Here is a 72,089-nt window from a genome sequence, read left to right as displayed (position 1 = left end):
CTTGTGGAGCCTGGGCAGTTCTAGAGATGTGGACCCACAGCAGGTGGTTTGCTTGTGCCCATGAGGAGAAAGAGAATGAAGGGCTAGAACTCACTCTTCCAGGTAATTCCAAACTTACTTGTCAGCAGGAAAGTCCCAGTTAAGAAAACTCTTTCTCCATTGCACCCTCGTGGAGTTGTAAACAGCAGTGCAGCATGCAGTCTATGGCACATAAATAAGTTTTTTTTAAGTTACAGCATTACCAAGTCTATCTAGAAGCTGTGAGTGCAGATCATTCAGCCTTAAGGGAGAAAAAACATACAGCACCAGTCATTCTACCAAACCCTTCCACAGTAAAATTACATGTCAGAACAGCACTGAAAGAAAATTTGCATTTCAAATGGAAAGGGAAAATTTGCTTTTGCAGAACATCATGGGGTTGGCAGTAATAAATCATGGTATTGTCAGAATGGAAGTGAATTCCTGCAACTCTTGCACTGCTTTCTGTAAGCCTGTGTTGTTGCTGAGGAAGTGAAATCTGGTTAGCCCACAACTTAGCAAGCAACTGTGCAAGACTTCTTCAGATCTTTTATTGTTTTTCCCAGCACACATGCTGCATGTTTTTCATCATTTCATCAAACTGAAAAACTTTCAGATTTCAAATGTCTTCAAAGACCCATCATATGGCAGCTGCTATATTTCTAGCTAGGTCTGAATGCTTCAGGTACTCCTATGGCTCTGCCTCTTTTTTTTTCCTCTCTTTTTTTTTTTTTTTATTTATTTATTTATTTATTTATTTATTTTATTTTATTATGTTTTCTACAAAACAGTTTTATGCTCTGCATCTGACATGGGTATCTGTACCCACTGTCAGAATCTGTTCTCTGATAAAGCTTTATCTTTGTATAACAATGGCAACACAAGCTGCCCTAAGGAAATAAGTGAATTTGAGAAAGAACTTCAGCTACTACAGGTGCTGTTTTCAGCCTGTGATAACCCACAAGTGGATGAAGTCTGTTATAACCCACCTCTGAAATATAAGATAGACTATTTCTTAATTGTTTGCCTGGACACTTTTTCTGGCCAGTGCAAGACAGGCAGCAGGATCTCACTCTAGTCTTGGCACAGAGGTATTTCAGGGAGATTTAAGGTATTGCACAGAGATTTAAAGGCTGCTTCTCCAAAAAAAAACCTTACCTAAATAAAGAAACTGTGAGATATGAGTGGGCAAAGCAACTGGAAGAACTGAGAAAGGAGGAAAAAGGGAAATGTGGTGAAAGAAACCTAGTTTTATGGACTAGATGTGTGGAGACTAGATGGCTGGATGTCTGCAAACCTAGCTGTTCAAATATATAATGTATTAGAATCAGGTGGTGTAAATAATTATTATGTAATGATCTCTCATTTTATTAATGGCAAGAGGGACCAGCATTAACTTCCTTAAACACAGCCTCTTCCCAAGTGCCTACTTCCAGCATCCTGATGCAGCTCCCAGCTCTGATGCCTCCAGGGGATCATCATGAAAAATGCTTTGGATGTGCCTTAAGAGAACTCAGGGTCCGTTACTTAAACTGAATTGATCCACATTTGTGTATGTGGATTAAGAAAAGAGTGGATAGTGATTATGTGGCTGGGGCCTCCATTTTTCCCAGGGCTTGCTTTGCCCTCTTGTGTCTGGGCCACTCTCACCTCCTCTCATTTAATCTACAATAACAGAACATAGTTAAGTACTAAGATTCTCATTACTTACAGACCTTGCAGATCTGCAAAAGCTATCTCACCTCTCCCTCCTGGTGTGGCTTAGTGAGTCACTACCCAGACCTTGCCCAAGCAATTTTTTCCCTTGTATGATTAAGGGCTAAAATCACTAGAAATCACAGGTAATGGTCAGCATTCAGTCACCATTTACTGTGAAATGGCTAAAATAGAGGTCACAGAATCACAGAATTCTTAGGTCTATCTAACCTCTGGAAATCATTCAGTCCATCCCCCCGGCCCAGGCAGGGCTACCTAGAGGTGACACAGAAACGTGTCCAGGTGGGGTTTGAATATCTCCAGAGAGCAAAACTCCATGGCCTCACTGGGCAGCCTCTTCCAGCGCTTGCCACCCTCAATGTCAAGAAGCTTTGCCTCATGTTGAGGTGAAAGTTCTTGTGTTCTATGGCCATTGCTCCTCCTTGCTCCCACAGGGCACCGCTGAAAACAGTCTCTTACATCTTTGAGATATTTACATGCAGTAATGCGATCCCCTCTGTCTTCTCTCCTCTAGACTAACAGACTCTACTTCCTCAGATGATTCTTATGAAACAGAGGCTCCAAAACTCTCATCCTCTTTGTGGTTCCCCACTGGACCCTCCCCAGTCACATCTTGTACTGTCTTGTACTGAGGAGCCCAGGAGTGGACAGAGCTCTCCAGATGTGGCCTCACCAGGACTGAGTAGAGGGTCAGGGCCATCTCCCTTGACCTGCTGGCCACACTCTTCCCAATGTACCCCAGGATACCACTGGTCCTCCACATACTGATTTCGCTGTCAGAAATATAATGTTGAGGGTACTGTGAAGACACCGTGAGCATGGAATTACTCCTGTATTTCACATTTATTATTTTAAAGAAAGGGCACTTTTTAAATTTTCTGTTGTAGTCATTGTACAAAACAAAATATCTCAATCTTCTATTTTATAGACTGTATTTTAATTTCAAGACTTAAAATACAAAACCCCTAGAAGAAATCTTAAGGATATTTCCACAAAGACTTTTTTCATGGTTTTATTTTTATATTACAAGCCTTTTTTCCTTTGGAAATGCAAATATATACCATCATAAATTGTAATATGGGACATACAAAGAATCCTTGACCTTCATGTAGCATAAAATGATTGTGATGAATCAAATAATTTAATGCAGCAATGTAGTTTAAAAAAGTATCCAAGTATGTATTCCAGACATAGAGAGCAGATGTTGATTTACAGCTGGACCTGTGATGAAAGGAATCTCCTGCCATTATCCCTGTAATGAGGAAGATAAAGAGAGTTGCTGCTGGCATGTGCATTTAAGCTGGGTGGTATTAAACTGGACCGACATTCAACACATTCACCTGCATCTGTCCTGTCCCTCTGCAGGCTGTTTGGAAGAACAGCTCTAACCCGAGTTTCCAGCTCTTTACAGTACAGGGAAAGGAAGAAAAAAATACAGGAAAGTCCCCTAGACCCACTAACCAAAACTCAAGAGGCACCAATGATATGTATCATATTATGATGCAGAAGAAAAGAAAACTTCTATGGTTTTAGGGTACAGAACTGAGAACAGAAGCCCAGGTTAAAACTGATACTTCTCCAGTTTTCCTCTGTTACATCAAATCTGAACTTGCTAAGGCAAATTCCAATGAAGTCAAGTTTGGGTTAGGTCTGTACTTTCCATGTCTTTGCACCTGCAAGGCAGGATTGATAGCAAATCTTTTGGCTAGGTGTATGGTATGTGAAAATAGTCTAGTGATTGATGTAAGTAAAAAATCAGATTTTTCAGATCAGCTAATAGAGATAATTCTTGTGTTTTGGCCCATGGGAACTAATGATATTTGATAAGTGATTTATTTTTAAACACACTACACTGTAAAGTGGCCATGAAAAGGGAACAGGCTCATTTTAATTAATCCATTAGATCAACTCCTGAGCAGAAAAGGCTGGCAGAGCTTGCAGAAGAATTGCATGTTAATGAAGTTGGAGGTCACTCATTTTTCTAATTAATTATTACTTGACAGAAAAAAAATTCATGAAAGCCATGTTATGTATAACTATTTAACTGTACTACATACAATTGGTTAGAAGAAGGGAAGAAGCAGATACTTGTGAGGACAGTGCCAGCATGCAAATTATCTATCCCATTCCTCTAATCATCTTGGCCTTATCATTCTCTACCTGGTGTGCCTCTGAGATTATGTAAGTATTACAGCTGATATTGTCTTGTGGGATGGCAGTTTCTATGACACAATTTTTTCTCTACTTTTGGAGAATATCTGCCTTTGGTGAGGGGATAGATCTTGACTTCCAGAGTCGTCTCTGGTTTCACCCAGTGACTTACCTGTCTCAGAGGTGCCAGCCCTGTCACTGCAGCACAGTACATTGCCTGCTGCTGTAGGCACTGCTGTGGTCCAGCATTGGTATGTACATTTTAGCAACAATGCAGTAGCTGACTCCAGGCCTCAAATCTTGTATTTTAATAACCTTGTCTTTCCCTTCATACACCAGGACCCTGTGTTGCTTCACACAGATTGGAGAAAAAAGAGCCAGTCAGGCACATTTCCCTGGCAAGTGTGTCTGTGAGTAAAGCTGGATGAGAACAGAGCATGCAGAACAGCACATGGACTTACACAAACTCAACAGCATTAATAACTTATTTATAACTTATTATGCTTTTTACAGAAAATTCCCTCCCTCCCCCCCAATTCCTCTCCTGTCACAAATTTTTAATCTAGGTCATAGATTATGAAGTATTAAGTTGATGGAAAATAATACAGGAAGGAATTACAACTCAATTAAATCAAATTCAATTCCTGAAAAATAAGCCTACTTTGTTTTGAAACACTTGCACAGTCATCACTTCTCCCACAGTCCCAGGAGATTGTTTCAACAGTAAAACAAGTATGGTGTGTCAACACTTTTCTTGCTTTTCAATGGTAAAGGTTTCATATCTGAATATATTCTTACCTCATCTAGCAAGTTGTTGATTATGAAGACTTGATACAGCATATCATAATAATTTGTCATTGGTATTTTGCTGCCTCTTTTCCTTCTATAAGGAGAACGTGGAGCCTGGAGCTTTACTGTTATGGATTTGTTGCTATGAACCACAGTTACCATTGGAGGTCCTATCATCGCTATGAAAAAAGAAACCCAAAGCTATAAACACAATTATAGTTTATTAACAATATATCCTAGAATGCAATTTGAATCCATTTAACAAATGCTTATGTTACCAATAATATATTATGCTGTATTTACTCCTCAAGTGACACTTAGTAAATTCTTACTTCTTAGTGTTTCTTTGGTTTGGTTATTGTTATTTTGGAGGTGACATTTCCAGTGTTTGTAAAAGTTTGAGCCAAACTTTTTGAAATCCCTTAGAGCTGATGTTGTTAAGTGCTGACTGGTCAAGCAAAATCCCAAAATTGCCCTGAATTTCTTTTTCCCTCATATTTGTCTTTGTGCTTGGACTGCACAAAACATCCATTTGAACCATTTCAGCTATGCTGAGGATGCAGTTTACATCATCACTTTCAAATATTTTGCAGTCAGCTTGGTTAAACACAGCTAAGGCTTCAAGCTAGTGCCTGCATGCACCTGTGTGCAGCACCAGAAATTTGGGGACACAGGGCAGCAGCTGCCACACGAATCTCTCCTGGAGGAGGAGGAGGTGGCACAGGGCAAGATGCACCTTGTTTTGCTGCAAGGCACTGCTCTGTGTCAAAGCTTGTGGTTTCATCTGTGCAGGAGGCTCAAGGTAGTTGGCACTTCAGGGCTGTGAACTGATTTTGATTTTGCATTGGCCAGTGAGAGAAAATGGGTTAATTCATGGTGAACTTACTGGTGAGGAGACTGCTACTGTTCAGTTTGGGCAGTCCTCCATTTCTAACATACTGTGGCACTATAATGACAGTACTAACCAAAAGCTTTGCACATGTCCTTTCTATGCCCTTTTCTGCAGTCACGATAACACATAAGTTTCAGATGAATAGTGGCCACACACCACACAGCTCTGTTCTCTCTCCTCCCCCCAAAGAAAAAATGCTTCCTTTTTTATTGTCTCAAGTCCTGTCCTTCCAGCAGCTCCAAAAATGCCTGAAAATAATTTCCATATTTCCATCCGCAGAGGAAGAGGTTGAATTAAAGGGATCTTTTGATCTCCTAATTACTGGTAAATGGCTACTTAGGCATAATTCCTTGGCTTTCAAGTGTATGGAGAATTACTTTGGCATAACACTTCACCTGAGAGCTGTTGGCTCACTTCTTTATGTACAGCTTTGTGGCTAGAAAAGAATTACTCATGTTTGCAACCTGGGAGCAGAAATGATGCGTTCCATGCCACAGGAGATGGAATTCCTTCCTGGGGGACACTTATGCTTGCACTTACTCTCTCGCCAAGGAGTGAATCTGCAGCTGAGGCTCCAGTTGGAATAGACACCAGCCAGGGCTGCTCTCACTCTGCTGTAGTGAGGCTCCTGGATGTCAGAGATCTCATGTGTTAAGTCACAGACACGGCTTGAAATCCCCCAGCATTCGTCTTTGTTTCGCCACGTGCTCTGCCCATACCTATGGTGAAAAAGGAGGAGGGATGTAATCTTTAGGGATCGCTGCCAGTGTCCATGCAGATTCTTAGCCATCTGTTTTATTCTCGCGGCACTGACAAGTGTCCTGCCGTGGACAATTCTTTAACATGGCAGGTTGACCTCATGGGTGTTTGGGAGCTACAGGTTTCTGTCTTTTCTGGAAGAAATCTAAAGCAGAGATATGGGTCACCAGCCCTGTAGGAAGCCACCTCTATGTTGCCCCATGGGAGAGGTGGGCAAGCTTTGGCTTAGCCAGTGCGTTCAATGATGGGCAGAATGCTGGATTTCACCAACCAATTTCTCAAGGGCAATAATGATTTTAGGCACTCACCAGTGTGCCAGGGATGGGAGCAAAGACCAGCCCCTAATGTTGCCTCAATCTTTCCAGGCAAGGCACCCTGAGGCAGTGTCATGGGCAAGGTAGGCCACCAAAATACCTAAAATGTTCTATTACAGAACTTGACCTACCCAGACCTGCTTGAGACAGGTGGCTGGACCCAGTGACTTTCAGAGGTCCTCTGAAAACTACATTTTGTTTCAAATCCTTAGTGCAATGAGGGTGCAGAGCATAGTGCTGGGCATGCTTATTCCTTGCCTGCACCTTATGGGACTGATAAGTGCAGAAACAACTGAGAGCTGGCAGCCAAGCAGGACATGCCTGTTCCCCAGGAATGAGAACATCCTGCCACCTGAGAAATCATTTTGGTGTGCCCAGCAGGGCTAAGCCCCAGCACAGTGGGAGGCCCCAGTACTTACACTTTATACTGCACAAAGTAGCGCGCATCTCTCGCCTCTCTGGCCCACCCAGGCTGCCAATGCAAAGTGGTGTTGAAATTTAACGAATGGAACTCTACCTTCTGTGGCTTAATCGAATCTTGCAGGTCTTGGTTTTCCAAAACTAAAAGTGCTGTAGATAAGAAGGAATGATAACATAATGTGTTTTTTTCACAGACACACTCCTCCATATTGGAAGCAGAGGGTATTGCTACAGAGCACTCAGTTTCATGACAGTTAGCAGACCATGGGAAAATTAAATATCCTGGATCTCACACTCAAAACTTTCCAAGTCACGAAATCAAGCAGTTACAGAAGAAACACATTTAGAACTATGAAAGGAATACTTTTATGTGGTCTGAGTGTTTGGAGGTAGTTTTTTTGCTGATTGTTTTGGGTTTGTTTGTTTGTTGTTATTTTGATTTTCTTTTTCATTTTTTGTTGTTTTGTTGGTATATTTTTCCTTAGTGAGTTTGCTGCTGTGAAAGATGCCTCATGCACATCCCAGGAAACAAACCCTTCAGATCTGTTCACAGAGTCTGCAGTAAACAGCCCCATCAGTACTTAAAAGTCAAGTGCTCTTTCCCTCTTCACTCCACAACTCAACTTTACCCTGAAGAGACCATAGCTCTTTTAACATGCCACAGTCATGTTTACCAGCTCCTGCCTAATAAACAACCACCTTAAATTCACTGCTTTTCCTGTCTGTACCACTGGAAAAGCTGTCTGACAGTTTTCAAGATCATCTCTTTTCAAACTTCAATATTACTTATAACATAATCAGTTAACTACCTTTCTGAATCATTCAAACCCTAATGTTTTTGTAGGTTTTGTGGTGCAGATGACAGCAGCTTTTACTCTGGCATAGCATAGAATCAGAAAAGATTTGTAGTGGCTGAACTGAAACTGGTAATACAACCATGAAAAAATCGAATGGGTAACACATTAATTTTATCTGCATTTCAGTACCTGGAAAGATAAAATAACAAACTAATTTGAAAGTGGCTGGCTTTTGAAACCCAACAAAGGATAGAGAGATTTATTAACTAATCCAAAAATTCAGTAACAAGCCCTGTCCTCTCCCCCCACCCCCTTCCCATACAGAAAAAGAGCAAAAAGCCCTTACTTACAAGTTGTCTCATCCTGAAGCAGGTGCATCAGTAAGCAGAGGAAGAAAAGCATGATCTCCCTCATGCTTAGGAGAGCAGCTCCATGACTGAAAAGCACCTCTCTTCCTCTTGGGCATGTCTTATGAGGAAGTAATTGCTAAGCACTCCATTCCAGAGTTCCCCTTATTTTCAGTGGTTTCCAAATTCCCCGGTTTGGCTTTGGTTTAATTTAGCTGGGAAACATATGAGTAGCTCTAAATTAAACATAAGCAATTGTTCTTTCTTGGCAGCTGTGGTCATGCCGAGTTTGGAACTAATTATGAACCAAACCATTATGAAGAAAGTCCTTTATTTAAGACAGTAATTGCCAGATGATGTCTGCCAATATTGCTTTATCCCATAAATTTGTCACAGAATCTTTCTTGCTTGCCATGCTATGATTTTAATATTTATTTATATATTTGTTTGTTTGTTTATTTTCAGCTCACTAGTTGCTCAGAGCTGAAGAACACAAGAGATTTTGCTCCAAAGATATAAAAGACCTACCCATGGGATGTGCTCTGGTTTGATGGACTGCCTCTGGGCCAAAAGCAAGAGATGGAGTTTGCAGATATGCTGGTGGCAGGACATCATCTAGGGGGCTGTCACTGGAGGAATGAGGGGCTGTGAAATCACTTCTGGTTGTTGGGCAGCACGTTCACTCCATGCTGGCTGCAGGGGAGATGCTGGGAGGCCGGGGAAGTTGCAGGACTGACAACAACCAGGCAGGGATTAGGAAGGAAAGCCCAGCCCATAGGGCCAAAGTGCCACTCTGGGTTGGACTTTCAGACTGCCCGGAGTCATATGCCCCAACTAGTGTAGGTGTGCTGCAACACTGCCTGCACAAATATTGGCATTTGCCAGTGTTATCCTCTGGATCCTGCCTGCCCAGTATGTCCATCCCTACAGGCTTGATGCTAGGGCTGGGGATGCTGGGGCTCCCCTGTGAAAACAATCTCACTTGGTGCTTGAAATGCTTTAATGCCCCATACACGTCTGCCTGGTGGCAGATTAGCTTTGTGCTCCTGGGATGTATGGAAAGCGCAGACAATTCAGTTGCTGGTGGTGAACGTGGTGCTACTGCCTAGCCTTGCCCCTCACTCTTCCCTCCACAAAAGCTCCCCGATGCTGACACCCACTGGTGATTCACTGCTCATGCACGAGTGCAACTGAGCAAAAGTCGGGATGCATTCTCTTTTTGCTAACTCATGATGATAAGCAAGAGGAGAAAAATGCTAATTTTATAAGACTTAGCGCAGCCCTGTGTAACAGCTTCCACAAAAGGAGTAATGGATGTGAAGACTACCTGTCTGCAAACAAAAAATTGTCATGAAATCATCTTTACTTTGGGAAAATGTGGAAACAGAAGACTTGTCAGGTCAAAAAAACCGGCAAGTTCTGGTCCAAATGAACTTATTTAAGGCCACCAGTTATATTGAATAAACTGAACAACATCTAGTCAAGAAGTTGACCTTGGTCAGATAGGCGGGCACAGGGTCTCAGTTCAGCTGATCATCTTTACCTCATTATACTAGCACCAAACCTGCAGCATATATAGTAAAAAGCTAACTGTGTAGCTTTGAATAATGAACTGGTCAAACCAATTAAGGGAATTGAAGAACTGAGAAAAAATGAAGAAAAAAACCTCACCAAAATGAAGGCAGAAGTCAGAAAGTTTCTCTCTGGCTGCGGATTTTTTATCTATCCATTTCCCAAACACATCTTCAAAATCCAGTGACCTTTAAATAGTTCCCCACACCAAATTCAATTAGTATTTCATCATGTTATATGAGCTCACATACGGGAATAGGGAACTTTCACAAACCAATCACTAGACTGAAAAGTCACCAATGTTTACTCACAGGTCATGTATTTGTTTACTTGAATTGCACACACCTTCCCATATCCCGGGAAGCAGCCCATTGCCAGGAGCTGAAGTGTGGACCTTTGTCAAAGTTCCTTTGGATGGTGGTTCCTCCTAGGAAAGCAGAGCCGAGGGCCAGCCTGCCGGCGCCAGTGACTTTTGCTGGGAAAAGGCTGCTGTTCAATGTGATGAAACGGGAAAGAAATGCCTGTCACATGGGGAAACCCAGGGATTCCTGTGCACCGCCCTCCGATAGCGCTTTATCTGCAGTAATGGGTAACTTTTCACATCAGTTGTCATTGAAGCAGCCGCCGTTTCAATAGCAGGCTATCAACCTCTAACACCGCGCTACTCATCAGCCTCAGTCCCGCTGCTTCAGAGCTTTGTGTGATAAAAACCAGCTGCACACACACACACGTGCGGACAGGTACATACACACACACTTCTGGAATCTCACAGAATATGTGTATAGGGTATAATAGTGCATTTCAAAATGTAAACTATTGAGGAACACAGGATGATGCACACTGCAATGATATTTAAAATGTGAGAACTTTTATAAACAACATTAAGGGTACTCTGAAGAAATGGAAAGTTAAAATGTATTACTTAGCCCAGCAGAATCCACATAAGTTATTATGCTACCAGCTCATCCTGCAGCATCTTTCTGATCCAAACCATTGTGAAACTGATATTTTTTGAATCAACAAAGAAAACCATGGGTATGAGAATTTTTTCCATTGCTGGAATAGAACCTGAATGCTGGGTAAACAGCTTTCAGACAGATTATTGCTACACAGAGGTAAAAGTCAAGTACATTTTTGCTGAAAGCTGCTTGACTCATCTCCTTTGAAAGAACCACCTCCTTGTTACTTTTTTTTTTCTTTTTCCCGTGAATGAGCGGTTTCCCATACTTAAGAGGAGAAAATGTAACCCTGAAACTGCTACTGTAGCATGACCTTTGGCTTTTCAGAGGCGAGTCTGATATTTGCAAGGGATGGAGTGTGAGTTTTGCTCACATGCCTGGATGAGGATGAAGATGAGAGGATGAAGAAAGCATACCCAAAGCCTACAGAGAATACTTCTAGTAACTGGCAGAGGAAAGGCAATTCACTCTCATGTGTGGCATGTCACACAAAAATAAAAGGAGTGGTTCATGTTACGCTAGACCTGAAGACTATTTACAATTGTAGCCAGTTTTCAGTCTTTTCTAAACAGCCACTGTGGACTCAGAACACCTGTCTTGGGAGGGGGCTCTGGAGGTCATCCAGTCCAGCCTCAGCACAGGGCTAGTGATAATTTTATCCCACAGTTAACCTCTTTTAATGTTTCTTCCTACATACCCTGGTGTGATTCCTCTGCTGCAATTTATGACAGATGTTTTTTGTGGTTTTACTGGGAGCTTCAGATTTGCCATTTCTGCAAATGCTACAGTTGGCTATAGCTGGCAATTAGACCTCTCCTGAGTGCCGCCTCTCCTGGCTGAAGGGATCCAGCTCCCTCAGCTTCTTCTGGTGTGTCATGTGCAGCAGGCCAGCCCTTCACCAGCTCAGTGGGGACCGGGAAAGTGAATCACTACACTACACACAAAATTTAAAACGAAAGCAAAGAAAACCCCTACAGGCAGGCAGGAGGGACTTTTTGGATATTTCTCCCCTGCTCTGAAGGGAAGAGACATTGCATCACACGAGTTCTTTCAGAGAAGTTTTTGAGGAAGCAACGCAGACTTTCACTGCACAGTGCATGCCTTCCCTGCTTCCTGCCCATAAACTTCATCTCTCACTGTTAAAGAGCTTGGGCCAACATTTTAAAGATTACAGATAGAAATTCCAGTGCTGTAGCTGCATCTACATAGTGCGACTTCTGACCATATTAAAGACAAAGATCTGCTGAAGACTCAAAAGTAGGAAGTCATCATTTGCACATGCAGTATTTATTTAACAATGTGCAACACACTGAATTGACCAGGAAGTTAGTAACCAACACTAACATTCATTAGGAACTGAAATTAATCTCAAACCCCAAAATAGTTCCAAGTCTTCAATTTAAATGACAAGTTCCCTTAAAATTGTTCATTTTTCTCACTTGAAAAGCCATAGAGTTATAATTTTCCTACCAGTAAGTGCTGTAGCTTGTTTAAGCCCATTAAGACACAATTTTTAGGTTGTGGATCCCTCACCAAATCATCTGCAGACAATAAAACTACCAACTTGGAGACATGTGAAATTAATATTCCAGAATTTGTTGTTTTTTCTTAGGTAATCTTCATGGCATAGTAAAGGTGCCAAGTGCTCACTCAGCAAACAGAACTCACAGATAAAACTGGAGAGGTACATCACAAACATTGCTCATGCTTTCTTGGTCCACCTACTAAAGTAAAGAAAGGCTCAATTCTGGTAGCGCCAATGCTCTCTGACACACTGCCACCAGAGGCAGCTGAGGCAACTCCTGAAATAATGGTAATGTGGGTAGGATATGACCCCCACACTGGGTTTTTTGTGGTTTTTTGGACAGATTGGTTTGATGCCTCTGCATCTGATTACAAAGTCCTGTCCAGACCACATTGGGCTGACTTAACACATCACACAAGGAGGGCAAGGGGTTGGCAGGCCTGCACTCGGGAAAAGACTCACGGAACTGGGATTTGTCATCAAAATTGATGACACATTTGTCATCAAAAATTGGGCTGCAGAAGGAGCAAACACTTCTAAGGTAGCTACTTTGGGCAATAAAACCTGGAAAGATGCAAGCTCCAGGGGTTTCCCTGGCCAAGGGAAAAAAGAAATGGAAGAAAAAAAGAGAACCTGCCTTTCACTCATCTCTTCTGCAAGGAGAAATTTGCAAGCATCACACTTTCTAGCCTGTGGCTCAGTTCTGTGGTTGTCTTTTGAATTCTCAGTATCATTCTCTATCATCCAAAGAATGCAAACTCTAGACCAGAAAGTCCATTCTTACAATAATCTTTACCACCACCATCTCTAACTACGAACTGTATTTGTATGTTTTTACAAGCCTTTTTTGTTTTCCTTAATAAATACAATGTTCAAAATCTTGTGTGGATAGTCTCTGAGCATTCAGGAAACCGTGTGCTGAGCTTTTCAGGACAGGACCCTTCACACTTAACTGGTTTTCACAATTCTCAGAGGTGTTAGTTTCGAGTCTACTGCAACATGACTGTTTAACCATTAAGATCACCCTGTGATTCTTCAAGACAAAAAAAGCTTTGTTCCATTTTCTTTGTCCTAAATCAAGTTTGGTGTATCTCAAATAAAATTGCTAGTTTTGCTGCAATTGTCAAATTAATTCTTTGTAATTCACCATCCAAATTCACAGTATTTTATTGCAATTTCTATCCAGAACTCAGGGTGAGTACGAATCGGTGCTGTATTAATAAGGCTGCTGATACCTGAGATGCAGTCACATGGAAAAAGGGGCTGAGAAATGGCAAAGATGCTCTCTACCTCCTTGCTACCACTGCCCTCTAGCCATTTAGGCAAGCTTCTGCAACCCTTCCTTCCTTGTTATAATTTATCTCATGCTTAATCACATTTGCAGCAGCAGGTTATCACAGGCCTCAGCTCTACCAAACGTGGCAGCCAAAAACACACCCCACTGCATACAGTTCCTGTCTTCTGGAATGGAACTGCACATGCCCTCCACCCTTCCTACAATTAACTGAGCTGCTATAAATGTGCAAAATATTACACAAAACAGAACACAAAACAATCATGCCCAGAAAGAAAACAAAGCATATTTATTTTTGTTTTCAATCTGTATTTTCAGTCTGAAAGGACTGTATTTACTCTCTTTAAAAGGGATGCAAGTTGAAGGGTTGATGTTGCCTTGAAGGGATGTTTTTATTATTCAAGTGATTTTGGCACACCAAAAAAACTGCATCAGAGTCAATACTCTTATTGCTGTATGTGCACATTGCAAGGATTTGACAACTGCAGGATTAATTTTGCAGGACACATAGCAAGCTGATGGGCAAAACCTCTTGGTTTGCCTGCTCATCGTTTGCTCTGCTTGCCATGCTTTTCCTTGTTCAAGATGTGGCTGGACAGCAGAAATTAAAACATCACACAAGTAAGACTTCTGTGATCATTTAAACTTCTAATGAACAGCAATTAGTTTCAAGGAAGGCCAGCTTTCGCTCTGTAGCAATTAATGAATGCATTCAAATGTTTTGACCATTTAATCCTTGCTCATAATTTATATATAGGACATAAGGAAGCACTGTAGGACTGGACTTAAGTTACTGCAGGCTGCATCAACAGCAAAGGGTAGAAAAGAAGTTGCAAACCAAAGATGAAGAGGGTCAGTAGGATCCAGGAACTGGCTGCATACAGCCCACACATGCAGATGGGCCACACACACCTCCCCCAAACAGTGCTCTTACTCTCAGCAATGCTCAAGCATACACCACCTAAGTAACATGAAGCTCTGAGAGCTTCAAAAGCACATTCAGTCTTCAGAACAAAAGCTAACAGTCATAAAGAGACAAGGGCACTCGTTTTTCTTCATAATTTTTTTATTTACATATATAGAAAAATGTACTTATTTACAGGAATTTCATTACAGATTTCAGCCCAATTATTGCATCCATTTAGAGAATATAGAAAGACTATTAATAAACAATAGTTATTCATAAAGGACTGAACTATAAAAAATATCACCCTCGCGGAATCTGCACAGGTCATCTTTTCCTGAGATAGAAGGTGCTTTGTCTTTGGATTGTCATTTTGGTTGTGTTTTTGCTTTTCGGGATTTTGGTTTTTTTAAGGTGTGCTGAAAATATTAATTTGAACTAAGTAGATGTCTTACTTATTAATACTCAACTGTTTACATGGAACCACTTCAGAGCAACTTCTTTTTCCTCACCCTGAGAAAAACAGGTCTTCTCATGTTTCTTTCTCTGCAATCTTTTAGTGAAGGATTACATAAAAATATATGAGTCTGTTCCAGGCAACTGGGACTCTACATGCTGTATTGTTTCCACAGATGTCAGTGGATTTGATATTTTTTACTTTTTTTAAACTACATTATTGACTTTTGTGTGGAAAACCACACAAAAGCAGATTTGATGTTTCTGTGCCAGCACACAGTACTGCCACAATACTTCATTGCTAACTGCATAGCTAAAAATAAAAATTACAATGCCCACTCAAGAAGAAGAACTAAAGAAGTTCTTAGAATGTTGGCAGGTATGAGGCCAGAGTTTTGTGAAGTTCTCTTTCACAGGATATAATTTTTGGAGTCTTACATCATCATCTAAATCATCTTCACGTGAGAGGAAGGGAGTAGTGCTAAGCAGCCAGGACAAGGATAAGAATCAACTGAAAATGTTTAAGTGGCAAAACCTGATGTGTTACTGGATATGTGATACTGGATAGCTGATAGGCCTGTAAAAGGCATGAGTACTATTTTCAATGTATAAATGCTAGGCACTTTCATATTCTGGATCAAGGTGCTATGTACAAACATTCAGAAGCTCAAGCAAACTACTTCATCTCAAGAATATTAATCAATTTAACTAACTCAATTAATTGAAAATGTATAGATAAATACTACCTGACAGGTTCCCACCTACATTGTTCAGATATTTGGTATTAGAGAACTGCAAAAGCAAGGCTAACTAGCGGCAGCTGGAAAGGCATTTCCATTCCCATCCCAAGAAATCCTCACACTGCAAGCTGCTGGACTGTGTCCAACTCTCAGACTCTTAATACCACTGCTGGCAATTACTAAAAGCAGGACTGATGGTAACAGCTTACTAAACCAGAAGCACATCCTTCTCTCACTGTGGCCTCACATTTTCAGCTACTCACAGCTAGTAAAAGAAGCCGTGCTTTGTGCACCCTTAAACTTCTTTATTTCACAATTACCGAAACCGTGAGCTGGCCTGAGCAATTTAAACATCTAAACTATCCCTGTGCCAATAGTTAAGTATGCAGCACACAGAAGACATACTGCAGGGATGGTGCTAGTTCAGTGGCTTTTTTATTTACAATTCAGAAATTTTTATTAAAAAGTACATTTAACCTTGCTTTATTTCAAGAGCAGGTCTGTTGTAGATAAATGTGATATAGTACAAAGCACTCATACAGCTGTTCTTGACTTTCAGCTTCCCAAATAACATCACTTTTCTGATACATGTGACTATCTGCCATGCCCAATTTTTCCCATATATTTTTGTGTCTTTTCTTACTGATGTTAACATCACTCTTCTTAATGATATCCTAGCTCCTGGCTGGGTCCTTTTACTCGCATTTGACTCCACGTGATTTGAAAGATTCAGAAGAATGTACAATGTACTTGTATTGCAGGGGTAAGAGAAAAGAACCCGAGACAGTCACTTCATTTTAAAATGGATCTAGTGGCATTCCTCTGCCAGTGCGTCAGCAAAGGAAAATCTTCCAGAACAACGAAACACTTAGCTCACACAAATCTAACACACTGTGTCTCAGTTTAATAGCACCAAAGTTTCCTGATGCACTGCTAAGAATGTAAATCTAATTAAAAAAAATAAAAACTACATGTTTCTGACAGAATCTCGGTTTTGAGGCAGACACATCAAATCCAACAACTGCCAGAGCTAATTACTGATGTTCTTGGACAACATCAACATTTTATTTCTTTTTTTGACAAAACTGAGAGAAGGAAAACAAGCTACCAAGTGCAAGGTTAAATGCTCTGAGCAGTTGCAAAGAAAATACGGAGCAAATTGTCTGGTCAGAAACTTCTTCCCAAAAAACAAGACTAACTCCACAGTTTCTAATGCTCTCTTTATCCCTCCAGAGCCAAGTTTAACTTAAACACTTCCCTGCCATTTATAAATTCCTGAGGTATTTTATTGTAATTCATATTCATCAACAAACCTCCAAACTCAGAAAGAAATAACATCAACTGCAATCTCTGCACAAGACACAGAAGCTCATCTACTTAGTAGACAGCCTGCTAAGAGCCTCAGTGATGAACCACATCACTACCCAGTCAGTTTAGTTGGAGTTTCAAGTGCAGTTAGTGCTGATTTTCAAAAAGCCTTCTTGTCACACCAAGAGTGTTATTTTCTGCACCTCTGCCTCGGGGAGACCTACACAGTAGTGCATCCTAAGCAGTAAGACACTAAGCACTGCCTCTAGGAACTCAATCCAGAACACGACATTGAAGAAGTTGCTAGGGGGTCGCACTGTGTTTGAATAGAATGCAGAAACTAATCACAGCCAGCTAACAATTACTATTTGGTCTTTCCATGCCATCATAACTACAAAATTTACCAGCTTAATTTGGCTTTTCCTAAAATTATCAAAACCCTGCTAAGCAATCTGTTATCTTCCTTTGAGTAGAGATGGGAAAATAGCTATTGTTTTTAAATCTTTTGTACCACTGTGGTCAATATCTGATATATACAACAATGGAAGCACTCCCGAAACTGCTGTATAAACTAACTTCACCTGAAGAATGCTCACATCACTAAGGAATGTAAGGACAGAAGTCCTATGACACTGGTTTTCCCTTAAAACCACCTCTGTAGTATGGTAACAATTCTGACAATCCTATAAAAATGTCTTTTAAAAAATAACCCATGATTTTGTGTAAATGGACCAACTTGTACCCGTAAAGCGATTTTTTTACCTGAACTTCATTAATAATTGCTCTAAACATTTCCTACAAATAGAAAATACCTACCAAATCTTGATTAAAGGGAAATAAATAGATCACATGCATTTCAATATGAAAAAAAAATAAATATAAAAATATAGAATTCTTATTCCTCAATTTTCAAAACTACAGACTCTATGATATAAAATTTGGAAGAGGCTGTCAGCTGACAATAAAACTTATAAAGTACAACTTAATCACAGTATTTTCCTGTGGTCTTGAGATGTTTTTTAAGGGGATGATTTTGTGATTTTTTTTTTTAGAGGGTGATTTTGTGTAGTTCCAGCATTATGTTATTATAAGGGGCAGAAATAGCAGTGATTTTCATCCTGTTAGAAAAGTTCTATTGATTTCTATTTAAAGAACATATTGTTCTAATAATTAGGATAAAAAATAGAATAAATAGAAGAATAGAATAATGGAATAGAATAATATAAGAAACCAGGCTTTTGAATTTTGAGGGCATTTTCTAAGGAATTTGTGCAACTACCCATTAGACTTTTTTCCCCCCAGTGATGATCAGTCAGCTTACTAATAGATTCTGCCAGAATGGGACATGGTTACTCAGGCCACAAGGTGATCCAAATGGGCGCTGCTATACTGAAGTTAGCAGTAAAGACTACAAATAATTGGTACTTTCACAGAATTGTTAGGGTTGGAAGTAACCTCTGGAAACCACCCAGTCCAACACCCTGGTAAGGCAGGGTCACCTAGAGCAGGTGACACAGGAATGAGTTCAGGTGGGTTTTGGATGTCTTCAGAGAGTGAGACTCCGTGATTCCCCTGGGCAGCCTGTGCCAATGCTCTGCCACCCACCCTCAATGCAAAGAAGTTCTTCCTCATGCTGAGGTGAACTTCTTGTGTTCTTAGTTTATGGCCATTACTTCTTACTTCTCTGACATGCAATCAAATTCCTAAGACATACAGGAAGAGTTTATAGGCACAGTCTTATTTAAAAGAAATAGGAGCATTTAATATAAAAATACTCTTCAAAAGAAAAAACATAAGCAAGAAGATACCTCCAATAATGGTAAAAATTCTCAAACATTTCTTGCACACATCCATCATAACCAAGTGCAGGATTTTTTAAGCATTATGTTTGTTGAACTGATTTTGAGCAAGATTTGAAGCAGAAGTGAATAATGGTACAGCTGGTGTTTTATAGTCGATGGTATGTTTTCTATAGAGTATTGTTAAAAAACACAGCACTATTTCAAATAGGAAATAATGAGTTATATCATATACAAAAGCATTTCAAAAGTGGTTGCTATTAAATTTCCCCACATTTTTTATGCCGTTTTCAGATACTGTTTTCAATTGTTTACTGACCAGGACAAGTACAACTTGCAGATGCTCACGATTTAACCCAGACTTTCCAAAACCTTCAGTAATGCTGTTCTGAGTTGTGGTTAGGCACTTCAGTTATCCTGCCTACTCAGTGGGCCTGTAAGCATTCACAGGCTGCTCTTCACCAACATCTATCATCAACATATCTAATGGAACATGAGGCTTGTCATAGCCAGAAAACTTGAAGCAGCTGCTTGGAATCACCGTTTGCTGTCTTTCTGTGGTAGAGATCTCTGACCCTGAAGACTCATTGCAGATATCCATTTGGCTACTGTCAGAAATGAAGTAATTCTCTTTTACCACACAGTTTTGTTCTTCAGCATCACAAGAGACCTCCTCTGTGCTTTCCTGAACAGGCACCTCTTCTGCTTTGGCTGGTGCCTCTGGGGAAGGGACAGAAGATTCTCCATCACAGGAATTTGCAGGAATAACAGTTTGTTCTTCTGGCTCTGTCACCAGCAAGGTTACTTCACCATTCACTGGCAACTCTGAGTGGCTCGATGGGAAGCTAATTACGGATATATACTTCCCGTCTGACCTCGGTCCCAGTAAGGTACCTGTGTTCAGGTTTCTCATCACAATGACCTTAAATGGAAAAAAAAGAAAACAAACCAAACAAAACAACTTTGAGTTTAAAAGCTGAAAAAATAGGCAAGTCAATAATTTAGCATCATTATAACCAATTCCAAAACAAAACTGAAAAATTAAAATCTGGCATGGTCATTGGCCTATGTCCATGAGTTTAACTGTTCCAGTAACACTTGTTTGCAAGATCTCAAAAATGCTTTCTTTGGGCAAGCATATTTGCAAGGATCAAATCCATTTCATGTTACCCACTATATTTTGAAGTTTCCAGCATAGAGGAAAACAGCAAAAGAAGAAAAAGAGGTAATACTCTTCAGCTGGGGAAGCCTTTCATACTCTATAGAGAATGAGTATAATTTACAGTGGCTGTGATAATTTCTGGCACCTGTTTCAACCGGGAGGGAAGTGAACAACATACCCAGCAACCACATCTATGCTGAAGTCTCCTAATTTATTTCACAAAGTCACTATGCTGCAACAAACTTTAATGTTTCACACTGACATCCCTCTACAGGTTGATCATATGAATTCTTTCACTGGCCAAGCCCCAGCTCATTTTAAACAATTACAATATGCCTTCAGCCTGCTTAGATTCTTTCTTTCTTTATTTATTTTTACAATGTCTTTTCAATAGTACATACACATTAAAAACAAAGTAGGGTAAATTTTCAGCTATTTGATGGTGTTCCCTAAAGATAACAGAATGCCCAGGGAGAAAAAGTTAATAGTGTTCTTTCACAAATTTTGTAATTCACTATGTATGTGCATCACACAATATCAAGTATTATAGATCCATGAATTTGTTAATAAAATACACAATCACTGTTTTTTCAGATACTTTGCCAAAAAAAAAAAAAAATCTGCCTGAAAATTCATGTGGAGGCTTATTTGGAAGAAAGAGGTGTATGCAGGAGGAGGAAAGATGAAGTAAAATACCATTAAGAAAAATTACAAATCATCACAAAGAACTTCCCTGTCTGTACTAGTGTAAGAACTGAGAGGGCCATCCATACCAGATGATCCGATCTGACCGTGCTTTTCAAGAGTCCTTCCTGATTAAATGGTTGTGAGACTGTAGCTTTACATTCATACCTTCAGAGTGTGCTGCCTTCATTAGAAACTGCCTTAATCTCTCACTTCAGTCCCATTATCTTACCCCTCAGAAGCTCTGATGATGCTAATCTGTGGTTAAGGCTGGATCAATATAAGCATTACAGTTTAGGAAAACCAACCAGCCAAACAACGAGCACCACCACAGGTCAAGCAAACACTCCCTGAAGAGCAGTTACTGATCATCTAAGTTAGTTTTACAAACACCTGTGTGAACATCACTAAGGTGAGGCAATCCTCTGGGGAATCAAGGGCTGCCACTGAAAAGTGCATTCAGGTGGCTCCTGACACACTGCAACCTAGCTGTAGTGTACAACCATCAATGTCTTTGGATCTTCATTTTCTGTTATGGGAACAGAATACTACAGAATATACAGAACTGTAAAGAGTATTCAGAGTATTTTCCATGAGAATTCATGGAAACCACTCATTCATAAGAAGCACATGCTTAAAAGTTAGTTGTAAGTAAGAGATTACAATCAACAATGGGCAGATACTGAAAATGTTAAGAACACCTTAGAAGGATTAATGCACTTTTTGAGAATCTCTTTATACAGCTATATTGGATATATATCCAAAATACTGGGTACTTACACTATCCAACACTGATCTTGAAGGGACCAGCATCTATAGTTTTTTGGGGTGCGGGTTAGCAAAAATCTGACTCCAATAACCACACAGCAATTGACAAGAGAAGGGAATTCTCTGTGTAAGAATACTTGAGGAACGTGAATTACAACAAATTATTAGAGAAACCATAGTCAAAAGCTGTGTTTTCAGCTTCCCATCTCTCCCCATACCAGTACATGCTAAACTGAAGTTAAAAACAAAACCCAATGAGTTCTTGTTTCTCCCCTTTTAGGATTTTTACACAGTTCTGAAAAATCACAGTCCTAAAATATGTTAAGGGATTACCTTGCATTCTACACAGGTCCAGCATTTCACAGTGAGTGCTGGCAATACTCAGAGACTTTGGAAATAAAATACCTATTCTCTGTACAACTACATCCAAGACGTCTCAAAACGAAACCCACTTTTTTCATGACAAGTTTCTGACCAGGCAAGATGGTGCAAAGACACTCCTATTCCCATTCATGAAAGAAGGAAGCGATCAGAAGAAAAAACTCCTGTGTGTTTCCCGGTACCAAAGGTATTTTTAAGGGTCACTGAGTCATGACTACAAGACAATTTAACAACTCATGCAGTTGTTTCTAGCTTCAAAGATAAGAATCACAGCTTATTACAGTAACTGGCTATTACTAACACTCTAAAGATCTTGAGTAACAAGGGTAATTAAGATATGGTGGCTATTTGAAGAAAAGTATTTACTATAGGCAAGTTAGTATTTTTCTTTTATTGACATTACCTAATACTAGCAAACTGACAGCCTGTGATCTTAAGATGGGTATCAGCAATATTACCTGGCATGTGCAGGTACATAATTTCCTGTCTCAAATAACAGCACCTGTGCTTTCAGGTCTTTCATGGTCTCAACAGACAAGGGAGACACACTGCTAAAAGTCAGGCTCAAGGACACAGGGAAGTAACATATCCCAAGGAATCTGTAACAGTTAAGGTAATTAACAAGTCCTTTCTTAACTTCTTTTCTAATAACTTGTCCACCTATGAATTCCAAGTAATTTTCAGGTGCACATTTCATGAAGGGGAGTTTGAGAACTCCATTTCAAATCCTATTAGGATGATGGCAATAATCTTTGTGGTTTTTATATGGTTCCACAGAACATTAATGCTATATAAATTTATGAAGACTATGTTACTGCCCCCTACAGATGCTCACAGGGGAAAAAAATTTTCACAAAAGTAATGAAGCAGCTTCTCTCTTGTAAGATGACAAATTATTTGTGGCAAGTGTCAGTCAATATTTGCAGGAACAATTAGTTTCTCCATATCAAAAATATATGTTGTATAATCAAAAAAAAAAACAGGTGCAAAGAAAATTCCCTACTGTTTTGTGACTATCCTAAGTGTTCTACAAAGAGAGAACACAGCCTTATCATTCCTGTCAGAATTAGAAAAAGCATCAGCAGATAACGGAAAAGTAGGCTTAAGTAAGACACAACTTTCACTTTTCTCTTATGATGTAGATGTTTTTTACTCACAAAAATATTTGCCACCATTCAAAGATAGAAGACACTGAAGAAAAACACAGGGAAGTTAAAGCAGAGAGAAAGAGAGAGAGAGAGATGCCCACAGCATATCAGAAAATCACATTCCTTCAAAAGTGGCTTAGCCCTTACCACAAATCTTAGAACAAAAATCTAGTATTGGAATAACCACAGGACATTTTTCAATGACTGACATTGGGTAGACAGACATTGGGTAGAAGGAGACAGCCTCCTATAATACTTTTTGTGAGATAAATGAAAGGAAGCTATAACTACAGCTGAACTGCTGAAACATCAGATTTCCTTGATCCAGGCAGAAGACTAACATGAAGTCTTGTAAAGGAATCTGTCCCATTTCATGAATGCATATTCCTGGTAGGATCCTACTGTTTATAATGTTTAAACATTTAAACAAACACGTTTTCTGATGAAGGCATTCATTGTATGCCATACTGAATGGCAGCTGCACTGTGGAAGTAGGATCAAGATACAACTGCTATGTAATTCTTGGGAGTCACAAACAGCATAGAAAAGACAGTATAAAAGCTCCGGAGTTCCAATTTGCAACGGATTTTTTTTTCTTTTCTCTAAGTATATGAGACTCACAAAGGTGGCTGCTTGGGTACTTGATGCTTGATGGTTACTCTTTCTTATTTTTCCTTCAGTTGGAAAATTCCAAGTTGTTGGAAGTGACTCAAATGATGTTTTAGAAGCTACTTACAAGCTACCAGGAAGATCACTGAAAAACAGCAGTCCTAAGGTAGGAAATCTTGCCCAGTCTTTTAACAGATGGAAAAACTCCCTAGATGTTTTATTCTCAGACAAGCTCAGGTAAGGCACAATGATCATAACCTGTACAGAAAAAAGGCCTAGTACATACACAAAGGTCAGTGACAGGCTCCGAGTGCCATCAGGTCTATAGAGATAATGTCTTATAATTAAACTTACTGTTCATATCAATTATTTAAATTGTTTGTTCATTATTTTAAATGATTAACCACAAAATAATTATGTTTAAATTATTAACTGCTCATTTTGCATTCCCACAGTATTCATATCACCTATGTTTAAACTACTTCTATGAGCTCTACAACTTATGTTAGTCATTAAAGACTTCATTGGAAATGAACAGAAATATAGAATATCCTGATTTGGAAGGGACCCACAAGAACCAGTGTCTACCTCCTGACTCCACCCAGAGCAACCTAGGAGTTTAAACCCACATCTCAGAACATGGGCAAAATGCTTCTTGAACAGGACTTGGGCAGCAACCACTTTCAAGGGGAGCGTGTCTCGGTACCTGACCACACAGTTAACAATATGTATAAATAGTTATAGGCTTCATTCAGCTCTTTAGCAATAAAATATGATGTAGCACTTGAATCATACTGTGGTAATGAAACCTAGAAACCATAAAGTAACATCTAGCCCATTAAAATGAGAATATGTGCACACACATGAGTTTCTACTAAGTAATCTCAAATGTGAAGTTGGAGCATGCATCAGGAAGCTCACAGGTGTAAAGGAGTACACATTCTATTTGTGATATTCCACTTCCTGATCTTTAGGTGGGACATCACAGTGGTACTGGAAAGCCAAAATTATGGATCCACTGAGCACAGCACTGTAATTCTGCATGAGCATCTTCTGCTATAATGAATGGATCTCCACAGAAGTTACTGTTGTGTGTACATAGGACACAAAGTTACATATTCAGACAAGTACACTCTGGTGTGAGGATGACACAAAGTCTCCAGTATCTCTACAGGCCCGTGTGTTTTGATATTGGCGCCTATTTAGAGATGTCAGAGAGGTTTTTCTCATCTGATTTTTTAAAGCCTACAGCGTGAATGGCTACCTCCAAACCAGTCTCCTGTCTCCATCACAGTCCATGGAAAGAAACAAGAATTTTAGAAAGCCTTTTGTCTGATCAGAAGTGCATAAAGGAAATGAATCATCTTGTGCTGCTCAAGTTGGTGGACTAGATCACTGCTTTACTACAAAGGGACCACCTCTGGCTTGGGTATCTCCATTTAGTCAGAGCAATCTTGCCTCCTGATATTCTAAAGAACACAGATTCCAGAGGGATTTTGGGCATTGACTATGGAGAGGTCATTTTAAAGGGTTTTGAAACTGAAGAACATGGAATGGAAATTTGTTGGCTACTCTCTCTATAAATGAGACTTCCTCCATCCACTGAGAAGATACTCTTGCTGTGATTTCTGTTTACTACTGCCTCAGGTGGCAGCTCTTTGAAGTTGTGGTAGCTCATTGTTGTGATTAACACAACACCAGGAGAATATTAACAACAGTAGTTCTTAGACACTCCACTCTTGCCTGACATGAAACCAAGGAGCACTGCTGCTCCTTAAGGAACACCCGTTCTGTTTCCTAGGAATGGCTACAGGAAGTTTTTAAGATGGAGCAGCTGTTGACCTCTCTTCTCCATGACTGCTCAATGTGAGAACAAACTTCTGCATGTCCTTCCCTCTTCCTATAGAACTATTACTCCCTTCCTTTACTCTGAACATCACTAAGCATATTGTAGCAATTAGCAGGATTCCAGTACTACTGTTTAATGAAGGAATCTCACAGCTCCTGTGACAGGACAAAAGGAAATGGACTGAAACACACAGAATTTTTCCTGAATGTAAGAAAAACTGTGAGGGTGGGTGGTTTAACATTGGAACAGATTGCCCAGAGCAGCTGTGGAGTCTCCTTCCTCGAAGGTATTCAAAAGCCATCTGGATACACTCATGGCTAACCTGTTCCTGTGCTCGAGCAAAAGGCTTTGAGTAGATGACCTCTAGAAAGGTCTCATGTCAGTGATTCTGTAGTTTTGTGTCTCTGCTACTAGAGTGAACACAAACCTGCCTAGGTATGCACACACCAAGTTTTTAAGAACCAAGTTCTCAAACTACACCAACTATTGCTACTTCAGTTAAAGAGTCATTGAAGTCTAGCCCTAAAATCTAAGACTCATCTGGTTGCAAAGGCTTTCAGAATATTAGACTGGCAAAAATTCTAAATATCTATGAGACCATGGTAAAAAAGCTGAAAAAACCCAACCAAACAAACCCAAAAGATTGGCATCAAGATATAGGAGTTACAGAACTTACCAATGACTTTGGCAGCTGTATGTTGTCTTTCCTTAGTTTTTTGCAGCCATAATACACCAAAAATATTACAGTCAAGATCCCAATAACAACACACACAATGATGATACCATGTGTACCTAGAAAATTAAAGCAAAATCTACTAGGAATTTTGGAAAAACAAGCCACTGCTGTACCACTTAGAATAATTTCAGAAATTCTAATAGCACAGAATGCTTAGCTGTAATGTGTGAATTTGTCAATCTACTACCTTTTCTCACTCAGGAAAACTTAATCCATAACACTTTTATGGAGTAAATAAGAATTACAATGACAGAAGCTTTTCAATTCATATAAACATAATCATGTTTTTATAGAAATAAAGGAATTTTGCAACTAATTTTTTGTTCCTTAGAGATGAAAGATGGGGATGATAAGATTTGTACACTTTCTATGTGATAGCATATTAACTGGCATAACTATACAGAGTTTATGCACAGTAAAATATGAAATCTTCCAAAACACAGAATTGTTAACAATTACTAGTAGGACTCCACTAGTCTGATTCTCTTAATAGCCTCCCTCATCCAGTTGATCCTGTGCATTCAAGAAAACTGCTTCTATCAATTTGCTGAAATTACAGGCCATAATGAAGTACAACCACAATGTTTGTTTTGTTCTCCTTACTTAAGAAAAAGACCTGAATATCTTAATTTAATGACAGTAAGTTTATAGTTGCTTCCAGTTAAAAGTCTATACACATTATCCTCAGTGATGAGGCTGAGCAAAAAGCCAGTTGCTAGAAGAGACAATGCCTTATGAATGCCTATGAAAACCACACAGCTCAGTGAATGATCAATTTGTGATTTTTTAATTAAACCAGTGTTCATGTGCAATAGAAAAGTTTTGTAGGACATAGGAAACATAGGACAACATAGGAAAAATACCCCCCCAAAAAATTCAGGGTCACTTGAAAATAATACATGATTTGTAAAGGTCAGAACTATCAAAGTACATTTGGAAAATAATGACTAAGCTTTCCCTACTTCTTCTATTTTCCCCAAAGGCATCCCAAGCATCAAATACTTGCTACATCAGATCTATGTTCACAATCAGTATGTTCTTAATATAGTATTAGAAACCTCTTACTCGATGTCTGCTTGAGAGGAACAGAAATGCAACTTTCCTCTGACGGAGTGCCAAACATCAGATTATCAAAACTTCCCTTTGCTGAAACACAGTAAGTAGAATTTTCAGTAGAAATTGGGATTTTGAGGCTACACTTATGCATTGTACAGTTGTCCGCATAGAGCTCTTCAGTCTGAAAAAAAATTGGAAGATATGTTATATCATTTGACTCACTAGAACAATGTTACAGTACCTTCCACCACTTCAAAAAATGTAAGAACACTATTAGATGTGTTTTCTACATCACCCATATGCCTTGCAAAATCTATATGACCATCTCCTTATGGGCTATCTTAAGATGTTGTATTTGATCAGAGCATGGTATTTTCCAGGTAAAATTTCTGCTGTTCACAGTAGAGATTCACAATTATAAAATTTGTACCTGGATGCATATGAAAAGCTAACTGTAAGTAAACACACCTCACCTTCATCCTCCATGATTGCTAAATAAACTGGTATAAATACCTCAAAAGGTAATTTTCTTAAATGAAATGTCTCTTTAGACAAGTGAGAGTGGCACAAGTCAAAGTACCAATGTTTTAGCATGTATGCAGAGACAGCAGCATGTGATAGAATAACACTTGTGTACAGCTAATGCAATAATCTAATTTTCATTGTAAGTGACTAATTTGGACAACTGAAATACAGACCTTTCAATCACATATTGTATTGCGCTCAACATTTTAGGTGTTCAGCTGTTTTCTTGGCATCTGTTAGCTCCATGTGTCATAGGCATACATCTCTTGTATAAGCATTTAAGGTAAACCAGTGTTTTTAATTTTAAATTTTATTTTTGGGACCTACCATATTTTTATTGTCCCGAACAATTGCCGAGTACTCAAGCTTTGAATAAATGTCTTCAACACAAGAAAGAGGGAATACAGAATGGTAAATATCAACCGTGATTTTATCACCATGTCTTGAGAGACTCAGTTTTGGCGGTCCTATTTTTCCTGCAACACATTACACCATTGCAATTAGGCCAAAGGTTTTAACATAAAATATGGTATTTATAGTTAGCTTTTCAAAATTCATCAGAGATTTGAGAAAAATTAAGTATTTATATTTCCATGCTGTTAATATTGCATAGCTGTGGTAAGACCTCTCTGCTGTTAGAAGTAATGGAGGCATTTGGATACAGTAACTAATCAGTTTCTAAAATGGAAACAGATCATTCATGAAGAATTTTACTGTAAAGCAAGTTAACTTTCCTAGACACCCAAGTCCATAAAACTTCGGCTGACAACAAAAAAAACAAACAGCAATTAAACATATACAGGAAAGAGAACCAAACACAAGATCCTGCTGACTAGATCCTACCATAAATCACCTCAGTTAAAAACAATACTGTACTCAAACAATGGAAAGCTATATGAAAAGCTAAACAAATTCCACCATAAGCATCATTTGGAAACTTTGGATTTCCCATGGCAATGGCCTATGTGAATTTTTCGTGTCTAATGGTCTGACTGAACATGACTTTCCTGTTCAAAGGAAAAAAGGATTTTGTCTCTCTTCTCCATATGTGGTTACCAATGTTCTGGAAACTGTCATGCACGCTGAGCATTACTACCATGATTTGTGTCCCTTTGTCAAACACTAGAAACCAGCCACTATTTCGAGTCATTGGACTGTTGAGTGGGAACGGAATCATAGCAGAAAGCAAGGAGGGACTCCACTCCATCATCTCCAGCAATGCAGAAATCTATTCCTAGCTAAAGCATAGCCCAAGTCAGACAGAATCTCATAGGCCAAAAGATTTATACAAAGATACAGTAACTGAGTTATCCAGTTACAACTTCCAGGTAATATCTGGATATCTGAAGCTATCGGTACATGGCATTCTAGCCGTGGTGTTAAGCCGCACATTGCTACTTCAGTGATGCCTACAGGTCCATGTTGTATGGTGACAGTTTCCTACTCTAAATTGGTGTCTGGAGTACAGGAAGGATTCAGAGTGCACCATCAGTATCACCTTCATGCCTTTAGACATTTTGAAACAAATAGACACCACAGAGTCAGAGCTAACAAGTGCCATGAAATTCCTACTAAGCAATAGTCATGCTTCATTTCATCCTGGACTCTTGGCTTTAAGATATTCCCAAATGCAATGCAATAACAGAGGAAAAGGAATAATTACTAGCACTAAATATTTGGAAAAAATTACAAGGTTTACAATTTAGATACAACTTACCATGCCTTTGCAAAATAAACTCCTTTGACTCAACATACTCAGACTGTTGGGACCCAACAACAGCTTTAACTCGAAGCCAGTGAGATAAATAAGGGTCACATACTTCCTCTGAGAAATCACAAAAATGAGCTGTAGTGTTCATACAGGTTGAGATGTTCTTATAGTAACCTAAACTGTAAAACAGATCAAGTAATAGTTAATACAATTTCAACTGCATAACTCTGTACAATACACTGCCAGTATCAAAAAACTGTGAGGGTGGCCAGGACCTGTGAGGGCACAGAATGCCCAGGGTGGTTGTGGAGTCTTCTCCCCTAGGGATATTCAAAAACCCACTGGATATAATCATGGATGACCTGCTCAAGCAAGGGGTTTGAACCAGATGACCTCCAGAGATCCCTGCCAAACTCAACCACCTGACTAACTTGACAAACTTTGCCTTAATTTATACTTGGGCAACCTTCACCCCATGTGACATCACCACTTAGAAACAAGAGAATTTACCATGGACTGACTGCTTTTGTATGTTTCTAGATAACATCAGGTATAGGAAATAACAAACTAATAAGAACTTACTTGTAAGGCTTGATTTCCACAATAAAACGAGGAGTTTCAGACACAGGTGGGTACTGCCAATGCAAAACGGATTTGAAATTTTCAGATGTCACTACAATCTCCGTTGGTGAAGGCACTAGAATGAAGAGAGCAATTGCACTTTGATAAACATACCTTTGCAAACACAAGAACAGCTAAATGTACATCTAAATTATTTGGAAAAGGCAACATGCTAGACATAGAAATCACAAATACTTCCCCTAGATGAGCTAGTCTGTCACCAGTAAAAACACCCATGAGCCCTGTAAGTTGATTTATTATTCATCACTCCTGCGGAGAGGAGAGATGTCCTCTTTGCAACAATGTCAGATGACCCAGGTGCATTGAAGGCAAGTCCATCAGACAGCCTGTATCAGGTCCATAAGCAGTGATGAGATTATACCCCTGCGTTGGTCTTTTACAGATATAACAGTGAGACAGGTTGTAGGGCTTAACTCAAGCTAGAGGAGATTAGCCCAGTTCCTGTAGATTTCTGTAGCTGTTCAGAAATTGGAGTGGATGGGCTGGGAGATGGTACCAGAGCTAGAGTATAAAGGCCAAAATGCAACAGGCCTGCTAGGGAAAGCCTGTGTTCCCTATGAATTTCCAACAGTGATACTTCTACCACTCCAGCAGTATTTTCAGTAAGCTGTGATGACCAAAATGAACTACAAACATTTGTAAGGAAATTGAACACTGAAGCTATAATGTAGTTCCATTTGAAAGAACATGTTTTGTGGTGGTGTGTTTTTAATAAGTTTTTGATTTGTTGCACAAATTGTTTGATCTGTTTTCCCCTTCTGATGTTGGTTTTTGTCCAAGTTGTACCCTCCTTCCTACTGCCATCAACCATTGTACCCCAACCCCTTTTTCCAGTGCCTTCCCTGTCAGTCATTGTGACCCTATCTCTTTATCCAGATCCCTCCCTGTCAGTCTTACTTAGCAGCAACCCTTTGTTCTAGAATCCTCCCTGTCAATCATAGTGTATTTGACGTTCCATTGGATTTTAATTGTTCCTGCCCCCAAGCTTTCCCATTGGTTTATGCACTGTAAGCTCCACCTTAAATTCCTTACCTAAGGCTTCCCTATTGGTTCATGATTTGCATCATCCCCTCACTCCTCCCTCGTCTATAAGATGTTGCATAGCCTAAAACTTCTGTCTTTTCTCCCTGGCTCCTCTGGAGATTAAATCCATCTTCAAAACCCATACAAAAGGCCTCCCCTCATTCTTGCCTCCACACCGCGCCTGATCAGCCAAAAGTGCCGTAGAGCTTTGCTCTAAGCCACACCTTGGGTCATCCTGCTCCTGAGGTGTGTCCCACTAACGACACAGGGCAGAGGGAGAGCTAGCCAGCTCTGGCACCATGTCAACGTTTGAAGTACACTTAGCAAAAAATATCAGAGGTAATGTAGTAAAGCATTCCAAAAAAAAGAAGCAACACTGACAGTCTTCCATGTATCTGTTTCTCTGTTTCAAGATGCAAGCACAATAGGGATATCAAGGGAGCAGCTGCAGGAGAAGGAAAATTACAGGATCCCGTAAGGCTGACACATGACGCTCAGGAAGAGAAGAGAAAGGAAGGTCACTCAACTGAATTTAACTGTTAAAACTCAGCTTCTCAATGTCTGGATTGGCACCCTTAGTATTCTCAATGTGGCTTTTACAAAATGTTGAGGGAACTCATATTTGACCTGCTCTACATTGCTTCTTGTTCACAAAGCAAGTACTGCAACTTCATTCTGAGATATATTTAGGGAACGTAATCAATTTACACATCCTGAGAACAAGAACACAAATACACACATTATTGTAATAATGTGTGAAAGTAATACAGAGAGGCTGAGATATGACCACAAAGGTTTGACAGATGTAATATAGATCACTCTGCAAATGGTTCTGTGGTTTTTGTTTTAATACATATAACAGTGGTATTTCAGCTATTGGAAAAAAAGGAACATAATCATCAAATTCATAACCACAAGGAAAAAAAAAGGTGACAAGTTAACAGAAGAGATGTCAAGCACGCAAATGGGCCAAAGTAAACAAACATTACTTCAAATATGCAGTTTTAAGCCACAGTGTTGCTAGCCTTACAAAATTTTCCCTTTTGTTTACTATTACATAAAAGAACCTGCTTAACAAAAGGGTTGACCCCAGAGCACTGAAGGAGGTAGCAAATGTTAAGAGTAGGACCGCTCCATCATCTGCCTAAGATTTGGGGAGGTCCCTGCTGACTAGATCCTACCATAAATCACCTCAGTTAAAAACAATACTGTACTCAAACAATGGAAAGCTATATGAAAAGCTAAATAAATTCCACCATAAGCACCATTTGGAAACTTTGGATTTCCCATGGCAATGGCCTATGTGAATTTTTTGTGTCTAATGGTCTGACTGAACATGACTTTCCTGTTCAAAGGAAAAAAGGATTTTGTCTCTCTTCTCCATATGTGGTTACCAATGTTCTGGAAACTGTCATGCACGCTGAGCATTACTACCATGATTTGTGTCCCTTTGTCAAACACTAGAAACCAGCCACTATTTCGAGTCATTGGACTGTTGAGTGGGAACGGAATCATAGCAGAAAGCAAAGACGGACTCCACTCCTCCATCTCCAGCAATGCAGAAATCTATTCCTAGCTAAAGCATAGCCCAAGTCAGATAGAATCTCATGGGCCACGTTATCCCTGAAAGCTGTATGTTGGGAATGAAGCAAGCATGGTAAGAAGTCTCTTGGTCTTTCCTGACTCTGTTGCACTTCCTTTGCACTGCCCGTGCAATGCCAGGGCCTGCCACATTGGATTATAGACAAAAAATTTACGTTTACCATACTAATGTTAAAGACTGAAAGCAGCCCAAAGGATTTATACAAAGATACAGTAACTGAGTTATCCAGTTACAACTTCCAGGTAATATCTGGATATCTGAAGCTATCGGTACATGGCATTCTAGCCGTGGTGTTAAGCCGCACATTGCTACTTCAGTGATGCCTACAGGTCCATGTTGTATGGTGACAGTTTCCTACTCTAAATTGGTGTCTGGAGTACAGGAAGGATTCAGAGTGCACCATCAGTATCACCTTCATGCCTTTAGACATTTTGAAACAAATAGACACCACAGAGTCAGAGCTAACAAGTGCCATGAAATTCCTACTAAGCAATAGTCATGCTTCATTTCATCCTGGACTCTTGGCTTTAAGATATTCCCAAATGCAATGCAATAACAGAGGAAAAGGAATAATTACTAGCACTAAATATTTGGAAAAAATTACAAGGTTTACAATTTAGATACAACTTACCATGCCTTTGCAAAATAAACTCCTTTGACTCAACATACTCAGACTGTTGGGACCCAACAACAGCTTTAACTCGAAGCCAGTGAGATAAATAAGGGTCATATATTTCCTCTGAGAAATCACAAAAATGAGCTGTAGTGTTCATACAGGTTGAGATGTTCTTATAGTAACCTAAACTGTAAAACAGATCAAGTAATAGTTAATACAATTTCAACTGCATAATTCTGTACAATACACTGCCAGTAACAAAAAACTATGAGGGTGGCCAGGACCTGTGAGGGCACAGAATGCCAAGGGTGGTTGTGGAGTCTTCTCCCCTAGGGATATTCAAAAACCCACTGGATATAATCATGGATGACCTGCTCAAGCAAGGGGTTTGAACCAGATGACCTCCAGAGATCCCTGCCAACCTCAACCACCTGACTAACTTGACAAACTTTGCCTTAATTTATACTTGGGCAACCTTCACCCCATGTGACATCACTACTTAGAAACAAGAGAATTTACCATGGACTGACTGCTTTTGTATGTTTCTAGATAACATCAGGTATAGGAAATAACAAACTAATAAGAACTTACTTGTAAGGCTTGATTTCCACAATAAAACGAGGAGTTTCAGACACAGGTGGGTACTGCCAATGCAAAACGGATTTGAAATTTTCAGATGTCACTACAATCTCCATTGGTGAAGGCACTAGAATGAAGAGAGCAATTGCACTTTGATAAACATACCTTTGCAAACACAAGAACAGCTAAATGTACATCTAAATTATTTGGAAAAGGCAACATGCTAGACATAGAAATCACAAATACTTCCCCTAGATGAGCTAGTCTGTCACCAGTAAAAACACCCATGAGCCCTGTAAGTTGATTTATTATTCATCACTCCTGCGGAGAGGAGAGATGTCCTCTTTGCAACAATGTCAGATGACCCAGGTGCATTGAAGGCAAGTCCATCAGACAGCCTGTATCAGGTCCATAAGCAGTGATGAGATTATACCCCTGCGTTGGTCTTTTACAGATATAACAGTGAGACAGGTTGTAGGGCTTAACTCAAGCTAGAGGAGATTAGCCCAGTTCCTGTAGATTTCTGTAGCTGTTCAGAAATTGGAGTGGATGGGCTGGGAGATGGTACCAGAGCTAGAGTATAAAGGCCAAAATGCAACAGGCCTGCTAGGGAAAGCCTGTGTTCCCTATGAATTTCCAACAGTGATACTTCTACCACTCCAGCAGTATTTTCAGTAAGCTGTGATGACCAAAATGAACTACAAACATTTGTAAGGAAATTGAACACTGAAGCTATAATGTAGTTCCATTTGAAGGAACACGTTTGAAGTACACTTAGCAAAAAATATCAGAGGTAATGTAGTAAAGCATTCAAAAAAAAAAAAAACCAACACCGACAGTCTTCCATGTATCTGTTTCTCTGTTTCAAGATGCAAGCACAATAGGGATATCAAGGGAGCAGCTGCAGGAGAAGGAAAATTACAGGATCCCGTAAGGCTGACACATGACGCTCAGGAGGAGAAGAGAAAGGAAGGTCACTCAACTGAATTTAACTGTTAAAACTCAGCTTCTCAATGTCTGGATTGGCACCCTCAGTATTCTCAATGTGGCTTTTACAAAATGTTGAGGGAACTCATATTTGACCTGCTCTACATTGCTTCTTGTTCACAAAGCAAGTACTGCAACTTCATTCTGAGATATATTTAGGGAACGTAATCAATTTACACATCCTGAGAACAAGAACACAAATACACACATTATTGTAATAATGTGTGAAAGTAATACAGAGAGGCTGAGATATGACCACAAAGGTTTGACAGATGTAATATAGATCACTCTGCAAATGGTTCTGTGGTTTTTGTTTTAATACATATAACAGTGGTATTTCAGCTATTGGAAAAAAAGGAACATAATCATCAAATTCATAACCACAAGGAAAAAAAAGGTGACAAGTTGACAGAAGAGATGTCAAGCACACAGATGGGCCAAAGTACACAAACATTACTTCAAATATGCAGTTTTAAGCCACAGTGTTGCTAGCCTTACAAAATTTTCCCTTTTGTTTACTATTACATAAAAGAAACTGCTTAACAAAAGGGTTGACCCCAGAGCACTGAAGGAGGTAGTAAATGTTAAGAGAAGGACTGCTCCATCATCTGCCTAAGATTTGGAGAGGTCCCTGCTGACTAGAAGACAACCACTATTCCAACTTACAAGAAGGGCATGAGGAAAGGCCCAGGAAACCAGACCTGTTAGCCTAATCTCAGCACCTGGAAAAGTGATGGAGAAGATCATGCCAGGTGCTCTCAAAAGACATTAGAAGAACAATACAATCACCAGGAACAGTCAACAGGGGTTCACAAAGTGGAAGTCCTGCTTAACTGGTTTATTATCTGCCTAGTGGGTGAAGGGAAGGCAGCAGATATACTTCTTCCGGGTTTTAGTACCACTTTTGATACTGTCTCGCACTGTGCTCTTCCAAACATGTTGGCATATGCAGGTTCACAGCACACTGAGTAAAGAACTGGCTGAAGGGCACAGCTCAAAGAGTTGCTGTGAATGGGGCTGCACCCAGCTGGGGACCAGCAGTGTTCCCTGGGCCCCAGTTCAAGGGCCTGTTCTGTTCAGTATTTTTACCAAGGATCTGAATGCAGGATTTGAATGTACCTTGGGCAAATTTGCCAACGATACTGAACTGGGAGGTGCTGTCTACCCTCTCAAGATATGCAAGGCCTTGCACAGGTAGCTGAACAAGTAAGTCTTCGTTGTCTAGCTCACAGCTCTTTTACTCAGGCTGGCTATCTGATTTCTAATGATTTCTTCTGCAGACAGTACAGAGACAGTGCCTGGGGATGGCACAATCCCATCTCACTCCAGCATCAAGAGTACAGATCACAGAGGACACTGCAGATTTTCAAGGTACTAATGTCTAATCTTTATAGATGCAATTTCTGCATATTGCCAGTTAAAAGGCCATGATACTGTATGTGAACACTTACCTAAACATAATAAGCTTTCATTTTTCTGTTACACCATGTTCTATGTTGCTCTGCTAGCACAAGTGGAAGATGACGACAGCAGTTAGTGCCATGAAGCTAACTGTTAAACATAAAACTCCTTTTAATTTATAATAAACATAAATGCAGCAACACTAAAGGTGCAAATTCAAAGACTGAGACAGCAAGTATGGAATGAGAGAAGAAAACTGATCAGCAACTCATGCCATAATGCATGACTCAGGAAACTCAGCAAGTTCTAGCTTGCCTCCAGTTCAAAGTGTTCCCCCCCAGCAGTTCACCTTGCCTTGTAAGACAGCAATACTGGCTGCTGAGAAGCCAACAGAGAACAGCAAGAACCATTTTTTCACAGAAATTTAAATGAGTATGTGCATTGTAGTACAACATAAAAGGAATTTCAGGAAACAGCTCTACATCCACAGACTGAAGGAATACAAGGCAAAGGCAGGCCAATCAGATACACTTTTCCTAAGCGTGCCAGAATAAACTAAACATGACGGTATTTTGAAGATAAAGAACTGCAATTTTGGAAAGCAAAGGTAGTAACAAGAGAGTGGTAAAAGTAAAGATAAGCATGACCACAGGGTGACCTGGAAGTTTAGAATTAAACAGAGAACAGACGTGGGAAAACAGCTGCACAGTTTATCTCAGCAAATTCACACCTGCATCAGTTTATAACTTGGACAGAAATGTACTAATTTGTCCATATGCAAACAACCAAAACTATTGCTGCTATGCTGATGGCAAAGATCTCATCAGGTGTGACTGATATACATTATCAAACACCTTCTCAATGTGAAATTATTTCAACTAAAGTATTTAAGATTTAGTAGACGTTTACACCTTCAGCCAACTCGCATAGCAGACAGGAAGGAAATACATGTGAGAGGAAATGAAAGGACAAACTCCACTGAAAGACTTATTTTACTGCAAGTATCTGCTGCTGCTTGATTTCAGGCTGCTAAATAAGGGGGGTTTTGGTTTGGTTTGGAGGGTTTTTTTCTGAGTAGCAAACAAGTGCACCCAGTTGTGTATTCTTGGACTAAGATAGATAAATGTTAGAACTAATCCACTCCTTGCATACAAGATATGATGCATTTCTGCTTCAAAAGTGTACATCATCAAGGCAGAAAATGCTTCTCTTAACCTACAAGACAAATTGTGATTTGTGAAGAAGACCAACTTGTTTTATACATATCCTTCTCCAAGTCAGAAATAACTACTGCACATCTCTCACAAATATCAGCAGGGTCAGACATATACAAACCATATAGGCATAAAGAAAGGTTTCTTTACCTTTTTCTTGAAACCTGACATTCTTGTTGACTATGCAGGCGCTCCTGAACAATACTACTAATGAAAAGTACTTACAAAACACAAGTTTGAAGCAGCCATAGTCTCAATAAAATCTATTTTTAAAGCATACACTTAAGAAAGGACTTAATATTTTATATATATGTAGATGTCCTACCTGTTCACTGAGCCTTGGCAATGCATTGTCTAGAGCAAAAATTAATTCAATGAACTGGACATCTCTAAGATGTAAAAATTAGACAGCCTTCAAGCTGATACTTGCATCTTGCGCAAGGCTGAAACTCCTTCCTTCATTCTGACATTACACACAAAGGGATTTGTCACCACTGCTTACCCAAGCAGAATTCAGCTGAAGTGCAATAATGCATGTAACAGAACAGGGCCTGATGAATCCACACTGCAAAGTTTATGGTACAGCTATCTGAGACAACAGCACCCTTAAAAGCCATAAAACTTCACTCAAGTCATATGTGACTTTTAAACATAATTTAGCCACTAAAATGCAGACTGAAAGAACAAACTGAAAGCTTGAAAAGACAAACTGAAAAATAACAAGTAAAAACTTTTGAAAGTTTTTACCTTTAAATTATTTTTTTAATTATTAAATTTAAATTACTAGTTAAAAAAAAAAATAAATTAAAAGTTTGTTCCTTCTTTGGATTTCCACTAAAAACAAACAAATCCTTATTATCCCCAAGTGACACATCATAGGAAAACACTTATAATCCACTTCAACAGGCCAAGGGGGAAAACAGTTTGAACCTCACTGTAGAATTATGGTTAATTCATCATTTAAAGACAGAGAGCTGCAATAGTAACCAGTTGGTCCTTTCTGGGCCCCTGACTGGGAGAAGTGTGCTTTCCTTGTGCCAGCCCTGTGCTCTACCTACAGTTGCTTCAGCTCATAGATTCACAGAATATTCTGAGTTGGAAGGGACCCACAAGGATCACTGAATCCAAGTCTTACATAAGTGGCCCATAGGTGGACCTGAGCTCACATACCCATCTCAACTGCACCCAGAAAGGGTAGTAGTTCCAATGACTTTACATATGTAAAATGGTCACTCTCCTTAGCTTTCAACACCCATGAAAACAAAGACAAGAGAAAAAAGATGAGATAAATTTGCACTACCTTTGAATGCTTCTGCAGTACTCTGCAGCCATATGCATTGAAAAAAGACTTCAAATGGAAAAAAAGGGTGTCAAAAAGGCAACCAATGCTCTGAAAGATGGATTCAGAAGGCAGCAAGTCAATGCTAAGGATGAAAAATAACACATAAAAAGAATTTAGACTCTCTCTAAAAAGGCTTCATTTCCTTAATTTTTTTGTGTTCAGCTTGGGATTCAAATGGTTTGACATAACAACAGACTTGACTGGGATGTACTAAACTGAATTTACAACTGTTAGTGCTACTTAGCTAGTAATGAGCAGGCTCCTGTACTTGCCGCCCTGGGGCTCCCTTTCCTGACTGCATATTCAAGTCCAGTGCTCCTTGCTTTCACTGCTTGCTGTACTTCTTATCACCTCACAGCAGCGTGCCTGGGAACATTCTGGTAACAGCCATGGTGAGCATGGGCTGGCAAGCGGCCACGGTATTGCTGCTTTCTGTGCTGTATCACACTCACAGCATCAAGTGGGGGGAAGAAGGAGGAAGTGTGAGACACTTGGAGTGATGGTGTTTGTCTTCCCAAGTAACCCTTACCCATGATGGGACCCTGCTCTCCTGGGGATGGCTGAACACCTGCCTGCCCATGGGAAGCAGTGAATTAATTCCTTGCTCCGCTTTGCTTATGTACATGGCTTTTTCTTTCCCTATTAAACTGCCTTTATCTCAATCCAAGAGTTCTCCAGCTTTTACCCTTCTCATTCTCTCCCCAATCCTTCTGGCAATGAAGTGAACAAGCAGCTGCGTGGGGCTTGGTTAAACCATGACAAAATGGTCCTCCTAATCATTTATATTCTCACTTCAATCTCTTCTAAATCAAACAAAATTGGCCTGCACTAAAAGCAGAGTTCAGCCATCCGGGAGAGGAGGAGAGTTAGGAGCACTGCCCAGCACCACAGGACCGAAACTGAGCAGGAAGAGGTCACTGCTCACCACAGGCTGCAGGAGCACCAAGCACATGCCTTGGGGAGGAATGGGAAATGTCTGTCAGTGCAGTGGTTCTGCCTTCTGCCACATCCCACTTGAAGGCAGCACACCTGGGCTACCACAGCTCCCTCTCTGTGCACTTCTGGCAGGCTAGGCACTAAACAGCTCCTGCTCCTACCAGAATGCTGGAGGGGAGCTGCCTCTTGGCTGTGCTTGGTTGGGAGCTGGGCAGACTGGCAAGCACCAAGGAGCAAGGTGATGAAGAAATTTTGTACCTGCTACCTGACTGGCTCTCTTTTAAGTGGCAGCAGCCACACGGTGTATGTGAAAATGCTTGCATGTGCTTGCCTTCACCCACTTTCATTTATCCCTCCAAAAGAAACCCAGGACATGCATTTCTCTTGTAATGCCACTCCCATACCTGGATGGTACTTCCTTAAAGACTTTACTGCAGACAAGCTTAAATTAATGCATGTAACAGCAATTTATGCAGAAGTTTCTACCAGAAGTTCTTAAAAGACCTCAAATTCACAAAGAAATCAGTTCACAAATTAAATGAGTACCATGACTGGTGTAATATTTAAAGCTAATAATTTTTAAAACATTAACTGAAATGAACTGAAATGATTTTCCAAGTATCATGAATAAACATTATACACAGTATACAGAGCATTTTACAGCTTCTACTTACAACAGAATTTAATTTTCTAAGGGCTCAGAGGTTTGACATTGCTCTATGGAGTTTTTAAAATCATTGTTTATGATAAAAATCTCCACAAGGTTGTAAGCTGTAGTAAGAGGAGAGGTAGACTGAGATCACCACCTTGAGAAGAACCACAGCAAGTTGCACAAGGAGAACACTTACAAGAACAGATTAAATAATACAAGCTGAATATTGTTTTATCTATTTTGAGTGTTCATCCCTTTTGTTATAGATGAGAAGTGTTGTAATAGATGGTATCTAAATACAACACTTTCTACTAATAAATCTAATTTATTTGCAGCTTGAGTCAATTGCTATGAATGTCAATAATCTGAACTGTAAACAACAACTCAAGACCACCATGATTATCACAAACAGTAGGAAGTCAGCTGCCTAAATGAACTACAGACACTCTTAGAAATGTGGCTTACAATGTGCAGGAAGCACCTGAACTGCTACCACAGCCTCTAAATCTTCTTCACCTTGACCACAGACCTTGTCTTCTGTAATACTAAAATACAGACTGAGAGTTCCCATCAGCAAGTGCCCAGCTCCACTGTGGAGTCAGAGGCCTATCAATGCAGACACGTTAGGCACCCAGCTGTAGGAAATGCAGGAAATGTTCCAGTTGCTGCTGGGTTATCTGGCTTCATTCCTTTTCTAAGGAAAGCAGTGTCCTACAATGGAAGATGAAGATGACTGAACATTTCCTCCTAACACACTTGATTACTGGATAACTCCTTGATATATGAATTATTCTACTGGCACACTGAAAGCCCTGTAAGACTTAAGGAAAAAAAAAATAAAAAAAATCATGCAACTGTTGCCATGGAAATTCTGGGCTCCTCAGTACAAGAGAGACATGGAGTTTGTGGAGGAGGTCCAGCAGAGAGCTACAAAACAGAACAAGGAATTGGGGCATCTCTGTTATGAGGAAAGCCTGAGGGAGCTGGGCCTGTTCAGTCTCAAGAGGAGATGGCTGAGAGGGGACCTCATTAATATCTACAAGTATCTAAAGGAGAAGTGCCAAGAAGACAGTTTCTCACTGGTGCCAAGCAATAGAACAAGAGCCAATGGGCAGAAACTAACACACAGAAAATTCCACCTGAATATGAGGAAGGAATTTTTTACCAAGTGAGTGACCAAGTACTGGAACAGATTGCCCAGAGAGGCTATGGAGTCTCCTTCACTGGAGTTACTCAAGAACCATCTGGAGGTAATCCTGTGCCACATGCTCTAGGATGACCATGATTGAGCAGGAAGGCTGGACCAGACGACCACTGTGGTCACTTCCAACCTGACCCATTCTGCTATTCTGTACGTGACAGCATCATAAACATGCTTCAGACTTCCCCTTCTACTTTAATTCTTCCCCTGTAGGTCAGCACATCTGCCTGCATCAATATTATAATGAAGTGAGCACATGTCATTACTTATAAACCCAGCATTTTTATTCAACTAATACACAGAATTGTCAATTAGAATTATCTTCTTAATGCTTTTGTTCACTAAAAAAATAAGCTTTTACTTATAGTGGCTATGACCAAGCTGAGCGCAAGTCATCAAGAAAATGCTGCTGGAGTTTTCAAAACCTAACTCAAAAATACATTCTGCTCCTATGAGCTAGGATTTGCTGCACTCGCATGCAGAAAAGAGCTTCCTGCTTCTAGGCAACTTGCTACATCATCTTTGCCACAGCACTACTCTCTATGCTTACAGATACAATACTCTCCATGCTAACATGCAACAATAACTGTTGTGCTGGACTAGGCTGGGTTATAGCAGGCTTGCTTCACAAGTGGTTTACTGGTATTGTCGTTTTCTGCCCTAAAAATGCTTAATACAATGTAGAAATGGCATATTTTACTAGCAATTAAAGCATGTCCTAAAAGACACTAAGAACAAACAAGACAATATTTAAGATATCAAGCCACCTTACTGACCCAATGTGGAAAAAAGATAGTTTTCCCTGCAAGGTTTGCTAGTTACAAGCAGACACCAAATCAAACGAACTGGATACTCAAAATACCAACTATTAAGTGATAAGAATGCAGGCAGATTGCCACTTTTAGCACTGCTCGTCCATATCAGCCAAAACTAAGCAGACTTCCAAAGCATGGTGTGGCCCATGCTCAGGGGCAATCAAATTCAGTCACTTCACCCAGGCATGGATCTGAACTCCAGAAATCTCCATTTGCAGAATTCAAGGAGTCTGGACACAAAGCCAGCTCTCGGTAGTCTCAATAAAAATTAAACGCATGTGCCTTTTTGACTATTAGACAGCAATCTCTGTTTTTAATGAACTTTTCCAGTTTAAAATTAAACTAGTATGCCTGACTATTTCTTTCGTAATTCACTTGCCAAAACTCTGTGCAAACAGAGACACAACGCTGCTCTCCGCTGGCAAGCCACCCCTCCTCCCCAGGAGTGCCTGGCCAAAATGTGCGCGCTTCAGGCCGCGATCCCGGTACCTTCTTCACACTCCCCAGCCCTGTGCTCCCCATTTTCGCACCGAGATTCACGGTTTCTCTACTTCTTTGGCCACACGAAGCCATAAAGCACAGCGGAGCAGGCCCGTCCGGCGCACACGCCGCTCTTGCTCGGCGTGCCGAAATGCGCGAACATCCGAACGGGGGCTGATGTCACCAGCGCGCCGCCGGCGCACCGCGACACGGCGGCGGGGCCGGGCTGAACCCCGCACCCGACCCGGCTCGGCCGGGCCCGGGGCGCCTCACGGCGCGGCACAGCCCCGCCAGCAGCGGGGGCTCCTCCCCGGCGCCGCCCGGCCGCCCGCACTGCCCCGGCGGCTCCCTGCACCCACCGCGGGGCTGCCGGCCCCACTGGCGGTGCTCGGTCCCGGAGGAATCCGGGACAGGACGCGGCACGCCCGGTGCCGGTGCCGGTGCCGCCGCCCTCAGATGACCCGCGTGCCCATCAGCCGGTCGGCCTGGCCTGACCACCCCATTCCCCCGGCTCGCCCCGCCCGTTACCTGCGGGCGGCTGCTCCCCCTGGGAAGCCGCGCTCCGGTGGGGCGCCAGCTGCGCCGCGAGGGCCAGCAGGGACAGCGGCACCCACATAGCGCCCGGCTATGGGACCCAGCAGAGCCGTCCCGCACACGCAGCCCCGCCGCGCTCCCCACGCCTGCCCCCCGGCCCGGCCCGCCCCGCTGCGGCGCCTGCGCCGGCCGGGAAGGGGCGGGATGGCCGGCAGTGATAGTGCGGGGGCGGGCGGTGGCGGGGCTGGGTGGCCGGCAGTGATACTGCGGGGGCGGGCAGGTCACCGGCGGGCAGCGCCCGAGGGGCGCCTGAGGGGCGCCGGGGGAAGGGGAGGAGCGGGGAGCCGCGGAACCGTGGCTTGGCGGCGGCCCCAGCAACGGGGAGGTCTGTGTGCGCCGCGATGCCCGCGCTGGCTTTGTTTATGCTGTGGTTTAGTGCTGGTGCTGGGCCATACCTGCCAGCCCCAGCTGCTGGGAAAACACTGTGTAGCTCATCATGATGCCACTTGAGCTCTCTCCCCTTTTCTTAAACACGAAGTGTTCACGCTGTGGAGTGTTTCAGAAACAGTACACTGAACTCATACACGTAGAGGGATCCTAACTTAGGCTGAGAGGCTTTATTCTTGGAAATAACCTAGATGTATATGTGTTAAAAATATCCATGTAGTTGTTTGCTTTCACTATTTTGTATTCTCTTTTGCAAATTGTTATTAATCACAACGATTTTGATATAGTACAGTTTGTAATCACTTTTTGAGTTCTTCTGATATAATTTGTCAGCTTTTTGTGGCTGATGCCGTGGCCCCTGTGTAGCTCATGTCCTTAGAACACCATTTATGGATGGTGCTTTAATTTGTGGACAGTGTGATAAACACATATTAAAGTTTTCTCTTTCGCAAATATTACAGTGAATGCTATGTGTTGTGCATTAGACTATAATGTTAACTTTTGCAGAAGTAGCTGTAGTTGTGCAATAATAACTAATGTTTTTATTTTTGTAAATAACAAAAATAATGAAAATAACTCAGATATGTTTGTTAAATAGCTGATGTTAGTTTAAAGTACTTGTGCTTAACTTACAATAACTGAAATAACATTTGAGGAATGAGCTCAGTGGGGCCCCGTGCTACTGACACTTCAATTATCAGTAATTGTCACCTCTGAAACCACGGAACAGGGGTCCTTGAGGTGAGGGGGTGACATACCGCCCTCGAAACCAAAATTATGGCACATGCTCTAAAAAGGTGGATCAGAGGAGGGGCCATGCTAAAAAGTTGCTGGAACTTGTAAAGTAGTTTGAAGAAATGTTTGAATATGTATAATCATTTATGAATATGTATTTGAGAAATGCAATAAAAAGGGTAAATAAGAAGAGTTACTATGGTTAGCGGGCGTGCCTCTGGCTGTCACCAAGCACCCAGGGCTGTTACTGATTTGTCCCTTATTCCTTATTAAATTTATAAAAATTTTTGAAAAATGAGGTTTGTTTCTCACAATATGTACTTCAAAAAATTGAAGTTTTCTGAGCAGTATGGAGACTGCAGTTTTTGCCACCTTTCTGTTCCTGTTCTCCCATCCAGTGTTCCAATGCCAGGTAATTCTGCACCTTAACCTTTCAAAGTCAAGGCCACCCTGGGCCAGATGAGTAGAGGGACACAGAGAAACCCTCTTTTTCTACATGCCTCTGCAGCTGTGATGAGGATGTAATAGCAATTTAAGCTCTTGTTAGTGATTTTGCAAATAATGCTTTTTCCAGATCTAAAATGGAGGCACCTTGATGGATACTTGGCATTCACACGTCTTTTCAGGCTTCCAGGGAGACAGGAAGAAGGAAACAGAGCTAGCTGCCAGAACCATTATGCTTCCCCTTTCAAATACCTCTCTGAAAAAGTTCAGCTGCTCCCTCACCTTTATTTCCTGTTCCAAGCATTAGATCATTCCCTATGAAAAGGTGTGGAGAAATTGATTTTCTTGCCATCTGCTATCCACACTGGCAAAACTCAGGAGACAGCACAATTTGCTGTGTGGGAAAGAGTGAGTAGCAAGGAGAGAGGAGATCACAAGCTAGCAATGGATGCTGAAGAAACCACCTCACTGTTCCAGCCTCAGAAATCATGGTGTTCCCAGAGGTGGTGAGGTGGTGCTGTGGGGTGTAGGATCAGCCTGGGGTAGAGAACTAACATCTCCTCCTAGCCTTGCTAAGGTTGAAGAGAATGGATTGTGAAACTATACTGTCTTTGTGTAAAAAATGACCCTCACAGACTGACCTTTGTGCTTAATTCAGTGCAATAGCAAGCTTTTTACAACCAACAAGCACTTAACTGCCTTGGCTCAAGTATTGAGCACACACTGGCACGTGGATTTTAACCTCTTGAAATGGTGACATGCTTGCATGGTATCTTCTAAGACATAATGCATTTTCTGGCACATAATGGAAGGATGACAAGGAACAGCCTCACATTGTGGCAGGGGAAGTTTAGATCAGCTATTAGGAAAAATTTATATATCAGTGCAGTTGCCAAACATTAGAACATGGATTCCCAGCAAAGAGGTTGAGTCACTATCACTGGATGAAAGAAGTTACACTTAGAGACACGTTTTAGTGGTGGACTTAGCAATATTTCAATAACAGTTAGATTGGGTGATGTAACAGTTTTTTCCAACCTACATGATTTTCTTATTGAAATGATATTTTATGCAAAATTAACTAAGAACCAGGCACCACCAGCCTTGAGTTTAGGTGTTCTGTGCGGTGGTATCAAAGGCTGACAGTGTACCCAAGGTGGCTGTCACATGAACAGGGCTTGATAAGATTGTGGGTGTTTTATGACAATACTTCTGAAACTTGAAAAAACATGAAAGGGAAAATCAATGAATAAAAATTAAGCCAGCTCTGTATGGATAAAGTAAATATAATTCCTCTTCTGAGAGCTGCTCCTGGCATACCTGATGCCTCTACCACTAGAACCTGGTACATGGCTCCTGGCAGGAGGAGTTCTCATTGTGCAGCCAATATAGTCTATCACCACCGAAACATTGCCAACTTGCTCAAATTTGTCCTTTTCTTGAAGTGTTACACATTGAAAAAAAAAATTAATTGGCTAATATGTGAACGGTCTTGTAACTTCCCCCTTGGCTCTTCACATTCTCAGCCCAAGAGCTGGTCATGTGCCTTTCTGTCAGAAGAGGTCCTGACAAGATAAACAAGTTCACGCATCATGAGAGAAATTTCCACAGCCTTTTGTTTGCTTGCTGGTTTGCTTGTTTGTTTTCTTAGCTATCACTTACTTGTGCCTCAGGGTTATTGTGCCTTCATGTGCATGTGCAGTAGTGCTCCATATGGTTTTGCCATCCTTGGAGAAGCAGGTACAGGATTTTCACCTCACTTAGACTGAAATGCCTGCTCCTTTGATTCAATACCACAGTCATTGCACCACATTTTCTTTAAATATTGTCAATAAAGAGAAATCACAGACACAGAGAAGTTATGTCTAACCAGAACATCCCTCAGTGATTAAAAGCACTAGTTGTGCTCACCTTCCAAAGGTAAAAGCAAACACACAAACAGCCCCAAAAGAAATTAAATTTGAAAGTGCTCATTTGTGATAATTTCACTTCTATACATCCCATTAATTGGTCAGGAAGTTTAGTGATATTCTCATATACACTTACAGTAAAAATGCACATTTGATCTTCTAGGAGCATAATTCTTATCTCTCCAGCAGTCATTTCAAATGCATGCCCATTTTTCTTTACTTTGACAAACCATTCTTTCTAAATTCACAGTTACGAGAAACAAAGAACTCAATTGGAGCCCCCTTTATTTTAACTTTAAAGTATTTTAAGAAATATTTTCCACTCAGACAAAGGAATGCAATGCATTCTTCTTGACAACAATCATAGATCTTGATATTTGACTGACTGTGCAATGGATGTAGAGTGCTGAGCCAAGCAGCGGGTGTTATGGCTCACACTGGCTGTTTAAAGTGCTGGTTTTGCACAGTGAAGGTATTGTGGCAGACATGGTATGAGCATGGACCTTGGGAATCAGCAACATAAATCCCTAGGAAACCATGCTTCATTAATTCTGCTGTTCATGGAAAATTTTGTGATGTGAATTGTTGCTGCTGGATACGAAATAGATCACACGGACACAGCTCGAGGTGTGGTGAAAGGAAGAGAAAGTTTATTTTTCCTCCCAGGATTTATGGGTTTCTGACCATGGCCAGGGATTGGATGGTCAGGATAACACTTTCTCACTGCACTGGCCGTGAGAGATGCTCATCACAAGACGTGTAACAGAAGGAATGTATACCTATCTCTATGTTTACAGTTACTGTCCTGGGAAAGTCTTAGAAAACTATGTCAGCAAGCTCAGAAGGTGAGTTTTCAGGGCGACAGTGAATATGTGTCTGCTGAAGCAAGTTCTGGTATCTGGAAAGGGAGGAGACAAAATTAGCAGTAATTGGAATTAGTAGCAGAGGAAGAAGGTGAAGTCAAATTGATAAAGCAATATATTGAAGTGACAGTGAGTGTACTGATACGAGCCATTCTTTTTCACAAACATCCAAAGAGAATTAAGCAGCCATTGCAATAGGTGTCCTGCAGCTGATTAGGAATGGGAAGAGGAAAATAAGGATTTTCAGTAACTCATTTGAGCACAGTGTTAAGCTGTTACCCATGGGTGGAGCTGAGATGGAGAAGGAGTCAGTTCAGGGCCCCACAGGGATAGAGGTTATTCCTGAGCAGGATACCCTTGGGCTTTTCCAGGAAAATAAGCAATAATCTTGGAGAAATCTCAGATGGCAGAGACTTACAGATTTTTTTTTTGTTACCTGCACCATTTATTAGATATAATTTGTTTGTCTTATGCTTCTGTTGTTTAAAAATAACAAAAGGATATTTGATAAATTAGTGGTGGGTCAGGAAACTGTTACTTCAGCTGAAGCCAGAACAAACAACTGGTCTTTATTCTATCCAATTATTTATTGTGTTAGGAAACTTGCCACAATTGAACTGTGTGATAATTAATAGACTATGAAAAATGTTATCAGATGCTTTTTATTAGCTATCAGGTTACTGAATCATAAATGTGTTGAATCCAGTAGAGGAAGGGAAACAGCAATTCCAGCACTGGCAGAAGCAGCTAGATACTTTCTGCAGCAGTGCAGGAAGGACTGCTCATGTCTGTCAAAAGCGGATGTTGCAGTAAGGAAGAGGGGCTGAAAGGAGCTATTCTGATCAACAGTTGAAAGTGGGTATTCTAAAGAGAGGCTAAAAGTGCTTGTCTTGTCTAGTCTGGGAAAAGAAAAGGCTGAGACAGAAATGTCTACTCTCTGCAAATATGTTCATAGATTTAAACCAAAAGATAAAGTTTAAACAAAATCACAAAATACAAAATGTTCCTGCCTGAACTAAGGCTGAAAATTACAAGAAAGTTTCTAATTTTCATGAGATTAGACATTGGAACTGTTTCAGACTAAGATTAATGGGAATAAAAATCTAGTTAGGTGTAACAAAAGTTTATTTTTATTATAAATAATTATTAAAGATTACCTGCTATAGCAGTGAAAAGGGTTCTGGTAATCTATCTGGATTACTAGTGAACTGAAGAATGTATATAAATATTAGCTGCTTAGGGTATTGTATTTTAGAGCTTCTTTTTCATGTATATTACTGATAGCTTCCAAATCTTTCCTTTTAAAAGCTGTATGACAAAAAGCAAACTACATCCCCATAAGAGAAAAAAATTCTTCTGACAACACTTTGAAATAGTGACAAAAGAGAAATAGAACCTGGTAAAAGAAGAAAAAGAGCACTTGATTTAATAACTCTTTCTGATTTCTACTGAACATGTGTTTCATTTGTAAGCATACTGAAACAAAATGCCCTGCAGACCTGCACACAGACTGGCACAATTCTGACACAGTAACATCAATAAAGGGATGTATATCTCATTACATCAACTAATAAACTAATTGTTAAAAAGAAAAATTTCAAAAATGGTTTAGATTAAATAATAATTAATAATTAATAATCAATAAGAAATAAGCAACAATATTATAATAATTATAAATATAATATATTACTATATATAATATTACTATATTAACATATATTAATATACATTATACTATAATATATATTAACTATATAAACATTGATAATATATTTGTTTATATATTATTATCTAGAATATATAATTAATATATGTATGTATAATATATTATATTAATATATATTAATATATCAATATAAAAATAGGTATTATATTATATGTAATGTATTATAATTATAATAAATAATTATATAAATTGTATAAATTATATAATTGTAATAAATTGTATAATTGTAATAGTTAATAATTGATAATAAATAGTAAGTGTGCCTGAGACTGATATGTAACAAACTTCTGTAGCATGCTGTAGAACATAAGTAAGACATATTGCTACTCAACAGAAAGGCAGCTAACCAAGCAGTTAGTAGTTTCTGTGATTTTGTTTTCCTGATTTTTTTCCTGACAATAAACTTTTCTACAGTTATTTTTGTTTTTGCTGAAGAACAGCATGAAACTTGTGGTGGTTTTGTGTTATTGGGAGGAGAGCCATATAAAGACATGGAGTTAAACATGGTACACATATCAGGAAATGGAGTGGTGTCTGAGTTTTAAAAAGGTAAATTACTCATTGGTAGAATTGTTTTGTTAGAGTTTAGGGCTTGAGATGCTTCAGTGATCTCAGAGCTAAGTGGAGTTTAACAAAGCTTGGGAAGAAGGATGTACAACTGATGGTGGACACAAAGAATACAGAATTTACAGGCCTCAGGGACATTTGGCAGAACTCCTTCCACCTAAGGGTGGGTCATTACAAACACACAAAACAAGGAAGAAACTAACACAGCCAACTCAGCAACTGTGCCAAATCCTCTCAAACTGGGTAAAAGGCAATTCTGGCAGGGAGAGATCACGACCACTGGCTCACGAACCACCAGTTCAAGAAACCCACTGACTCAAGAGAAGAGAAAGACTGAGCAGGGTCATTAATTAGCGTAAGAACCAAAGAAACCATTCAACCAATTAAGACAGAAAATTAATAAGAGGACTAGGTAACTTGTAGCCAATGAATATTAATGACTTTGTTTGCTAAAATATAATAGATAGTGAAAATTTTTGGAAGTCAGTGTGCTGATTTTGTGTATTTGCCACCCAGCACTGCTTTCTGCACAGAGCTGTAAATGCATCAAACAACTCAACTCTGGGTGGGGATCAGCGTCTTGCACACCAGGTGAAAGAACCCATTTTGGGACAGCAAGAGGATCTCTGAAATGATGTGCAAAGATAAAATCACTCCTCTAAAATGTGTAAAGCTGCCAAGGCCATGCAGGTATGTTTTGTCCAGACTACATGGGTACAGTTTTTTATTGCTTTTTCTCTAAATTATTGATGTTCAGTCACAAAGCTAATAATCAGTTTCCCGGGAGAGAGAATAGGAACCAGACATAACAGAGGGGCGTATGGATACTGTAGATATAACACCACCAGGGTGTGATAGGTGAAACTGCAGCTTTTGCATTCCAGTGCATTTTATTTGGGAGAAAAAACTATAAATCTAACAACAGCCTTGAAAACCATGTTGGAGAGCTGTTGACCGCACACATGGACCATTTCACAATTTGCTTCCCTGACCACCCTCTTCCTGAAGGAAAACAGGACACTGACATTTTGGCAAATAGTTGAACCTACACCGTGAATGAGTAAGGCAGAACTGTCCACAATCACATCAGAAAATCATACAGCAGTCTTTGTTCTCATCAAAGGCATTTGTTTTTATGGAAGTCAACCAGGAAAAAAAATACTTTTCTGGTATCTTAGATAAGATATGCACCTTTGAACTTCTTGTTCCAGTACAAATGTTCAGTATGCAAGCACATGCATTTGTAGAGACACATGCAGGTTCACAATCATACAGAATGGGTTGTAAAAAAGTAATTATTCTTGGTCTGGTGATCCTAATTAGAGTCATCTACTCTCTCTTATAATCATCTGCTGAATAAAGAGGGAAGATGAGCATGGAAAAATTGCAAGTCAGATGCTCAAATTGCTAATTCCTTCTGCTGTCTGGAAGGGAAACAAGGTGTCAAGGGATGTTGAGTGGCCACCTCCTCCAGGTAAGGCACTGCCTTCAGCAGCTCACATAGAATGGAGACAATTAGGTCCCCTCTGCTTGGGCTGGCAGAGGCAGAAGGTCACTGGTGCTGGCATAGACATCACACTCTCCAGTGCATAAGCACACACGCATTCATGCATCCCCTGAGCACCAGCATGACCCCTCTGATGGTCATCTGCCTGCATCCAACCCTCCCTTGCCTCCTCCACAGGTCTCCCGGTTGCTGGTTGGTCCAGATAGAGGTTCACTGCAAACACCCATGCACTCACACTGATTCCACAGGCACCCCTTGCTCACAAGGCCCCCAGGCATGGCAGCACTGACTCCCTGTCAGCATGATGCCCCAGCCTGAGGCCCCCAAACTCACTGGCTGGTGCAGCCTGAAGTTTGCTGGTAAGCACATACACTCCCTCCCGCCCCACACCCCTACTTTGGGGAAGATACAGACACTCACCCCCAGCAGCAGCTGGCACAGGCACCCGGGCCGTGACCCATGGCCCTGCTCCAGCCCCTGGTGCAGAGCCCCCCACTCAGCTCACTCACCCCTGGGATGGACAGACTGTAGTGCTCATGCACAGGGCTCAGACACACAAACACACTCTTTGGACCCGTTTACATTCCACTGGTCCCTTCATAGCCTTCCCTGCCTGCCGCCCTCTTTGTTCCTCCGTGTGTCCCCTTTGCCTGTGTTCCCACAGGGACTCGAACACCTTATCCCATTCCTGTTGTTATCCTAGTCCAGCTCTCCCCTTGGCCTACAGTCCCAGCTGTTACAAAGCCCAGGATCTTGGAAATAGACCCCTTCCAACCCAAACAAAGCAAAGGTGAGCCCAGTTTCCTTAACAGTAACTTAATAAAAAAAATTGTTAGCACAGGTAAAATTAATCTGATTTCTCTGTGAGGTTTTTTCAGCTCAACTAGACTTCATAGTGTGAATAAACATCAGTGAAAATGAATAGAAAATTTCAAGCTGTCAGCTGGAGAGATCCAAGAGAATTTAACCCCAGGAAAGTACCTTACTAATCCAGTCTGGGATAAGACTTACATAGGAACCAGAAATTAATCTGACATAGAAAAAGGAGAGGCATAACTTGGAAGTCTGATTGATTTGTTGAGATTTTTCTTTCCTGAGCTACCAGGTACAAATAAAGTCATCCAGGTTGGACCAGTAAGAAATTAAGGTGTGTGGGCATGCAGCTGCCTTTAGTCAGGTGCATTTTGGTCTGTTGAAGGAGGCTGACAATGGGCAACAGCAGAGGTTTTGCTCAGCAAAAATGTATAATGAAGGCTATGTGTGGCAGGGTGTTTGTACCTGAATGCTCTACAGAGTTTTGGCTTCTCTGTAATAGTCGAATTTTTGCTGTTTGCAATCTGTTCTTTCTTTTTTCTTCACTTTTTTTTGATCCATACAGAGTGTCATGCCTCTGAACTTCACTGTGAAGATGGGCAGAACTGAGAGAGAAAGTATTTTAATTGCTGAGACAGCAAAACTTCACTGAAGCTGGCAGACACAACTGCAGTCGTGCACCAAGGGCATGCACACATTTTACAGTGGAAACAGCCAGAGCTACTGCTTGAACAGAGGACACTGTGCAAAACAGGTAAACTTTGTGAACACGGTGGTAAGGGACACATGGCAGAAAACAATACTCAGAAGCCTGTGGAGAACAGGAAAGAAAAGTAGAAAGCTCCCTCAAACTATGAATGAAGGAAATAATTAATAGGAAAAACAAAGAACAGGAACATTTTAGGAAGAGCAGTTCTTCGTAGAAAGCTTGACTCTATTAGAAAATACATTTCTGCTTGTTTGCTTCTTACCATGTTCAGGTTCTGTTAGAAAATAAATGGCTCAATCTAAATTTTTGCTTATAACAGAAGCCAAAATCCTTGAAAGTTTCTTTAAGTTAGAGTCAAAACCAGTAACAATGTGTTCAGAAAATAATAGCAGATATGAGATAAAGAATTAAGACCCAAGATAACATTTCATACACTGTGAAACTTGTTAATTTAGAGTAAATATGAACTTTACTTTCACTTTTCAGATTGAGGATAAAATCTTCATTTTCATATTGGTCTTAAAACACCAATAATATGGTATGAAGAAAAAAATGGTCTTTTTAAAATTTTCACCCTTTTTCTCCTAATGCTATGCATTTTGATCAAAATTTGATAAATATTAAGACATGATAAATATTAAGAAACTCTGCTCAGCTGTTAAACCATGACATAAAAGTACTGCTTTTCACAGGATTGTCTTTGTCAGTGATGTTAGGCTAAGGCTAAAGTTTATCAGCAATTTTGGGCTGCAAAACAGTTCCTGTACTTTCCATTAACTTGTTTGGTTTCTGAGTGGAAGCCAAAAAATGCTTCTGTCATTTCTGATTTTTTTTTCCTATGGCAGCCTACCATGTGCTGAGATATTTCACCCCATCATGTGCTGCAATCCAAACTTTGATATATTTGCAATGCATTACATGCCCCAGAGTTCTGAAGAGGGGACCATGAAGCATTTGTGCTGTGCCTGCTGTGGATGGAAGGGAGCTGCCTTAGGTTGGTAGCACATAAATAAAGCTGCAGGTTACAGAAATGTAACCCACAATGTAGAACCCACCCTGTAGTGGGTCTAAAAGGGAGCCAGAAGCACCAGAGGACTGTGTTCATTGCCAAGTATTTATATTATTTTCACTAAAGAGGAAGTGGCTATTTTTCCCTCAAGAGGCTGTAATTATAAAAAGGCACTTGCTCAGCCAGTTCCTGCAATTCTGAAAGATCAGTGACTTGGCTGGCAAAATTGAGTAAAGAAACTGAATGCTACTTTTTGTGTTGACACTTACAGGTATTTAACTTTCTCTTCAAAATGTAAGCTAATATTTTGGTGTTTCAAAGCATAAAAAGTAGATTATTAACTTTAATCCTCTTTCATAAAGTAGATGATTGAATTGCTTCTGTATTTAAGTGTGTGGTTGCTATTGATGCCCCAAGAGTTGTGGTCTTGACATTTGTTGATGGAAAACGAAGGCAAGAAGGTAAAATTTAGTGCTTGAAACCAGCATACAGACTAACACAGAGAAAAAAATAATATAAACATAGTTACTAATCTTCTTTTCCTGTCTGAACATGTGACTGAGTGGTCTGGTTTGCAGCCAAAATGCCCATATTCATCAGTTTCCTATATTATCATCCCAGAGGCATCTGCCAGATTAAACTGGAGAACTATTTGTATGTGTTACAATACTTCATGTGGATTGAGGAAGTACTAAAAGCTGGAGTTCTAGTGTTACAGCATATCTATAATGCATCTAAATAGAAAAGAAATAGCCTGATTTAGGGAGTAAAGGAGGTAGCAAGAAGAAGGGAAATACGAAAGCCATGATTTAGGAGCCAGGGTTCCATTTCAGGTCCTGCTGCCAGCCTTGTCAAATGACTCATACAGGTAACATCTTCCAGCACTTCCTCAGTTTTCTCTCTTTCTAATGAGAGGAACTAGGGGGTGCCATGGTTAGCCTGTATGTCATACAGTAACTATGGAAGAAGTCAAATCTGTGTTTGAGAGGGAGTGAAAAACACCACAGACTAAATTATACTTCTGTCTACAGCTGGGTGTCCTTGAATTTCATGTTAAAAAACACATACAGAGAGAAATGGATGTAGCTACTTCACTAATGTGCATTTTTAACATTGTAGAATCTGCAAGTTAAGTACTGAAGTACTGCTAAATCTAACACAAAGGCTTTACATCACATTTGACTGCCTGCAGTGTAATTTTCTAAATGACATTAAGCATTCTCAAGAAATAGTTTATTTTCTCAAAACAGGGACTGAAAGATGAATAAAATCTGATCTAGATAGTCTTCTGATGGCAAATGTATGTTTGGCTGAAATTACAGCAAGCCAATGTTGTTTTGATTTAATATATTTTTTTCTGTTTTGTCTGAATTAGAATATTATTAACAGAGATGAAGATAATATTATTAATTATTGAATTCAATAATTCTATTGGAGAATTGGCACTCAGATCAAAATGAGCTTTGCAGGTCTGACCTTTTGACTTGCTAGCTTCTTACATTTAGTTGCACTGGTTCCATCCAGAGTCAAAGCAAGAGGAGGCTGAGGCCATCAGCTGGATGCAGTTGCATTTAGGAAAGTCTAGAAGTGCTGTCGTTGAACTAAATGTTTGGGGAATATGTTCATTGTGAGTTTTGTTTAACTGTGGACCGTGTGCTACTTCCAGAAAAATTCCAGATGTCCTTATACTTTTATTTTATAGGAAAAAAATTTTCAAACTTAGGGGAAAAAAAATCAAAAAACTCACTACCTCTATGTCCAACTATGACTTCAGAAGTACAGCGTGTTTGTGCAAAATATGTCCAGAATGCTGTTTAAAGTAACAGTATCAATTTTTCTTTGCTTTTGCTTCAAATCAAGTACAGTTGGCAAGGTGTAAATCAAGAGTTGCTTGTGGTGGAAAAAAAAAAGCATTGATGTCACACATTTTACCTGTGTAACATCACATGGTACCAGTAAATGAATCAAAGGGGAAAACTTAACTTTTGAGTTTGCTGGGGAGGTACATGGCCAGATCTAGGCTGTGTTATCAAGAAGAGGCTCTATCTGTATGTGCCTTGTAACTAAATGAGTTCAGTCCCTAATCTGAGCTTCTAAGTGACCTATCCTAAGTGCCACCATGAGGATAAGGACTTGATGGACTTTTTACTTAGGATAGGTTTTACTTAGGATGCTGCTTCTTATGAGTTCCCAATGGGAAGCTGGATATTAGAGAGCTAACCTAACTCTGGAATGCATAAATGGAAGAAGAGCAGACAAGCGTAGAGCGGACACTACGCTATAACCGTAAATTAATTAACTGGGGTAGGTGCTTCAATGTCGTGACTGTTTATGCTGCCTAGATGGTTTAAAATTTGAAGTGCATCCAGGAAAGAGTAATTTGAGATCTGGAAATTGCTCCTGGTAAAAAGAAAGCAAACCAAGCTGGTTGGTACAGTTTATCTGACAAGGGGGAAATTGCGGTCTCCCTAGATGTGGAAGAGTTTTCTGGTAGAAGATAGATCTTCAGTTTAAGGAAAATGTTTTAAACAGATGCAATTCATAAAAGGTATTTGCAAATTTATTAACAGTGCATCCTGTCAGAACAAATTATGCAGAAAACAGACAGGATCTTTAGCACTTAATATTAAATCAAGATCAAGAATCTTTCCTGAAAATGTACCGTAGCTTAACAGAAGTTCTAGAATGAATCTAAGAAGTGTAATGCAGGAATTAAGAAGTGGTGACACTGTACAAAGGTAGAATAGGTGATCATGATTGTCTCTTCATTTCAATTATACAAGAGTACATAAGAGTCTGCAGAAATTACCATCTGTGGTTGGTAAAGAATGCTAAAGGCTCAGGTTGTGCAAGAGTGTTACACGATAGGAAACATTTCAACTACCACTTCTCTCAAGGAGTTTTGAAATCCTTTTTCTGTGTTGTCTGCAGAACTGTAAAAATAGAAGAGAACCTCAGTTCCTAAATAAACTGAGATTACACACCACAGGACATGCAGAAGACATAACAACCCTAAGAGATTTCTAGGCTTCTCGTAGGAAGGAGAACTGATGACAGAGCATGTTATTTTCCTGCCCAAAACATGTTTATTTGCAATAATGTCTCATAACTTCTTTATTTTGGTTTGGGTTTAACTTGTTGTGGGGAGAGTGGTAGACTTCAGATGCAGTTTATTGGAGAAGCCCTCCTGTTGAGTCATGAGGTGCAGAAACCCCCTTGCTTTCTAAATTCCTTCTCAGAGAAAAGTCTAGGTGCAGCTATGTCCAGTCTTAGCCCCAGATTTTGTAAATGGTTTAAGCTTAAGGAATTATAAAGGAACTTTGTCCTGCAGGCTTAATGATGGCAAATCAGATCTATTTTTCTGAAAATTAATTATTTCCTATAATAAATGACTAGACAAAAATATTTTAATCAGAATTATTTGTTAGTAAAAGTTAAAATTACTCATAGTGGATTGGATAGGATGGGATAGGATAGGTTAGTGCACTATATCAAAGCAATTGTATTAAAGCTAGCAAAACGAAACAATAATTAAAGAGAGATTGGTGTAACTCATCCTACCAACAACCAAGGGCTTAACCTCTTTCAGTCAGCCTTGAAGTTCTTTCAGTCATCCTTGGAGGGTAGCCCCTACCCAAGGGAGATATCCCCACCCACTTCAAGGAAGAGTATGTTAGAAGAACCAAACCATATGAAAATAGACTGGACTTTCATAGTATAAAGTGATTGACTGCCAATTGCAGGTCTCCAGTTACCTCACTATCAGTATATTGATTTGGAGTTGGGAACCCAGACTGGTTTTAGCATAATTCAACACCAAAAGCAGCACATGATTCCTCTTCTCAATTCTTGCAAGAAGAGCATTGTCCCTTGACCATGTTCCGGGCTGAAGAATCCTGCTACATTTGTGTATAAATAAAGAGCTGGAGAAAATATTCCTGTTTGTTCTTGGGGCCTTGTGTATGTGTGTGGATTTTTTTTCCCAATTCTTAAAATTTTGCAACATTGCAGTTGCCTCTTGAGACAAGAGGGGTGCTGTGGTAGTGGCAAAATGTTTGATAATGATATTTATACAGTTCTGGAGGGTTTAGATTACTGCTCTCATGCAACTTGCTTTCATGTAGTGTAAGTGTAGCTTTTGTACTTTTTTTTCTGCTGGGAGCTCTGCCTCATTGCCCAGGACTGTGGGAATGTAGCTTGGGAGACACAGGCCTCATGTTAGCTTTGCAGAAACAGGGGAGATAGCTTTACCCACAGATCAATGAAATCTCTATGTCTTGTGTTGTCCTACAAGCTCAGTCCTCCAAAGTTCAGAAGCTGGTTCCTCTCAGCTTCTCAAAGCCTGACTGACCTCCTCCATCCCTTTCCTTACCACTGGCTTCTATACCACAGAACTGAAAGGGGGATTTTGCTGGCTCAGGATTAGATGAACATGAGCTGGTGCTGGAGTCTGGTCAGAAATGGCTTCAGGAAGCCGGTTTGGCATGAATGGGTTGTGCACAATGTGCTCACCACAGCCACACACAAGGGTTTCACTGCTCACTGCCCTGCCTGCATATCTCTAATGGACTCAAGTGTCTGCTGCTGCTGTGCTCTGTCCAGCAGAGAGGGAGCAGCATCACGAGAGCACACACGAGACAGGTAATTTCATCTCTGTATACCTCTTTCCCATGTGTCTTTAACCTCAGTCTTTTTTCCTCTCCAAGGCTGATCCTGCTGTCTTGAAGAACTTCTCTACTTCCAAATGGCAAGAGCATTTCAAATGAGCATTCTTCCTGGATATCCACTTGCTTGAAGTAGTTTGTTCCTCTGAATTAAATATTCAATGTGGAAACACTTTTTAGCCAACATTTATCTGGTTTTAGAAACTAGTTTCTGTTTCATCATTTCTTATTAGAAGTGTTTGCATTTACGAGTATAAAATACAAATATTTTCCCCCTTCTCAATGATCAGACATCCATCACAGTTGCCTTCCTTAGGAAACCCTGGCACAGCCCCTGATAGGGCATAATTTCCATTCTGGCATCAGCTATCCATGGCAACAAGGAACTTAGTCTGCCTGTATAGGTCATGGTGTTTTAGATACAGCTATTGCTTAAACTTTTCCTGTCATCTTATGCTTCTCCTTCTGGCTTAAGGAAACGAAAATACAGATGCACCAGTCACCTTTGAAAACTGCTCTTCTCAACCTCACAAACATATGATTGCTCTTTAGATTTTTTTTTTTTTTTTTTTTGAGGAAGAACAGCGGAGCACATATTAGCAAAATAAAGTTCAACAGCAGGAGAATATGGAAATGAAATTAATACATGCTCCCAACACATTTAACATCAGAATGGCATCACTCAAAGGCATAGGCTGCCAAGTTCATCTGCTTTGGCAACTGTGATTTGTTTTTAATCATTGCAGTACAAATGAGGCATTTCTAGAAATCAACATATCCTTTGTGAAGACCTACAGGATAATAACATGATTTATATTGAACAGTGCCTGTTTTCCACCTTCTTTCTTGAAAGAAGAAGATACTTCTGTTCTTGCAGAGACATTGTTACATAATTGTTTGAGAGCCAGCAGAAACATTTGAAAAAATTGCCAGCTGCTCATTACAACTTCTCATCTGGATATTGCTCCCCACACAGCTGAGCTGCTGGAACAGATCTGATAGGTGTTCTCTACATTAAAAACTGGACATATTAGTGCGAGTTTCAACACTGGTTTTGGCTAAGTAAGATAATTTCTCCAGGAGTCCATTGGCGTTGCTCATACAGCCCATCAGTGCTCAGCTTCTAGAACTGGGTGTTACAATAGAGAGAGGGGCAATAAAACATCTGACCTTTAAAGTTCTGTTTATAGTGAAGGTGTTGGGATCAGCTTTTGCATCCTTTGTCATGAGTGGGGAAATTTTGGTTATGGCTCTTCTGTGGCTTAGAACAGCCAGAGTCTTCATTAATCTACAAAAAAAACCCTGAGGGTGCGGAGAACAAATGGTGCTTCTGCATAAGCTTTTATCTCAGCCTAGTCTTTCTTCTATTCTACACCCAGTCCTGTTTAATATTTTTAATATCTTTATTGGTGATCTGGGTGAGGGGATCAAGTGTACTCCCAGTAAGTTCATAGATGACACCAAGTTATGTGGGAGTGTTGATCTGCTGGAGGGTAGGAAGGCTCTGCAGAGGGATCTGGACAGGCTGGATCAATGGGCCAAGGCCAGCTGTATGAGATTCAACATGGCAACCCCATGCATTGCTACAGCCTGGGGGCAGAGCAGCTGGAGAGCCACTTGGCAAAAAAAGACCTGGGGGTACTGGTCAGCAGTGTCTGAACATGATCCAGTGTGTGTCCAGGTGGACAAGAAGGCCAATGCCATCCTGGCCTGTACCAGGAACAGTGTGGCCAGCAGGACCAGGTCAGTGGTTGTCCCCCTGTACTTGGCACTGGTGAGGCCACACTTTGAATCTTTTGTCCACTTTCGTGCCCCTCACTATAATAAAGACTTTGAGGTCCTGGAGCAAGTCCAGAGAAGGGCAATGGAGTTGGTGAAGGGTCTGAAGTACGAGTGCTATGAGCAGCAGCTGAGGGAGTAGTGGTTGTTTAGCCTGAAGAAAAGAAGGCTCAGGGGGAACCTGATCACTCTCTACGACCACCTGAAAGCAGGGTGTAGCCAGGTGGGGGTTGATCTCTTCTCTCAGGCAACCAGCAACCAAACAAGAGAACAAAGCCTCAAGCTGCACCAGAGGAGGTTCAGGTTAGACATCTGGAAGAATTTGTGATGGAACAACTCTGGAAAGGGTTGTTGAGCACTGGAATAGACTTCTGAGGGTGGTGGTAGAGTCACCATCCCTGGAGATGTTCAAGAAATGACTGGATGTCATGGTCCAGTTGACAAGGTGGTGATCTGTCATAGGTTAGACTTGATCTTAGAGGTCTTTTCCAACCTAAATGGTGCTGTGATTCTCTGATGTGCCCAGGTTCTGAGAAACAGCCCAGTAGGGCTGTAGCTTGTTTAGACACGGATCTGCATCTCCTCTGGTGTGTAATAAGGCCTTTCCTGCAACTGGAAGAGTCACAATGTATATATATGTTTATTGGCGCGCCTCTCCCTTTTCTCAGATTTCTGCTGAGCAGCAAGGGGAGACCTTGCATTGCAGCTTTCCTTCCAGAAGAGGCTAGAATCTCCTTCTTCCTTCTATCTCTGTTCTTTTAAAAATTGTTCTCATTATATTTGTAAGAATTCACATGATATTTAATGAAAGTTGTCCAATTAATTTGCAAGCTTTTGGAAGTGAGGATGACCACTTCTTCAAAAGTACACATGACAGGGGGGGGTACTGTCACTCGTGTATGCACCTATGCAAGCACTCATCCTGAAATGGAAATGAGACTATAAACACTTTTTGTTTTATCTGTAAACTGTGTTTGCAGCTATTACAACATTCTAAAGATTAAAAAAAAAAAAAACAAACAAAACTCAAACCAAATACAAACATAAGGAAAGACACAGCAGTTTGGGTTTTTTGCTGACTCCAGTTTAAGTGGGAAAACTAGAAATCAGCACTAATACTAAAAATAAACATCCGTTTAACCTTTTGTTTTTGTTGTTGCTGTTCATCTGGCATAAATTACAAAAATAATAATAAATCTTTTGGGGGCTGTGATTGTTTTAACCTGCCAGTAACCCCCCTGAGTTCATCAGAGCAAAAGACAGCGAAAGCCTGTTTATTGTCCAGCAGGCACCTACACATGTTGTAAGTGAAGTTCCATCTGGTCACAACATCGTGGATCATCTGGGTAACAGCCAGGCTTCATTTGCTTCATGTCCTGGACAGCATGAAGGCAGCAGAACAGGAATATTTAAATGACTGACCAACCGCAACCAAGTTTGCCCCTGAGAATTCATTTAATAATGGCTTCTCACTATGGAGCACTAGCGGCTCTGCTAGCTGTTTTCTGTTTTAAATGAACCAAGCTGGGCTCCATGGAATGATTTACCCTTTTTATTAGGTGCCAACAATTTACTGGAGGCACTTTCTCTTACCTTGGAACATCAGGAGGTGGATATTGACCATGCCTAAAATTCTTCCTGGAACTTGTTTATAAGCAAAAACCTGAAGAAACCTGGACTGCACAGCGCAGCTGACAGAACAGTTGTATGGAGTGTATTTTAGACCTGTGTAGAGGGCACCTAAAGCTTTCCCATATCAGAATTTTCCAGGCCTTTGAAATTATTCATATCTGTTTTGCACAAGGGCAAAAGACAGAATGCAGATGCACCTCCTAGGTTTTTGTAACCCATGACCTAAGCACCCCTCAGAGAGACTTTTGATGTGCAGCACTGCCATCCTGATGGCAGTAGTGGGTGGGTAAGGACCCCCAGGGGCATACTGCCTCTGCCTCCAGAGGTTTCCCAACTGGGCAGGGATAGCTCACAGCTGGCTGTGATGTCCTGCTGCCGGATGTACGTTCCCCTTGGAAAACTCTGGTCTGCAGATCTAGATTTGGGTGCGGGTCTATGAAAGGGTAGCAGACAGCTGCCTAACACAAACACCTGCAGCTTCAGTTACAAATGTTGACAGAGGCAGCGCTTGCTAGGTGAATAATACCTTTCACCTGGGGCTAGGAGGACACACAAATCCCAGCATGCTACATGAACAGTAATGAGGACTTCCAAAAGTTCATTCTGTCTATAAATACTTGGTTGGCAGTGCCCAGAGCAGCCTTTTCAAGCACAGCAAATCTTTTGAAGTTTTGTAGGTTGCTTACTGCTTGTTTATTATAACAAACTTACTCATAAATTATATGGAGAAGAACCTGAGTTTACCTTGAGAGGTGGCTGTGAAAGCTATTCTTTCTGCTTTAAAATATGGGCATTTTCTATGAATATGTCATTCCTGTAAGATCTTGGAGTAAAAATTATCCAGGAAGAAATGGTTTAGACACCACCTTAACATCTATCAGGATGGTGCATGAGAAAATCTCAGGAAGTAAGTACCTAGATGAATGACGGGGTAAATTCATGACAATTTGGAGTTGGTTGCTGTAGAGGCCACAGAGTATTTAGGAGATATCAGGCAACCCACAGCAGTGCCCGCCACCTCCCACAGCCAGTCCTGGTGTACAGTCTCAATAGACAAAGATGTACTTAAGAATTTACAAAATTAGATTTCAGAACCTCTTTGTGTCTGTATCTCTCTCTCTCTTTCGGTATAACCTGAATGTGAGGACTCGGACACAGGCGTGCACCTAGACATAAATTTCAGACCAGTGAGGTCAATAACACCGGTGTCGCCACTGCTGGATAAAGCTCTGCAGCAGCTTAAGGAGGCAGTAAAGTGAAGCTTGGCTCGAATCAAACTGCCCCAAAGTATCCTTTCCTTTCTCGGGCACGGCAGTATCTTCCCAAATCCACTTGGAGTCACTGTAACACAGCGGCGGGGCCGGGGCGGAGAGCCGGGCTCCATCCCTGTATCCCCCCAGGGCGATACTGCGAGCGGAGGCACCGAGCGCCCGGCTCCGAGCTGCTGGGAAACATCCCACCCTGTTACATTTGCTTTACGTGGTGTGCTTGAGGTGATGGTCACGAAAACAGATATTGGCAAAGTGCATTTTCCTGGATGTTTCAGGACTATCTTTCTGCTTTGCAAAGTAGTGTGAAAGAAAAGCATTAATTTGCTAGAAAAACAAAGCTATTATTTAATTACTGCTTGTGCACTGGGGTACGTGCTCATATGAGGTGCAGAGTGCCATGGGTGGGATGGGGTTGATCATACTGCCCTGTTTCTATAGACATGTGCTTCTGCGGAGCTGGAACCTTTGGGAGAGAAAGAGACGAGGCTGGGAAAGAATCCTCTCAAATGAAGATTGCAAAAATGGACAGGGACTGACAGAGTACAACTGCTGAGAAGAGCATTGTCTTTGGGCTGTGAGCTGTACACAGTGAACAGTGTATTTTTTTGGTGAGCTGTACACAGTGAACAATGTATTTAACCCAAGAATTTTAATTTAAAACTTCCATCTTTTTTTCAGCTACTGTTATACAGTAAATCTCACAAATGTGGGAAAGGTTACAAGGGATTACAACACAAAGCAGTGTACGCTGTACAACAGCCTAAATTGATACAATGCGTTTTTTAGCATGCTTTCTAACAAGAAAACATGCTGTATAAGAAATGAACATTAAAAGAAATGATTTTTAATGGTTTGGTTAGCAGAGAGGTAAAAAAGCATAACAGCTGTAAGGAACAGTATGAAAAGTTTATTAAATTATTACCTTGCAGTTTCAGCCACTAAAAATTAGTTGAATGGACATGAATCCAGTTCAGTTCAGATAATTTCAAGAAATCTTGCATGTATTTCAGAGATGGGATTATTTTCCCTGGGCAGGAACAGCATAGTCATGTTTCTCGTGAAAGATTCTGCTATCCTCTGTCCCTTCTCCACATTACCATACTCAATCCAGATATTTAGACCCTGCCAAAATATCAAATGAGACATTTACAGTAGCTCTGCTGCCATAGTTGCTATGTCTGTTTTTGTCTTGAGCATTATAATTTCAAAGGTATCTTCTGAACAATATCCTAAGCCACCAGACAAATACATATTGAGTTAGTTTAGCAAAGGATCAAACCAAAATACAGAACTGATGCTGAGCAGACTGCAGTCACAGGCTGCAATTCTCTGGGCAGTCCCAGAGAGGCTGTGGCAATTGGTATTTAGCAGCATTTGTCAGAAGGGTAAACGTGGTTTAAAATGCTGAATAGGAAGGAAGCTACTGCCTTTAGCCTATAAATAGCAAGACATATTTTGAATCTAACTTAAAAAAAACACATCAACCCTTGTTATTCTGAATAAAAAATATATTCTATTTCTGCCTGAGTGATGAAATAATAATAGTTAAAAAGTAATTTCACCCGCCAAAAACCAAAAGGCTGTTTAACAATTATCATCACATAATTATATCCTCACATATATTTATTTTTTTGGATGAACATTACAGTATATTTGGGAATGATTAATTCATTTGAAATTGTTTTCAACATTAAAGTTTTAATGATTGTCGTAATACTGATCTTGTCAGCAGAATATGCTCAAAGAAACCAGAGAATTCTATTGTGAATATTTCTATAAATTTGCTTACTTACCACAGACTAAAGCATTGTTATTTTGCAGTGTTCCATGGACAGAAAAGCCTGCAGCGTTGTGAAGGAGGACATCAAAATGGAGACTTCCTCAGTGTCTGGAGGAATCTGAATACTTCTTCCATATTACTATTCAGGAAAAATGCTATGTTTTGCTCCTGGCTGGATAGGATCTCAATCAATCTCCAGTAGATCTGAGTCTTAAGAATGCAAATGGCAATATATGATTATATAATTTTTTTCCTTTAGCAACTTACTTGGCCTGAATTATGCTTTCCATCTGAAGCCTAATTTGTCTCTTCTAAATGACATAATTTCCACTATCTGTACAATTAAGAATGAACAAATGCACACTGTAAAGCTTCTACTGTGGCAAATGACATATTTAATTTGGTTTCTTTACCTTCATTCTGTATGCTTAATCCAGCCCCAGTTTGCATGCAATCCATTTCTCCAGCAAACCCTCTTTCTATATATTATATACATGGAGGGGTTATACTTGTGACTTTCAGAATTTCCTAAAGAGCCTGGAAGCAGAGGAGTTGAAGAACCTGAAATATTCCCAAGAAATATAGGTCCAAGCAAGTGCAGACATTTTCAATGTGAGCATTTTAAAAATGAAGATAAACTTTTCAATAAACTTCCATAAATGTGCAGTCTTTTTTCTAAGAAGTGCTGTTACAGAAACTATATTAGCCGCAGTTTAGGATTGTATATACTATAAACATGGTCATTTGGCTCTTTATAGCAAGTGGTGACAGCTTAAAATTTTCCAAATGAACTTCATCACAGCATTGTTCAAGGTAATTGTTGCACTAACTTTTTATTTGCTAGATAGAAAATACTCAGTGTTCAATAAAACACAACTTAATGAATTGTTGGATACTTTAAGTACATAAACACTTCCCTTTAACTTCATTAGATGATATGTTCTTTCTGACATGGAAGGTGAAGAGGGAGGGCGGGTACATTACTGTATGCTTCTGATACCTATTGCACCATGGAAGATTTTTCAGTTCACAACCTGGAGTTTAGTAGTTGACAGTGAAACTGCTTCAAATTCCAGGTAAATATGTTTAACTTGTGTTTCTGTGATACTTTCTTAAACTGCTGACATTAATTTGACCTGAAAATTGCTACAGGATTTTAGGGGATGTTTGAGCTGTTAATAATTTATATGAAGGGAAACCAATTGCTATTTACATTCTTAAATCCTCACCCTACAGAAACTTTCTGGGGCTTTTAAAGCTAAATATGCAACACCTGCCTAGGACATTGCCCTGGGGCACCTCTGGGGTGATCTCTGAGCTCCTTTGTAGTAATGGGCTGCTCCCTCCTCTTTGCAAGGAGAAAACCACCTCAGGTGAATCCTTCCTGGAAGCAGATGGAGGATTAGTTAGTTAAGAATCAGGAAGTGTCTCCAAAGAGTAAGGACCCTGTTTTTAGCTTTCCATGGTCATATGAGAATGGAGGAGACTGAAACGCAGCTCAGGAAAGGGCAGGTCTGTGAATGCTCTTGGAGATATGGCAGTGTACAACACATGGCTGCCCTCAAGCCCAGTTAGTAAAATGTTGTGGATAAAACTAATTTATATGTGAAATCTCATGGTGCTTCATTGTGTTGAACCACTCAGAACAGGTTGGGCTTTAGGATGATGGAATGATAGCCACCTGAACCCATCAAGGTGCAGGGCAGCCCCCATTTTGCTAGGGAATGTTCCCTTGTGCCTTAGGCTTTCAACATCAGTATTATTTCACTTGCTTTGGACCAAGAGTCCAGTTTTGCACTATGCCAAAAGCCCTTCAGAAGGCAAGTTGTCCTGTTAAAGCACAGCTACATCTTCCTAAGACTGCTGTAAGGTAAAGATTTGATCTAAGGGTGTGATCTGGCCTTAAATGGAGCCAGGGACAAAAATCTCACTCATCTCAGTAAGACTGGACTAAGCTCACCAAATGAGGACTCGGAGGTTGATCTCCCAGGGACTAAGTCAGCATCATAACCTGCGAGTGCCCTTGCAGTGGTGAGAACAGTCACACTTCCCACCACCTCCCTGATGTTGCACTTTCTCCCAGAAGATATGTATTTAACTTTGAAATTCCTAACTTTAAAAAATATTTCCTCATAGATCTGGGGTCTTTGTGGAAAAAAAAATTGAAGGAAAATAAGAAAAATGAAAAAATTTAAAAGTACCTCCAAAAGACAAATGAAAATTTTTAAGTGGTAGGAAAGTATTTACAATTTCCAGATGAAAAATAACTTGCTGGATGTTGGAGTTTTTAGCATCTGCTTTATTTGCTTTTCAGGTTTTTTTAAATGATAATTATGATCTTGATAGTCTTATGTGAAAAGATAATTCCTGCAGAGATTTTCAGTTAAACAAAACCAGCAAAATTAACCTTCTACTGATATATCTGAAGCATTTGAAGCAACAATGTAGAAGGTTTACTTGTGGCAGCTCAAATTGCGTAAAGTGCTTAAAACCCTGGACTTCTTATCTATACATTAAAATAATTAAGGGGTCAATAGTGTTATTTCTTTTGCCACGTGACCTTATGCATGTGTATATTGGCATGCATTACAAATACTAGGCTGCCATACAGACTCACAAACTCACATGGTGTCCATAAAATCTGTGTTCCTCTTCAGCCTCCAGCTTTTCCCCTTGGCCTTGCCCAGCCAGCTGCCTCTCCCTTGCCCCACAGCCCTCATTTCCAGCGCTGCCAGCCGCTGGGATGTTACTGCCTCCCTTCCACCTTCCTTTACTTCCTCACTCTGCCACCATGTGAGCAGGGCAAAGCCTCGGCTTCAAAAGGACACAGGATTTTCTTGTCCACAAAGCAGTGAAGAGAAGCTGGAAAAGTTCTACCCGCCAAAAAAACCCTCCAGATTTTTCATAGGCATTAAATTAAGCTCAGAATGTTGTTTATCTTTTAAGCATTTAAAAACACTCATTACAGTTTGATTTGGTTTATTTTGTGATTTGGGGTTTTGTTTTTAAACAGTTAGTGGCCCAGGGTTCTTCTTCATGATTTCTCTAAGATACTGTCAAATCAAAAGTTTACTAATGAGCTATTGTTGTTTTTGCTTGGGATCAGTCTGACAGTTTTATTCACATTTGCCTGATTCCATGAAATCTTTTGTTGCTTTCTGTTTTTCACCAGTTTGAGAGATGAGACAGATCTTTTCAGTTCTGTGCTTATTCATAAGTATCTGACAGGCTAGCTCCTGCCTTTTTACCTGTAGGTCCCAAAAATGTCTTATGGAATCTAAACTGTAATTTGTTATAGATATAAATTAATAGAAATGTCTTACATTGTAGGGGGAGGGAGATAGGAGGCAAAAAACCTCAGCAGTGAAATCACCAGAGAATGGAAATTAAAAGCGCTGCAGATGACCTTTTTTGTTAGCACTGTGAGCATAACACTACAGTAACTCTCTGACCTCCTTATTTTATGTATTTTCCTGTGAGGCTTTGCAATCAAACCTGGCAGAGACTTGCAGGCAAAGCAGTTGGTTTCAGTCTGGTCTTTTGGGCAGGCTGGGAAAAGGCATCTGCCTGGGAGAGCACCCTGGGGAAGTTTTTTTAATCAGTCTGTAACTGCATAAAGAGAAAGCACATTTCTGATAGTGATAACAAATTGTAGTGCCACCACTAAACAGCGATAGAGTTGATGCTGGCAGCTCTGATGTTGAATGTCACTGAAGGCATGGAAAGACAGTTTTCAATACTTCTTCCTTCCTAGTGATCTGAAAAGGTAACAGTAAGAGACGAGAGGAGCCTTAGGATAGATGTTTATCCTGCAGGAAAAAATCTTTGTTTCCCATCAAAGTTGCAGAAGCTTGAGCTTTTTTATCTTATGGCTTAATGTCATTTTAAGTATTTTTGCTGCAGCTGCAGGGTAGGTTGAGCACTGTTCCCATATCATTGCCTGGGATAGGAGTTTTTAAGTATCATGTCCCACACCGCTGTGCACCGAATAAGTCCTCACGCTGAGCTGAGAGCAGATCCTGTGGTGAGGGAATGACATCTCCAGAGGCTGGGAGAGAGTGAAAGCAGGCTGAGTCATTCCCTGTCTCCTTATCCTCCCTGGTGGTGTCTCTGATTTGGCCTCCTTTAAACCCTTTTCATGACCAGAAAACTGAGGGAAGGGCATGGGGAAAGGTTTTTTGCATTACAACATTAAATTTAAAAGCCATAAATTACTGGTAACTATAAACAATCTCCCTGCTGACAGCGCAGCTCATAAAAATCTGGGTTTGCGTATTTGTTGCATTCGCATGTGTGTGCGCGTATTCAGCCTAGTGGGATTTCTCTCCCACTAGTATTTATTTTTCTGGACTCTGAATGCAGTACATGATGGAATGAAGATTTTTGCTTCTCTTTCTCATTTGATGTGGGTCTGGTTGAAAAGTACGTTGTTACCACTGCCTTGAGTTATCTTTCAGTTTTAAACAGGGAGAGAAGGTTGTGAAGACCTGCACTAAAACCTAGACAAATGTAAGAATTTTAGACAAATAAAAGAATTCTTTTGATCCTGTGATATTTACTGTAGCCAGAAGGCTGCATGCTTCAAATTGCTGCTGAAGAGGAAAGATCTTAGGGAGAACAAGGAGGAGGAGGGCAAAGTCAATGTTTGCTGTGCGTCCACAATCTGACTACTGAGTGCTTGGGAATGGGGTTTGCAAATGAAGAGAAAGCTGCTCTGTTTCTGCCACTGCCCTGCCCCAACCTAAAGATGTGAATGTGAGAGTAAACTGAGAGTGGTGATGATGTGAAGTCTGTGTCTCTGCTCTGCAAAATCTGCCAGGTACATATGATGGTGTCACAGCAATGCAGTGATTCTTCATCCTGGTGGATTCCTGGTATCCAAGTATATTTTTCAAAGCATTCTCAGGTTCTTAGTTTGATGCATAGTGGAAGGAATTAAATTCTACTGGAAAAAAATCAGTCTGTTTCATTTGTATTTTATATAACTATTCTCTTAGGTAAATATACAAAAGTAAACTTCCTTTGTGGGATTTAATTCCTAGCATTGCTTCAACTTGTACTTGTAATGTCCTCAAGCCAGCACAGTGCTCAGTCTTTGTGCTTGGGAGGTATGAAGGTTTTGATTGTCACAATCTGTTTCTGCACTAAGGAAGCAAAAAAAAAAAAAAAAAGCCCAACAAAAAATAAGAGATAATTCCATTGCTGCTGCAATAGACTGAGTGTCATCTGTGTATGTCAAGATGGGGCTGCTTTGGCTGAAATGGCCTGACTGATGACTAGGGAAGAAGGAATGTTCCAGCCCACCATTTCATGACCAGATGGGCAAAAGCAAGAGTGATGTAGTGCTGTGGGGGCATTTATAGCAAGAACCACAGTCTAGAGTTCTTGGCTCTGGGATAGCTGCGGTCTGGAAAAGTTTTTCATGTGGTTTCAGATGAGTGTGGCTAAAACCATCTGTAGAACCACACATAAAGCCCCATCAGGACAAGGTCACAGGGCAAGGATGAAATTCTGCTGTGAATAGCACAACTTCCAAGATGGGCTAGTATTTTCAGTCTCTAAATAAGAAGATGCTTTCTGGATCCAGCCAATGTTAGGTCCAGTGTCAGGGCTGCTCTGTTTCAGTGGCATGTCGTGCGGGTGAAGACCAAGCATGTGTGTCCCAGCTAACAGGCAAGCTGCTATTGAAAAGCCACCCAGGAGTTAGTGCTGATGGGGGACTGACTGAGAATGAGTGCCCCCACCATGCCTTTGGAGCATTGCAGAGAGAAATTGAGCCCAGGCACAGAGATGGGAAAAATGAAGAGGCTGGGGACAAAGAGTGAAGGAGACAGGGAGAACATGTGCTGTCTGGAAGGTGCAGGAGAAAAGGGTTTTCTATGCACCGGTCACTCTCTGGAGGCAGGGCATCACCCTTCCCCTGTGCCCTAGTCCCTTCTGTGGATGAGCAGGAACTGCAAATGTCATTTCACAGGCTGCTTGGAGATGTGTTTTTTTCTCAGGCTCTTGCTCTCATGTGTCCCACTAGCAACATTTTTCAGGTCACTTTCCATACTTGTATTGGGCAATTAACCTGGAGCAGGAGGTATGGCAGGACCATGGCTGCCTTTCACAGGGTTGGTGCCGTGTGCTGGAGACCCACCAGCTTCTCTCCAGAGAAGGAGGCATTGGCTGACTGGGCCATCACCCTGACAAAGGCAGGGCTTTTCTTAACACACTGGCTATGCTGAGGCCCAGCTGACTTGCTGAGAGCTGAAATTTGGTCTGGATCAGCTCAGGGCAGTTTCATGGCTAATAGCACTAGCAAAAAAATTGTCTCTCTTTGGTTTTGTGATGCTTTGGGGTAGCAGCATGACAAGAGCATGAGCCTGGGTACTGGGCACCTCCAGCTGGATGCTGCCGTTCACAGAGGATTTCCCCTTCATTTCCCTTCAGCCCTATGGGTTTTTGCTGGAGGAAAGCAGCAAAATGAAAGTCAAGAAAACCCAGGCTTTTACTTGGATGTCTGTCCTTTGCATGGCTGTGTGATTTTTCCTGAGCTCCTCCATTGCTGTGCTGCTGCTCTACCCACAAGATCAGACAGAGGCTCCAGTGGGGGTTATCAAGGTCTGATCTCCCACGCTGTGGATTTAAGAATGCAGTGTTGTGTGCACTGGCAGATAAATGAACCTACACTGATCTGTGTCTGAAGTGAATCGTGGTGAGGCGTGTACGATGCTCTGGTGGCTCCTATGCTGGGTGGAAGGGACAGGTTTAAAACCCAAGAAATCAGAAGCAGGTCTTGGCCATCCCTTTGCGGGCACCAAGAGGGAGAGAGCA

At 40.6% G+C, this 72,089-nt stretch overlaps 2 protein-coding genes across 4 annotated transcripts; both read right to left on the bottom strand.

Annotated features, from left to right (window-relative positions):
- Positions 1-2,669: 2,669 nt before the first annotated feature.
- Positions 2,670-9,976, bottom strand: IL22RA2 (interleukin 22 receptor subunit alpha 2). Of its 2 annotated transcripts, none has more exons than XM_058835662.1 (7): positions 9,875-9,976; positions 8,207-8,418; positions 7,059-7,209; positions 6,107-6,285; positions 4,684-4,853; positions 4,058-4,236; positions 2,670-2,986 (listed from the first exon to the last, which is right to left on the bottom strand). In XM_058835662.1, the coding sequence occupies exons 2-6, from the start codon at positions 8,268-8,270 to the stop codon at positions 4,081-4,083; spliced, it is 720 nt and encodes a 239-aa protein (XP_058691645.1). In that variant the 5' UTR covers positions 8,271-8,418; positions 9,875-9,976; the 3' UTR covers positions 2,670-2,986; positions 4,058-4,080. The 2 variants fall into 2 exon arrangements, with proteins under 2 accessions (XP_058691645.1, XP_058691644.1); XM_058835661.1 differs by lacking the exon at positions 9,875-9,976 and adding an exon at positions 8,732-8,908.
- A 6,093-nt stretch (positions 9,977-16,069) lies between these two features.
- On the bottom strand, positions 16,070-43,597 carry IFNGR1 (interferon gamma receptor 1). Of its 2 annotated transcripts, XM_058835223.1 has the most exons (9): positions 43,409-43,597; positions 33,865-33,979; positions 33,289-33,461; positions 29,972-30,086; positions 29,396-29,568; positions 28,006-28,154; positions 27,163-27,334; positions 26,038-26,153; positions 16,070-19,682 (listed from the first exon to the last, which is right to left on the bottom strand). In XM_058835223.1, exons 1-9 carry the CDS (start codon positions 43,494-43,496, stop codon positions 19,182-19,184), a joined length of 1,602 nt encoding a protein of 533 aa, XP_058691206.1. In that variant the 5' UTR covers positions 43,497-43,597; the 3' UTR covers positions 16,070-19,181. The 2 variants fall into 2 exon arrangements, with proteins under 2 accessions (XP_058691206.1, XP_058691207.1); XM_058835224.1 differs by lacking the exons at positions 33,289-33,461; positions 33,865-33,979.
- Positions 43,598-72,089: the final 28,492 nt, after the last annotated feature.

This window comes from Poecile atricapillus, chromosome 3 (assembly GCF_030490865.1).
Source record: "Poecile atricapillus isolate bPoeAtr1 chromosome 3, bPoeAtr1.hap1, whole genome shotgun sequence".
In the NCBI taxonomy this organism is placed as follows: Eukaryota; Metazoa; Chordata; class Aves; order Passeriformes; family Paridae; genus Poecile; species Poecile atricapillus.
The sequence above is the reverse complement of the archived record's forward strand: the minus strand, read 5'-3'. Positions and strand labels throughout refer to the sequence as shown.

Bases quoted from the DNA above. Each gene is read 5' to 3' on its own strand.
- IFNGR1 (XM_058835223.1), bottom strand. From the start codon at position 43,496: ATGTGGGTGCCGCTGTCCCTGCTGGCCCTCGCGGCGCAGCTGGCGCCC. The intron at 29,569-29,971 runs GTAAGTTCTTAT...TCTGTTTTACAG, and splicing joins GTGGAAATCAAGCCTTACAA to TTTAGGTTACTATAAGAACA. The intron at 26,154-27,162 runs GTAAGAGGTTTC...TTAATTTTCTAG, and splicing joins TCCTCTCAAGCAGACATCGA to GTACACATGGTATCATCATT.
- IL22RA2 (XM_058835662.1), bottom strand. From the start codon at position 8,270: ATGAGGGAGATCATGCTTTTCTTCCTCTGCTTACTGATGCACCTGCTT. The intron at 4,854-6,106 runs GTAAGTGCAAGC...CTTTTTTCATAG, and splicing joins ATTCACTCCTTGGCGAGAGA to CGATGATAGGACCTCCAATG. The intron at 4,237-4,683 runs GTAAGAATATAT...ATCTGTGTGAAG, and splicing joins TCAACAACTTGCTAGATGAG to CAACACAGGGTCCTGGTGTA.